The sequence below is a fragment of the Hyalella azteca genome, unplaced genomic scaffold (assembly GCF_000764305.2).
Source record: "Hyalella azteca isolate HAZT.00-mixed unplaced genomic scaffold, Hazt_2.0.2 contig10619, whole genome shotgun sequence".
Taxonomy (NCBI): domain Eukaryota; kingdom Metazoa; phylum Arthropoda; class Malacostraca; order Amphipoda; family Hyalellidae; genus Hyalella; species Hyalella azteca.
Window position 1 is genome coordinate 1 of NW_025940651.1, and position 68,980 is coordinate 68,980.

The 68,980-nt window shown below is 38.4% G+C and overlaps 4 protein-coding genes across 5 annotated transcripts; 1 reads left to right on the forward strand and 3 right to left on the reverse strand.

The window, feature by feature from the left end:
- The first annotated feature begins 12 nt into the window (after positions 1-12).
- Positions 13-4,708, forward strand: LOC108668571. Its single transcript, XM_018155811.1, has 5 exons — positions 13-48; positions 904-985; positions 2,835-2,921; positions 3,132-3,281; positions 3,586-4,708. Exons 2-5 carry the CDS (start codon positions 923-925, stop codon positions 3,700-3,702), a joined length of 417 nt encoding a protein of 138 aa, XP_018011300.1. The 5' UTR covers positions 13-48; positions 904-922; the 3' UTR covers positions 3,703-4,708.
- Positions 4,709-38,135: 33,427 nt separating this feature from the next.
- LOC108668573 lies at positions 38,136-46,483 on the reverse strand. 2 transcript variants are annotated; one of them, XM_047882514.1, is made up of 4 exons: positions 46,314-46,483; positions 43,659-43,889; positions 41,085-42,588; positions 38,136-39,850 (listed from the first exon to the last, which is right to left on the reverse strand). In XM_047882514.1, exons 2-4 carry the CDS (start codon positions 43,853-43,855, stop codon positions 39,581-39,583), a joined length of 1,971 nt encoding a protein of 656 aa, XP_047738470.1. In that variant the 5' UTR covers positions 43,856-43,889; positions 46,314-46,483; the 3' UTR covers positions 38,136-39,580. The 2 variants fall into 2 exon arrangements, with proteins under 2 accessions (XP_047738470.1, XP_018011303.1); XM_018155814.2 differs by lacking the exon at positions 43,659-43,889 and having other exon boundaries at positions 46,314-46,482.
- A 2,217-nt stretch (positions 46,484-48,700) lies between these two features.
- Positions 48,701-57,914, reverse strand: LOC108668572. Its single transcript, XM_018155812.2, has 8 exons — positions 57,032-57,914; positions 56,579-56,767; positions 55,843-56,037; positions 55,469-55,601; positions 54,838-55,047; positions 53,497-53,725; positions 53,078-53,249; positions 48,701-52,612 (listed from the first exon to the last, which is right to left on the reverse strand). The coding sequence occupies exons 1-8, from the start codon at positions 57,884-57,886 to the stop codon at positions 52,565-52,567; spliced, it is 2,031 nt and encodes a 676-aa protein (XP_018011301.1). The 5' UTR covers positions 57,887-57,914; the 3' UTR covers positions 48,701-52,564.
- Positions 57,915-65,780: 7,866 nt separating this feature from the next.
- LOC108668570 lies at positions 65,781-66,756 on the reverse strand. The gene is made up of 2 exons (XM_018155810.2): positions 66,550-66,756; positions 65,781-66,483 (listed from the first exon to the last, which is right to left on the reverse strand). Exons 1-2 carry the CDS (start codon positions 66,679-66,681, stop codon positions 65,929-65,931), a joined length of 687 nt encoding a protein of 228 aa, XP_018011299.1. The 5' UTR covers positions 66,682-66,756; the 3' UTR covers positions 65,781-65,928.
- Between the last annotated feature and the right edge of the window lie 2,224 nt (positions 66,757-68,980).

Here is a 68,980-nt window from a genome sequence, read left to right on the forward strand (position 1 = left end):
GCTTGTTCCACGTTATGTTAGTCTCGACGATTTCCCCTCACACCTCAGGTGAGAAAATTATCAATAGATTGCTGCTTCATTCGTATAACAATGACGGGTAATGTGATTATTATTATGAGCGGTAATTTCAGGTGGAGATTTCACTCAGGTTGTAAAGAATTTGACGCGGATTAATGATTGCATGTGAGTTCATTGGTGCACTCTCTTACATGTTAGTGACTGTTTTCATCTCCAGATTAGTGAATTTGTAATGCTGGTGATAATCAGTTGATATTAGTTTTGAATGTCTGAAGAAATACTACCAAGAATAATCGCGTCACAGGCATTTATTAGAAATGAACTGACTTCACTACATTTCACTGGCGGCCGAGTAGACATTTTAATCGCGTTTGCCCTAATAGACGTGCGTACTTTTCTGGTACTTCATCGATTCCACACTGAGCCTCATGCTTGCTCCCTCGCCAAATACATACATCATTGTTGGCTTGCTCAATGACTCCATTTGGATATTTCAAAATATTTTTTACCTCTCCGGCGAATTCTGAATATGGTAATTAAATGAATTCGGCGTTGTTCCCTGTTTCATTATGCAGGACAACTAGTTTTAAGGTGCTTCCGTATTACTTTAGGCCTAAACGCATGCTCATTGCGAATGCATAAATTTATAAGCCACAGCATCTTTCACTGAATTTCGCAATGTGTTGAGTAGGAACAAGCTCAACCGATCAGTTGAATCGAATTTCATGAGGATTAATAACTAATAGAGTGCATATGGTAATTATTTCTTTTATCGTGTGGTTCCCAGTACTTTCACACAGATAAATACAATATTTGTTTACAGTGTCTTATATAAGGTCGAGTTAATGCTTTGAGGAAACTTATTATTGGCTTATTTGCCTGCAGTGAGGTTGTGGAAGGCAAGATGACGATTTTCGCAGTCTCGAAAACTTTACGAGCTCTCATGGATTCATTGCCTGAAAACCAGGTGAGCCATTGCACGAAAAGTTAATTTTTTACAATACCCGAATTCCAAATATTAAAGTCATTATGAAATCGAGTTTTAGTCAGTGACAGGAAGGTCGTTATGAGACCGTAAATAATAATCGAGCGGTTGTATCAATTCATTTCAGTTCTAGAAGGTTTATCCTTCATTCCCGATATCACGATGGATAGATTTTTCACAACTCAGGAAACTGTCAGGCGGCAATATTAAGAGCCACATGACTGATTATATATTTCTACCTGAACCTGAGGACGGGGATTCGTTGACTAAGTATGTGAGGAATAAGTACGACACCATCCGTCTAGAGAACTTATCTTAATACGGGGTGGTATATAATACATGAGTCTTATATTAGTGGTATAAGGCTAAGACGTCGACCGTTAGGTCGGAGTAGCTTCAAACACGAGTTACATTGCGGCGTACTTGTTAGCTTCTGGGGGGGCCTTAAATAAGGTTCCCAGCCCTTTTATAGGATCACGGCTTTCGCCCACTACTAAGGACTCAATCGCGCGATCTGTCACGTGATGTTGTCCATGCTGACAGAGGTAAAGTACTTTTCCATCAATCTCCACCACGTCCAGTGAATATAACGTTTCAATTATAATGAATAGAATGAGACGCCTGATTGACACCGGACAAAACTGTCAAAATTCGCCATCAATACAAATTGGATAAACACTGTAATGTGAGCATTAATCGAAAGATAATAAAATTAAACACAATTATATCAGAACAAGATTCTCTGACATGTTTTGCAACCGAACTGAAAAATTCGGCAAAATGCACGTTGTCATGATTATAACTAAGATTCAACGTCGAACCAACAAAATTAAACAAACTTGACTATTAATGGAAATAACCTCAATTTCCAACGTAATTTTAAATGCAACCAACCAACTTGCAAATCACTATCTACAACATTTTAACGTTGAGCTAACGTCATTTATCGTTGAGCTAACCCTTAATCTTGCTATTTTGGCCTTCAATCCTAATTAAATATGGGTCAGAGACAGGCTATAGAATCTTTATCTCATGCATTTCTTCTCCAACGCTTTTTCAAACCGTGTATCTTAATCGTTCTACCGTCATGCAAAATACTGAAGGCTACCAATTTGTTAATATTAATAGAATATTAAGCATTCAGAAAGAAATGTATATGCGACAGGGCAATTTGCACAAAATAGGATCTTGTCATGAGCGGCTTCGTCTCGAACAATTTTAAATGTCCTTACTTTTCCAACACTAAAAATAGACAAAGTATTACCGCAAGGCTTAAATATTTCCTAGTTGAAAAAATCACCTGCTTCAATATTAAGCGACTTAGATAATCCTTACTCAGATGATCCCAAAACTCGGCAAATTGTGGCACGCTGCATTTATGTAGTATATTTATTCCAATGCCTGTCTCTTCCTGGCAGGAAGCTGGCAATTTCTTTGCCTTATCATTGGAATAGAGTTTTAAATCACCTCTGTTGCTTGCGAAGCTTATCTGTTTATGGGCATTCACTTGGATGTCTCTATTATTTTATAAATGTTTTTCTTTTTTTCTTTCGAATTGAATCGTGAATAAAAATCAATCAGTCAAAATCAATTATATACTTACTTTTCAGAATCAGCCTTACACGCTGTGGAAGGTATCAGGCTCGCAATAGGCCCCAAAAAAATTTTCATTCATTAATTAAGTTCTCATTCGTTTTGTTCGTTAAACTGGAACGGAGCGTGGGCGTCAAGCAACTCTTTATGCGAGTACATCCAGCCCGAAACTGGCAAGCGCTTAAATTATGATAGGGAGCCTCTGTTTACAAAATATATATTACTTTTCTTGATGCAGGTGCGTCTAATGGAGGAGTGTCCTTACACCAACAGCGTTGGGGCGCTTCTAAAACTCAACTCGCCTCTCAAGGACAACATAGATCGCGTGAGTTATGTTGTGGCCTAGCATTGGTAATCACAGGATTCGTGAGAATTTATGGCGGGTGGATAAAATTGAATTCGCATATCTAGCGTCTATGTAAATGAACTTAGTAAATTTTGAACAAAATTACGCGATTTGAAACAGATATGTGTCGCTGTTATTAATGACAACTTATTGCATTCATGCGTTCAGATAAACTGTTTTTTTTTTCAGGCAATTTTACGAATGCAATCAAGCGGTATTCTCGACCGTTTTCTAGTGGACACTCAAAGGTATTTGCGCCGACGTGATGCGCCTCAACGATCTGCTAAAATTTCTGAGGATACTTCCAATCAAGTTACTCTCAATCTCGGGCACTTGCAGGTATGTTGAGGCGCTTAGCCAAGTCGCGAACACCTAATATCTGCATTCAATGCTGTTATTTTCTAAAACTGTCTCTGAAAATGTTGCATAAATTGTTTTTAACGCATTTTTAAACAAAGTGAACAATTTTATTTTGATAAAGTGCAATGTAACATTTGCACAGCAAGGTTCGAACATTATTCTACCTGAATAATCACTGTTTGATTTCGTTACTTCGGAATATGTAAAATAAAAGTATACAAGTAAATGGACAAATAATTGATGTGTATTTTTATTTAGGAGCTAAGCTTACATGTTCGTACAGGGCGCTTTCATTGTGCTTCTGGGCGGTTGCTTGGTGTCGACGCTGTTTTTCCTGTGCGAGCTGGCAATTCATCACTGCAAGATGGACATTCAAGAACATACCGGCGCCCAGGAGTAAAACACGTATCTTCAGTAAAGGGTTCACAGAACTAACTGAACTCGAACACACTCTTAATCCAATAGCGGCTTCAAAATTTCGAGTTAGCGCACAGACAGAAAAACTCCGCTCTAGCTGTGAAGCAGTTTGACAAGTTGATGATCATGGAATTAAATTGAGGTCCTATATACTGTATATCACATCTATAATACTTATTTGTCAAGCAATTGTTAAACGATCGGCCAGTGGCGGCGAAGCCAGTGCTCTGGATGCATCAAATCGAAAAATGAACGTATGTTTTTTATACGGGCCGAGTAGCAGCATATAGAACGCGTTTTCCAGAGTCCCGTTGCTCATTTTGAAAATCACATTATAAGAGAATCACTCGTCGTTCAAACTCAACTTGAGACACATTACCATGGAAGAAGGATGCTAAAATTTTAAATTTGAACTAATATTGAATATTTCTTAGAAAAAGAATAGGAATCGAATTTACGTTCCAGCCCCACTTTCCCTACTTTGCAATGCTTCGTGATTCCACATCAAGAAATTTTACATCCTGGGAAAGTATCCTAAAGCAATTAGACTGTGCGACATTAAATGTGCATGGTCTCATTTGATCAATTTAGCGATCGATTTTATGCGAGCGGGCGTCATCGCGTATAACAATTGAATCAACTCAGACCACACACAACAACATGTTATTGTAAATGAAACATCAAAATTTTAATGTATATCGAATTAATATGCGATTGGGCGTCCCGAATGAATATTGACCTAGATTTCTCGTGGTCTAAAATACTTATTCAAGTCAAAACAGACACTGCATGCAATGACCGTTTTAATCTCCTTTTATTCCTTTTTAGAAAGGTTATGTGTGTTATAAAATAATTAATTACACTGTAAATAAGATCAAAAACAATGTTAAATGTTTTGCTAGGTTTGCGTATTTTTCAGCACTTCAAACTCTATCACAGAGAAATTGCAACAGCATATTAACCTTAATTTAACTTCAACGTTAAATATTGAGCGGAATGAAGCTCACGAGACGAATTCGTAAATTAACAATGTAAATTTTCCTTCTGAAACAAATTAATTCTCAAGTTATTTTCTGAACTGAATAGCTTGAATTTCATAAATGCAATCAATGCAGTAAAATGACATTGGAAACTTTTTTTAGCGTTTAGCTAAACCAAATAAAATTTATTTCGTCCGCTTAAAATACGATTCGGGGGCCTGCTTATTTTTAAAATTTGCAAAAACACCGTTTTGAGAAATTTATTTCTTTTCGGATTAAATGATCGCACTACAATAAAAATATCCGAAGTATGTATTTATGATGCGTACATGAGCGTTTGAATTAAATGACAAAAGTTATAATTAATGACAAAAAATTCCATGAACTAAGACGAGCGCTCGGTAAGCGGTCATCAAACGATTGCTTAGGATCTTTATCCGAGCCGCGGCAAATGCTAGAAATACTTTTATTGAGAATTTGTTAAACCATAAACGAAATTAAGAAATTACTGCGTCACTTCCCCTTCAGTTATTTCTTTCCCTTCAAAAATAAAAATCGTGTTGGTTATTAGAAAATAGTCTCCTGATGTTCGCAATGGTTTGCAGCACTTGAAATTTAACTATTGGAATGCTCAGGAATTTTATATTGGATAAAATACCATTAATATCATGCTCTGAGCTTCGATCAAACTTGCACAAAATCTATTTATATATATGAATACTAGTGAGTGAGGATTATCGATAATCTTCTTGCTGGCTTTCTCAATAACTATTTCAATATATCATTTACAATGGTAAGTATTAGCAAGGTTTGCGTAACTTCGGATTCGTAATATTTTTAGAATTAAACAAGGCGGATAATAAAAAAATCAATTATGATCTAAAAACTAATATTCAATATATATTTAAATCAATCTTTTTTCACAGCGGAATCTTCACTAAGAGATCGTTCATCAGTAGCCCTTTCTTCGGTAGCTTGGATCAGTTCTCATCTCCTCGAGTTGTTCAGCGCCCTTCTACATGAGCATTGGCTACGCCTATCTCACGGCTTGCTAACGACTAGCTCCACCAAATGATTGCTTCATATCGTTGTGCATGCGTTCCATTTGCATTGACCATTCTTGAGGGCTTCGGGAACCTTGGGCAGGACTCTATGCACCGATATTAGGGCTCATCATGAGACTAGGCTGTCCGTACTAATCGAAAGAAGTTCCATAATTTTATTACGCATCATTTTGGTCATTTTAATTCTTCACGTAGGTGGAAATGTCTGTCACCAAATCTGTCGCAGACCTTAGCTCGATCCCTGGGGGGATCGCCTCCAGGTGGTTGTTGAGCTTCATGAGAACCTTCTCCATCGACTACATCCATTGTTGCTGCACATCTCCGTGAAGATCTTGTCTCTCAGAGCGAGGCAGAATCTGGTATGGGTTTCGGTCGTCAACAGTTAACGAACGTTCGTTCTTGAGCTCTTTTTCATAACCTTTGATCGTTTTTCGCCTTTCGTTCAGCTCCAATCCTCTACGTGTAGCGTCGAGAGCAATTTTCAAAGATTTATCGATTTCTGCATCGATAATTCTCAAACTGTTATCGATGGACTTGCTTGAGTTCATCGCAGGGTGACGGGAACGTCCTCGAAGGTTTGTGTCCAAAGAATTTGGCAGAATCTGGTATGGGTTTCGGTCGTCAACAGTTAACGAACGTTCTTTCTTAAGCTCTTTTTCATAACCTTTGATCGTTTTTCGCTTTTCGTTCAGCTCCAATCCTCTACGTGTAGCGTCGATAGCAGTTCTCAAAGATTTATCGATTTCTGCATCGATAATTCGCAAAGTGCGGTCGACCGACTTGATTGAGTTCATCGCAGGGTGACGGGAACGTCCTCGAAGGTTTGTGTCCAAAGAGTTTGGCTTATCCTATCCCCGCCTTAACTGCACCTCGGTTTCTGCATCTTGGGGCGGATGCGGATATGAAGACTGCTTGGGCAGCTGCTGAGACTCCACCATCTGCTGGGGCGACATGTGAGCCCGAGCCTCGATTTCACTGGGGCGCGTGGCAGATGCCCATCTCCTCGACCTGTTACTGCGGTTCATAATGAACTCCTGAGATGACTGGAGGCTTTTCATCGTTTGCGAAATTTGTGGCCGCGTAATTCTAGAAGATTATTTCTTTTCTTGCCGTTAAAACTGTTCTCGAAATCCGCGAAAGATATAGCCATACTGCTGGTAGCATGACTACGCTCATCACAGTTCCATTCGCTTATTTATTCAACAGACCCGAAGTGTCCAATTATTTCGTGACTTCGTATTCTCAATTTAAAGATATCGAAGTGAAGTCAATCCTGAAATTTGCATTATTTTAATTTATTTATCGCAAGTTGATTTTTTTGATCACATTTACAAAATCATCAAGTTCAAACAAAAATTTAACCGGACTGCAAAGAACGTGAATGTGCGTGATCGGAAGAGGACACTATTCCAATAGGCAAACTTAGGAGTAATTATAATGATATTTCAACTGTGATTACTTTATTATAAATCTGTCTATTTCTGAAAACTAACGTTACTTTTAAAACGAGCATTGACTTCTTCACCAATAAAATGTTTTAAAAATCCTTTTCTTTAACAAAGGAAAAGGTATCAAGGAAAATATAATGGACAGAAAACCCGTTCTAAGATTATTGTTTTTTTTTGGAGACTCCTGTTTTTTTTTTTTTTTGTTAGTGTTTTTGTAGGGGAGGGGGCGGTTTACCACGACTCCTAGAAAGCGAGCAAAATAGTGATAGCGAGCACTTTTCTCGGATCCGCTACTCGCACGACAAATCCTGATTTCCAAAAATTAAAATTCTTAAGTAAAAATTCCCCATAAAAATTACCCTAACAAAAATTTCCATGAAATTTGATGGTCTAAGGGAATTTTTCCACCAGCCATGTCAATTCAATAAAAACATAAATATAATTAATAAAATATATGGAACACACACTTGCAGAGTAAGGAAGCCCTTATCCGAAAAGTAAAGGTAAGAAAGAGACGTAAAGGCATCGCCCTCTTGAACTAAAGCAGTTACTAATTTCTACTGAAGCTTTTCAGCACCTAAAAAAACAACAGACATTTTAACACGCACTTGCATGTTCGCTGGGCCATCTGCACAAACATGCACAACCGCACAGCTGCTATTTCCTGTGCTTACAAAGCATTTTCTTTTTGACGAGATGACCCATAATTCTCGAAAATATTCGGTGCATAAAATAAATTCGAGGCTAAATGGTGTTTTATGGTTACTTTTGAAGGGTATTACTGTTCAAAATTTATTTGCAATTGAGGATACCAGGTGTATAATTTGTTGTAATTTGTCAAATTGTCAAGAATTTTTGGAATACTGTTCCAATTAATTTTGCAACGTATTGTTCACTCGAAAAAAATTGTTTGAAAAAGGTTAAAATATTACTACAGTTGTCGCACGGGTTAAACAAAAATACGCGCACGTTTTTCACGATTTTACCAGAAAAAAATGGATGTACGGTCATGATTACTTATCGTGACGATTGATAATCACCATAACATACTTATCGTGACGTGGAATCAACCTTAACATAATTCGTTAGATTGCGATACTGAGAACACGCTTCAATTAATCGATAATTAATTCTTATAACATCATTTTGGTAATAACTTGGCGGAATGATATCCAAAGGAATCAAAGTTTCATTTAAATATTTTTGATAGAGGCAATTGACCAAGTTAGTGATTATTTTCAGAGAATAGTAGCGTTTATATCTTAACAAAATAGGTACATAAATAAGAGTGCTCCTAAATTTATTTTAGACGTTGCATGAAACAATTAATCGCTTCAACTCTACATTAGGTGTACTTACTTGCACCTCGTTTAGCTCGTTGTTTTGAACGGAGCATGGATTTTCATAATATGATCTTAAAAATTCATGTTTTGTACTTTCGATACATGCATGTGTACACATTTGCAACTGTCCCTAAATATTGCTTGATTCTATCAAATGAACTAAATTACAGAATTTTTATTGTTAATGTATTTCATCCTGACATTTCGGTTCTTCTATCAAATGCAATTAATCCCATGCAGACCCAGTTTTCAGGAGTAATTCTTAATGAAAATTCACACATTCGACTGCATGAAACAAAATTACAGTATTTCAAAAAGGGTCCATGACATTACTGTACATAGAACCTGGATGTATGTACTGATCGCTGCCGTTTTTGTTAACCACATGAATTTAATGTTTCAAATTTGGCACATCTGATGGTGTCATCGGCATGTCTGTGCGTGCGTTTGTTCGTTCACTAGGTTGATTTTAGTACCTGACAATTGGTTGATTTTGGCACGCGACCTTTTCAGTTTTTGGGTTTCCTGAAAAATTTGAATTTTCATTTTTTCAGTCTAAAAGTGTTATTACTCCTACAGTATTTAAGCTACAGCATAGAAAGACATATCATTCGGTTTGTAAAGACCATACCTAGCGACTCTAGGAGCTATTTTTTTATTTGTACATGGTTTGACTTATATATGGGGGGCGGAGCGGGGGTGGGGCAGGGAAAAATGTGGCGAAATGGAAAAACGTGCATAAAAGAAAAACGATGAGAAAAATCGAAAATCGGGGTTCTAGAGCCGCAAGATAATTTTGTTACGAATCGAATGAAATGTTCTCGATGTTGTAGCATATGATTTGCAGAAGTTATAAAAATTTTAAAGTATCCTCTTTTCTACAGTTTTCTATTAATTTCACGTTTTCTTTCATCTTTTCAAAAAATCAAACAAGCAAATTGTTTTTTATTTTACCATATACGTATGTGTGTGAAATTTCAGAAAGATCGGTTGATAAATATGGAAGTTTTTCCGAGACGTGTTGCCAGCATCACGTGTTGCCAGCAGCATCTCGTGTTGCCAGCAGCATCTCGTGTTGCCAGCAGCATCTCGTGTTGCCAGCAGCATCACGTGTTGCCAGCAGCATCTCGTGTTGCCAGCAGCATCACGTGTTGCCAGCAGCATCACGTGTTGCCAGCAGCATCACGTGTTGCCAGCAGCATCTCAGCAGATTTACTGGCCTGAAATTAAGATAAGCGTTTCGTCTTGATTCCGTCACATGATTTCATTTTGTAACCGTTCAAATGATTTTCCCTGAATCTGAACTTTTGTTAATAGACATTTTTCACATCAATACATTAATCGTTGGAATGAAGTTCTAGCACATTTTGACGGTAATTAGGTTCTTGAATGTATTTCAGGAATATCCTGACGCTAGACTCTCGGTAATTAGAAGAAATAATGAAACTTTTTATGAATAATATTATACTTTCAAATTGCACTATATATTGTGATATAAGCAGTTAATCGCAAAATAATTGAAGAGTTTGACTTCATATACTTGAACTCGGCTATTTTCGTACAATAGGAACCTGTCACGCCATTTATTTTCAATGTGAGATTATAAAACTCGTGAACGTAGACCCAATTAAATGATGCATGCACACGTGAATTGAAACCCGATCTCCCTGCCATGAGTTATTATATAGTACGACCTGCACCACACTCGAAAATAGGGAGTAAAATTATTAATTTTAAATCTTTAATGGTTTCCGCTACGCTACATGGAGGAAAAATGAAGTTCAGCAGCTTATATAGAGCATTAAAGCCATATCAAAATTATTGCTTGTATGCCAGCCTATATAGGCGATCGCCCTGAATTAAGCCATGCTCTGAAAAACGTCTCGGTTTGACTGCACTAACTTGCGACGTCCTACGAATGGCATGCATGAACGTCGCCATTCGTAAGCTCGGCAGGAACGTTCCTGTCGCTCACAACATATGAGAGATCCCAGCGCCAGGCGTTACAGCCATAATTACCCCATGAAATACACTTAAATTATCACCTGACAGTTAAAGAATTGTTATTCATTCATCTATCATATATACTGTTTACCCCATGAATAATAGGTGAAAATTAGTGCCATGTGCACGAATTTATTGTGATAAAAGCGCGATTATTTGGCTTCAAGTGCTGCTTCAAAAATGGCAGCCTCGCTTAATGAATGTTATAGTCAGAGTTATTTCTTCAACATTTCCTCTGAATTATAGTGCTGAATTGCGAGGGCTTATCGTAACTCGCGAAGTTGTTCCCATGCAGAGTGTCTGACACGACCTGATGTTTCCTTGATGTCGGGGTCTCACAACTGCTTTATTTATAGGCGAGGCGATGCTTTTCAGTTCCATGCTTACTAATTACTCACTTGGAGTGTGCGGTACATGCGACAACTTATACCTTAATTCCCACCAGGCAACTGATGCTGAAACGACGTTAAATTAACGTTGATTCAACCAAACGTTAAACTCAATATTGATTAAGCCAAACTTTTAATAGCCAACATTGATTAAGCCAAACGTTTAATTCAACATTGATTAAGCTAAACGTTTAATTTCACATTGACTCAACCAAAAGTTTAATTCAACATCAATTAAAACAAACGTAATATTCAACATTAATTAAGCCAATTGTTTAATTCAATATTGATTCAACCAAACGATTAATTCAACGTTGATTCAACCAAACGTTTAATTCAACGCTGGTTCAAGCAAACGTTTGATTCGATATTGATTCAAACAAACGTTTAGCTCATCGTTGATTCAACCAAACGTTTAACACATCGTTGATTCAATCAAATGTTTAATTCAACGTTGCTTCAATGTCAGATGTCTAGAGGGAACTATTGAAAACCAATGCTGGAATTAAGGACCCTGATGAACTATAAAAGAAGAGTTTAATAGAGATCATGGTTGCCGAGAATCCTACTATCCGCGCTTAGCTTCCTAATGAAATTTTATGAGACAGATGGTTCTGATTATTTACTCCATTCAAACTTTCCTTATTCTGATGTGAATCCAAAAATTCCGTTCGTCGATGCACCGACGAACTCTGGCATGAATAACTGCTAATTTAATTTACAATTTAATCAACCTTTCAGAGTTAGCGATGATGGCTTTATGTTCTAGCAGAAAGGATAAATTTTAAATAAATTTTTTGATTTTGCAAATATAATTGATAGTATTATTAAATCTATCGTGAAATTATAAAGCCTCTAAATTAGCCGATTTCAACCATAAATATGTAGAAGACGGCCAAACATGCACAACATGAAGTGCAAGCCTAAGTTTTATAGTCATGCCATGGTTGCTTAAAACCTATTCGCGATTCGTCACAAACACAGACTATTTTACACGAGTTAAATGGGTCTATATAACGATGGCCTCGTTCCGTTTATTTGTATATAAGCTTCCCGAAAGATTGTTAATACTGCCATGGAAAAATATAAGCGAATCTGGAAATCAAGCCAAGTTAATGCTCAAAATGTATCGAAGTTTTTACGAAGCCTTCGAGTTCATTGACTATAGTCAATTACTCGTATCGGTCAAGTGCGATCGGGAGGTTATAAGTGAGGAGATATAATTACGTTATAATTATAATTCATCGCTACATTATAATTACATTATAATTCATCGCTACATATATCCTGATAATAAAACTCCATCCAATAATCAGTTTCTGTTCGTATGTAGCTTTGCTTTAATTAAGCTCTGGATTTTTTTTCAGCCAATGTTTTTATGGTTATGGTTAAACTATAATATTAAAAATTTTGTGAATGTTTCTTCATTGCTTTATTAATATATGTACAAAGCTTGCATTTTTCAGAGAATTAACGATTTGAACAAATAAATTGAACATTCTTCCTCGACCTTTTTAACCGTAATAGAAAATAATACATTATATACCATGCAAGCTATTTCCATTAATAATCACAATAGTAGAGAACTAGTAAAAGAACGGCGTTTGTAGCGGCGAAAGCTGTAGTTCCATTGATGGGGTATTACCTATATTAAGCCTCCACGTTTCTTGCGAATATTTCTGCGAATCACTCTGTTCCTGCGCTTCATTCTCTTCTTCCGCTTCATGATAAGTTTTTTTCGTTGCTTCTAGTAAGCCGTTCTCAGCCGGTCTATTTCAATTAATACCGGCCAATAATGCTGCAAAATTCGCTTCAACGGAGGGAAAACGAACGGTTTCGTGAGCTTGTGCGTCGCCAAGAAAACAACGGCGAGGGTTGTCACGGCTATCGTTATGGAGATGGTCATCAATACGCTAATGAGGAGCAAGTGCCGCGTAGCCAAAACGGTGTCAATAAAAATGCTCACGTTTTTATGTAAATTTAGCTCTGTTAATAACGTCTTTCTTGCTTGTGAATTAACCGTAATTTGATTTCTCTGTGATAGATGTTTCAAATCAGCGGTGAAACTCGCTTCGTAAACTGCGAATACAGAATGGATAAATTTAATTGCTTTGGTTGTTATGACACAGCCGTATATATAGAGACCCTCCGCCATACTTCGTCTCACTCTGAAGCTCGTCACGTTCGTCACTATAATGATGAATAAGAATCATATTCAGGAACCATGTTCCTCTCAGCATCGAACCATTCGCTCGCAATCGGTTCATCCTGACCAGTTTCAAGATCGCTGAGGTTACAGGTTAGTAAGTGGTCCGTGTTGTGTCGGGGCACCGTCGTGTAATGTATGTATACCTATGGACGATATAGAAGCGATCTCCTCAAATGTTCTTAAGTTCTGCCCTTGTCCTAGAAGCTCAGGACGTAAGAAGTATTCTAGTTAAGCCGGAAATTAAATAAGCTACCAGCAAATTTCCGCAATTTAACTCCACGATGTTGCAGTTTTATGAATTACTGAGGAATATCTGCGACGTATGTATATCTGATCGGTGCATTCTGGATAACCTCGATAATTCTGCCGGAATATTTCGCTATTATTCCCAATTTTTATAGTTTGGCTTCCGTAAGTCCATTTTAGTTCAACTTTCGTAGATCCGTTAGACGGTAGTTCTTCGTTGGACGTAGAACAGTCAACTTCGCCTTACAAATCATAACAAAATTTAACTTTTTTTTCTTCAATCGCGAGCACCCAAACTTCGTAATTTTTGGTCCCTCGTGACTAACCACTTAGAGGATCTTCTTCCCATGCTCTTTATTTTTTTATTTTTTCTCAGCGGTACGGCGACGAGGTTTCACGGCTAAAAGGATGACGTTAAAGCCAGGGTGTAAAGTGGCAGCTTTAGGAGTATAAGTGAACTGCACTGAACGTAGGCGCTGCAGGCCGAGGGCACTGCAGTTATATGGCGTGATCCACGCACCATCGTTGGTAAAGCATCCCTAGAAATATGAGAATAAGAACGAATTTAACGAGTTTCAAAAGATGACGCTTCTTATTTCCCTGTTGGAGAAACCATAATTTTCTCAAAATTTTGTAGAATGTCCTTCGCTTGCCCGTTGAAACTTCCCATTTTTAAAGGCCATTCCGATACAGGCGGAACAATTTTTTTCGAGAAAAGAAAACGCACTGAAGGCTTGTCGTCAAGTTTCACTTCCAAGCCACGCAACGATGCCCATATAAACACGTCCTGCCATTAATCATAGACTATTTCACCAACCTTTAGTCTTTTTCCGAATTATTCTAGCTTTACTACGAGGAATAAACTTTGTGCAATCTCCGTGAGAGCAATGCAGTTCTCCGTGCCGGTCGAGTTGATCCTTTTTTCAATCAGCCATTAATCGTTGTTATGATTTCGGTTCACTGTTTTATTTAGACGCACTGAGAAGCAGAACGACCAAACATCTGACTATGGAGTTTAATCAATCTGCATCTTCCCCGGAAAATCTGTTGAACTCGTCCAGTAATCCAGGCTTTAATTACCTTGAATTCCCCAAATTTTTTCTGGAACTGATTTAGGAATATTTTACGGGGAAACTTGCGATTTAGATTGTACCCAAGTAAGAAGCGCCATCAATAAAATTGTTTACTCCATCAACTTTGCCATGACGAAATGTCTGAACATTATTCGATTTTTGAAATTTTATATGCTATTACTCAAATTCTAAATTCAAATTTTATACAAAATGGAACAAGCCTGAAGAATGGTGTATTGTAGATACCAATCACAGCCAACATTGAGTATTTTGAAAATAAAACTGCATCCAGACGATAAAATTTTCAACAATTTCAAGAATAAATTAATTACGCACAAATGGAGACCACGATTAATTGTACTTTATTTTCGCACTGTGCGTTCAGCATGGATATTTTTCTACGAGTAAAATACCAGTTTTTTGTTTTGAATATTTGCATTCATTTTCATTCGTCTATGAAACACAAAAGAGTCGCAGAATTTATATCAAAGTAGCAGGTTAGCCTACAAATGCGCGGTATATCGATAATCCTTGCAATTTGTTAATCTCGGTATTCCAAATCTCGTCATCCCGAATCCGGTTTTCCGAACTCCAATGTCTAGAATCCAGTTAACCCTCTATTATGCCGTATGTCACTCTCCGGGAACTGAACTTTCAATATAAACTATACGTAAACTATATTGAGTGTAGCAGCCTCTGCATGGGGACGTTCCTATATACGCAACAGAGAACATTTTAAAGTTGTATGTGGCGGTAAAAACCATCAGTGCAAGTCATTTTGCGCTCGTTGGGACGCGGTTTTTGGGTATGCTTGTGTGACAATATTGATCCTGTTACTCGTGTCAGGCGATAGAGTTAATAATTTTGATGCTTATATAGGTTCTGTAGTTAAATAGAGACTTGTTCAAACCCTCTAGGTATTTAAAATCTGTTCTGAAATGTAAAGAAATCTTTAACCTTTTATTTTTATAACATTTACTCATACCAGAGTTAAAATAACATTTTAGATTTCAAATCTAACTTTCCTCTCTATTTTCAATGTCCTACAATTCCCTCGTTAAAAAATATTCACTTCAAATATCACGGGGCGGTAAGTCTCATGGAAATGACCCACGAGTACGAATGGCCCTATATTTCCGGAGCCATGCAGGCTTCAAAAACACACACACACGAACCTTCATAAACTTCCACAAGGACTTAATAAATAATGACATTCTAACGTTATTATTTAATGGTTTAGGAAGATTTCCTCCGGTTGTAAGCACTTACATCACAAATCAGGATTTCTTCCTGGTCCGTTTTACTTTTGCCCTACTTATATTTTATGTGCATATTTCTTAGTTTGACCATTTATGATTTAGTGGTTAAACATTCAGATAAATTTGTTCATGAACGTAGTCGAGCAAACTCGAGTAATCGGACGTCATCATTTTCCATCATTATTTCAACAATCGAAAATAAAAACTGTCTAAATACTTAGAATTTGTCTCTCAACTTACATATGGATTATAAGAACTATTGAGTCCCTTAATTGAACCTAGTGTATCAAGTAAAATATAACGCCGCTATAATTCAGGCAAGCATGTAGCATGGGCTTGTAATATATATATCTTGGTCCCTGAAAACCATCGCTTTGTTCTCCATTCTTCTTTTAGGTGACAGGGGGACTAGGGTGGGGGGTTGTCAAAGCTTCAGTATAGCAACACGTCATTGTTCCATGGCCAGTTAAAGGCTGAGTTCTGTAATTGAGTTTTGTGCGTGGCAGAGTGACGCAGCGTAAACAACTGAAGTGGTATCCACGCATAACAGCAATGGCGCTCATTACGCCAGGCTCGAGTTTATACGGTGTTAGGGAATTGTTGTGTTTGCGATGTCACGAGGCGACGTCCAAGTAATGGTGNTTTGAACTGCTATTAAGCAAAGCAATATATGTTCGGCCTTGGTGACACTTCAAGATCTTCTTTCCTACTTAAGACGAATGTCTAGTGTGTTTCTGGGTCCATATATGAATTGCTATTAAGCACAGCAATGTGCTGGGCCTTTGTGTCGTCTTGACCTCACGCGTTACGTGACGATGTTACTCGAATGTAATGCCTAATGTCTTTGGGATCCATGAATCGTGAATTTAGTTCAATCAACGTATAGCTTATGTTATTTTATTCCTTTTATCCATTTCGCATATTAGTCACACATTACAATAGTTCAAGCACCATACAACTTTCCTCCATTATAATTATTTTTTTATGATAACCTCTGATGTTCATTTTAGTTTTTCATCTGTTTCTTATTTTGCATAATCAGTGTGTTACTATTTTTTTTATAATTATATCAAAAGCATCGTACGAAACGATGTGAGACTATATAGAAGGTCATATCGTAAACAAAAATTAGGATTGAATTTCAACGTTTATACATATACATGTATGTACTTAGCGATCCTTTTTGGAGAGACATGCATATAAAATGCTCATTTGATATATAATGAATAACTATAATTAACAATTTCTTGACAAGAACATCCGTTGAAGAATGTAGTTTATCTATTGTGACGTGCTTATGGGATACCATCAGACGTTGTGAGAAAATTGTTAAGTGCAGCGAGAATCGAACTTTGCGGAGAACTTCTTTGAAGTCTTAATAGAAGACCCCAATTACAGAGAGAATCGAGAAGCTTATGAAGAACTGTTTGAAGCTTTAGAGTTTAGGAGAAGATCACCGATGAAATGTGAATAGAGTAGTTTATCAACAGCTCTATTTATTATTAGGAGAAAGTTATCCTGTGAAGTTAGAATAGAGTCTAGTATATCATGGAGATCCTTCATGTATCAAAGAGAATATCGTCAGAGAATATCGTTTTCATTTAGAGGACTATCTTGAAGCATATAACAGCTGTTACAGAGTTATTGTCCGTGTGAAGAACTTTCGCGATATGTGCGGAAGCGATCGTCTGTTGCAGTAACACAAATCTTCACATATTTAGATCATTTGTTGCAGAGTTACAGAGACGTGTACACAAAGAACAAACTTTGTGACTTTAATAGAAGTTCATCCGCTGTAGAGGCGTGCATGACTAAAACTATCTCGAGGTTCTTAGGAGAGCATTTTTTGCAGAGACGTTTATTTCAAGAACTATATTTACGTGTTCAGAATAAGATCATCGGCCGCAGAGACGTTTATTCCAAGAACTATAATATTTACGTGTTCAGAAGAAGATCGTTGGTCGCAGACACGTTTATTCCAAGAACTATATTTACAAATGTCTGATAAAATCACCTTATGTAGAGACGTGTATGCCAAGACTATATTTACGTATTTACGAGAAGATCATCCGTTGTAGACTCATGCATACGTCAAGAAGATCAGCCGATGAAGCTTGTCTAGCCGGCAGGATTTAGCGTGGCAATATGAAGCGTCTCCAGTTGTAATGGGCGAGGGTTTTGGCGTACATGGCGTTTGGACGAGTAATATGGCGTAATATGGCGTAATGGGCGGCTATGGAGGATATGCGGTACAATTTATGGCGCAATCATGCGCTCGTAGGCTGAGCCCTGTCACCAACCGGCAAATTGCTAAGTGATGTCAACAGAAACGCTGCGCCCCAGAATCTAAGCGCTAAGCTCGGATCCAGCGCTGCAGAGCCGCCTGAGATACACGATATAATTTTGCGTCCTAACGCTGACTTAACATTCTAGAACTTAACTCGTTAAAAGCTGGAATCATTCAATCATTAATTAGTTTAGTGAATACAGGGGACTCACATGCTCTTTCGTGTTATTTGCTGGAGAAACTTTGCTATATTAATATATTGTAACATTATTGATGTTTTGGTATGCATAGAACTTTCGCGCGCGCATATAGATCGCATATATTTAAGCGGTTACACGTTCAAGCCTGACATGTCTTAAGGATTTTCATTCTCACAGAACCTCGTTTTTGCATGAATTCCTGAAGAAAGTTATAACGTCAAAGATTGTTTTGCTTAAAAAATAAGTAGTTGGCTTATTATTACTTACTCTTTTAAACTCAGTAGCCATGAATCGCACCTGGAGCTTTCAATCAATCTTTTCTAATGTGACTCATGAGTTTCATGTTAGAAATAGATAAAAATTATGTTGTCGCAACGTGTTCGTTCAACTAAACTGTTTCAAATTTTTGTTTCATGTTAAGGTTACTTTTATTTGTGCGACAAATTTTAGGTTCAAAGTCCAATATTTATCATTTCAATACGTTCTTCTTTCAGGTAAAGAGCATTCGTACAATAATACGAGTGTTATATTGATTCGTAAAGATTTCGCAATTCGCAAAAACTCGCAAGCCGTCGGTAAAAATACTGCATTCAAATTTCAGTCAAGTTTCCGTGCTTTATATATATATTTAGCCGACATTGTAAATACGCCCGTCGCTTGTTGTCGTTCTCAAGAATCTTTTAGCTTTCTTATTAATAAAGTCTTCCAATGGAAAGTCCGTGAAGTTTGCAATGTGTATTTTGAACGTATCAGGTATGATAAATCCGCGTTACTCATTTGTTGGTGACTTTCAAAGCTGAATGATTATAGTTTTCTGAATTCAATAGCGTATGAATGATATAGAAATTATACAGAATTTATGGGCGTTAGAACATTAATATGAATTATTTATGTTATGCAATTACAAGGACCGCAAACCTTGGAGAAATCTTTCATTCACTTTTTTTATCCCAGTACAAACATTTTTATTTCATCCATTCATTAAAATGATTCATTTGATTCCTTACCGTAGATGATATATGAGATGCTTCATCATCCGGCCATGAGATGCTTCATCACGAAGTGAAGAGATTTTATGAACGTTACACATCATAACGTTTCCGGGGCTCTGCCATCCGTACGTCTCGGCCGACTGACGTTGAAGTCGTAAACGAATACGTGACTGCATGGCCTGCGTTGCTGCCTCCCCAGCGTCCAGTATTGGTGATAGCTGAGCCTCATTCGAAATGTTCGTTATGACTTCGTGGGCCGTTAAATCAATGGTGTTTTGTTACCTGTACTGGGTGGAATTTTGCGTAGTTTTAGCATCCGTATCATCGGTGGGGCGGACTCATACACACTGCATGAGCTCATTTTCCGAGCATAACTTCATAGAATAATTAATGACGACTTTACGAAACCTGTAATTTCAGCACCTTGAATTACGCCGCTCGCTGCTCACTAATTAAGGCTGCAACTACTAATACTAAATAATAATGCTAAAAATAATAATGCAACTACTAATAAGGCTGCACTGAATATTTGAAATATTATTGAAACTTCTGACACTCGAGAGACTTTACAAGCGTAATTTTTTAGAGCAGTATTTATGCTCAATATGATCTCATTTATTTGAGAATTAATTTCTGTCTCTACATGCATCATGCATGTAGTTTGATTATTTGCAGCAGTCACTACTTACGAGATGGTCACTGCTTACTTGCGGTAGTGACAATAGTTGAAGGGTCAGTGTCAATGTCACTCGGATATTATCTTATAGTTAAACAAAGTTGCATCTTGCATATTGATGTTGATAAAAGTAATTTAGAATCACAGTCTTGATTTAAAATAATCAAAATCATCTATGCTAAAACTTATCACTGATTTACTCTAGATATGATCGTGTCGATTTTATATCATTCCCATGCAATGTTGTGTTGGAACTCGGTCGCAGGCTTGTGCGCTGTGAGCAAAATATTTAAGTCTCATTTCGGCACAGTATTAATTGCTGTGCATATATATAGCTATTATAATAACACTGTATGTTAATTAGAATAATACTGAATGTTATTACAATAAAAAGTTACATGCTTTACTCTAATACTGTATGTTCATGTTGAGATTCGTTCGCAGCCGCAGGCAATGTTTTGTTGTGTGGATGTTGTTCAGTGTCGTCCGTGGACTTTCCGATGCCCGAATTCGTGTATTCCTCTGTAGTGTAAACGCCCGATTCAGACGTTTGTGATATAATCAAGGGCAGCATATCAACGTGGAAATTTATTAAAGATTTGCTATGTCCATGGCTGCACTGAGAGCAATTACATAGTAGCATCAATCGCTTGCTGCTACTTGCAACTCGTGGCCGAGTTGCAAGCAAGAAACGTCATCTTCAAATATATGAGCCTTGCACCAGGAAACTGAGACTTGACTTAATTATTCAATGTTGATTAGGCGTTTATACGTTGAATTTAAGTTCATTAAACGTAGTTTCAATGACATTTGCCGGAATGGTTGATAAAGTTAGATACAAGTTTCTATGAATGAGCCATCAGTTACAGCCACAATTCCATCACGCTGAAAGCAAGCGCGCTTGAAGGATCATTGCGCTGCCGTTCCCGCTCGCATGCATGCCAACAACGTATAAAAGCTGCAGCAATTACGCGCCTCTTGCTTCATTACACATGTCGCGCGTGAGGAAGGTATTAGTCGCCATAAATAAAGGCATTGCTCGGCACTAAGATCGTGCCTTGGCTTCATCATGGCAGCCTTCAGGACAAACTCCCATGCACTTAACGACTGCCGAGGAGGGCGGCTCTCCTGCGGTGATGTGTGGGGGACTCTGGCCCCCTGTTGGCTGTGCCTCTTGGTGGGTGGTGACGTGTAGGGGGGCAATGATAGAAATGGGGGGCATGATAACTACGAGCAATGGGGGGCATGTTAACTACGAGCAATGGGGGGCATGTTAACTACGAGCAATGGGGGGCATGTTAACTACGAGCAATGGGAGGCATGTTAACAACGAGCAAGGGTATGTTGACTACGAGCAATGGGGGGCATGTTAACTATGAGCAATGGGAGGCATGTTAACTATGATCAATGGGGGGCATGTTAACTACGAGCAATTGGGGGCATGTTAACTACGAGCAATGGGGGGCATGTTAACTACGAGCAATGGGAGGCATGTTAACTACGAGCAATGGGGGGCATGTTAACTACGAGCAATGGGGGGCATGTTAACTACGAGCAATGGGGGGCATAACTGTTGAACCCGTTGCCCCGAACACACGCGAGCAGTTCTTCGTCAAGTTAAAAGCTATACGTCATTTACAGTGTCACCGTGTATCTATAATAATTAAAGGTTAACCTAGGTTGAGGGTGACTGTGGGTATGAAGGATCGTCACGGATAGAAATGGGCATCTCTTTAAAGCGATTTAAATTTATTGGCTTTAATGGAGTTAATTTATCAAAATTTAAGCAATTTTTATTGTATTAACTCTTATTTAAATGAAATTTAGTTACATGTCGATTTATGATACATAATTGTGTGTACTCAAGGTACCCGCGAAATGTAAACATTTTTGCAAACGTAACCTGATAAAAAAAGCCCTGAATTAATGAGCATTTGACACATGAACATTAAAACACGAGGTATGCTATCATGTGTATTTTACCGTTTTTTCATTTTATCGTTTAATTTTAGTTTTAATTGAAGAGCTCTTTGAACGCAGATGATCGATCGTTCACACAGACATGTTCATTTTATGTGACGATATGAACATCGTACTTAATTTATTGATTGTAATAGCTGAGCACACATACGAAATATCATGGTGACGAAATTTCACGAACACGCTGCGGCTTCGAAAATAAAATTTTAAGTGAGTCTTGCACGTGTAATTAACTTTTGAAAACCAAGTCGGTCATCAGTTAATAATGTACCCTATAACAAAGTATCAAAAATACATCTGAGTAAAAAAAACAGTTGAATATTCAATAGATCATGGGTAAAGAATTCAGATGGGATAGAAAGTGACGTGGAAATTGTTGCATTCCGCGGAAAATGAGCTCACAGCAATAAAAACGAGAATTTAAAAGGAAATTACAGTCCAAAAATTCATTTCAAAAATTAGAACAACAGGATGAAATACACGCTACGAAATAGAAACCGCGTGTTCCTTCATTGAGGTTTCAGTTCATTATTGAAAGCAATTCTATTCCTTGCATGGCGATCACTTCACGGCACTAAATCCTCGACCGACGTTAGTCCTGCAAAATAAACCCTTCGCCATTTCTATTTCCACGGGAACAGACGAAAAAAACAGACACAAACTGCAGGCTCCACATCGCCGGCTTGATGCGCGACCAATCTCTTATGTTCCATCGCGTCCAAATATACAAACATAGCCCAAACAAACGCTGGCCAAGACAAAGAAGTCGACATTACAGAGCTTGTTCCCTAAACCCGTGAAATAAACTGCCATTCGCCTGCTTTTTGGCTGGACTGCGTGTTCGCACGACACTCTTTTCGGTTGCAGAAGAAGAGTACTGCAAACATGAGCGTGTGTGCCGACGGCATTTGATCGAACGGCACTCTTGCGGTAATTGATCGTACAAAAAGCTTTCGCCTATGCAAATAACTAGTTAAATATCCATTTCCGTCATCAAAAAAACTTGACTAGTTGTATTTATATAGTTCAACCTAATTACTAACTTAGTTTTCTAAATGCATGCAGTGATGCAGATCACGGATCATTGATTAAATGTTTTTCACAACATCGCCTTGTGACTACTCTATAGATTTTTAACATCTATTTGAACTAATTCTATGAAAATGTTAAATGAATATGAACGGCAATCAAGTTAGGCATTCTAATTGCAATTTTTCGACAAATTCATCCCAATGACATGAAGAAAAGTCATGCCAATGACTTGAATTAGTAACATATGTCTTTGTAAATAAATCTTTGCCAACATTGGTGCATAATACGAGCTTAATTATTCATGCTTTACATGATAATTATATATTTTATATGGACAATATCGTCTCAATTCTGTGCTCATCATATATTGATATATAGAATTGGTTTACGGATGTCATCGAACAGCCCTATAGGCGTGGCCTTCGCACCGAAAAGTCACGTCATGCAGTAAAGAAATGCTTTAAGTACACCTAACTTTATCTGTAGCTTCTAAGTGTCCATACTTCTTAGTAAGAAAGTATGCAATATCATTTGTTACCTATCGATAAACTCGAAAACTATCACATGAATTCAATTACTGTCTGGTCATCGCCTAAAGACCGATCTATTTTGCAGAGCCCGTGATTGTTATACAAAATGGTTTTTATCCTCATTTCCACGTCTGTATTCATGTTTCACACATGTAAGCTTCTTCTTAATTCTCTCAATATGTAACATGCCAAAGTTCTGTTGCATCAGATGTCACGATAATCTCGTTGTAGAATAATAACAATATTATTAATGATAATGATTGCAACCATTCTGAGCATTATGCGTTAATGTTAAAGAATTAAAATTCAGGAGAATAATTTAATGCTGCAATGTTTCTCTATCCACAAGTCAGCTAATTTTCTATTTCTTCTCAGTTCGTCGAGTTGTAAATGGCAAAGTTCATGAGCATTCTGAGGTCATTCGATCATTAGTATTTGAGACTCTTGCTTCGCATTCACACCAAACACGGTCTCGCAACCGCCAACTTCATCGGATCACAAGAGTCGACTTTCTACCAGCGCGCATACCGATAGAGCTGACTTTAATGGCAAGTCTTTGTCTGATAGAAGGAAAAAAGAGCTCTCGCCCCGGCACATATCGCAATAAAATGGGAGTGAGTTTTGCATAAGCCGTCCCATTAAGCGTGGCAGTCGCACAAATGCCCGGCATTGAGAGCCATAAGTCATGGACAAAATATATGCCTCTGGAGCGCATCATGATGGGTGTGGTGCAACGACACTTACGGCAATCGCGTCAAATTGCGACCCTTCAGACTATTGCGGGGGTTTCGTTCCCCGCTGAAAATTACTCGTGTATTATTGTAGGCCAACAAATAGACGAAGACAGCCCAGAGATAATTCGCCTGTGATTTTTAGTAGGGTTTGACGTCTTCGACTTGCGCTTTGCAACTAGCTATCATAATGCCCGCTAATGACAAGTTTAGTGACGATCACATGGCGCTGTTCTGCAGCATCCAAGCGAAGCGGACTCTTAAGCACAGCGACCCTGCCAGACGCGCGATGGCGTCCAGTGGCTCTTCAATTTAAACATGTGTCACCCTCTTACAAAAACATTCGCTTTCTCTACGGCGTATTTCTCTGAACTATATGTGTTGTCTTCGTTTTTGGATCAAACCACAAATTAACTTATTCTTTGAGAATATACTTTTAAGTTCAGGTTTATTGTCCATCTTCTGCTTATACTGCATGTGCATTAATCATCCAAAAATTGTCCAGATAATTACTACAATAATTAGGTATTTATTTTTGTTCGTTTATACGTCTGTCGTTCTATTCTTTACGACCAATTGCAATGGATTTTTGATCACATATTTTTTTGACGGAGTCTGTTATAAATAAAATGGGGCCTTGTAATTTACATTTCCAGATATATTTTTTGGTCTGAATAGTAAAAAGAATGATCAGCACAAAAGCGAAGCTTTTTTGAGAGATCCTTGCTCTAAACTGACACATGAGAGATCATTGCAGAGATCATTGCCCTAAACTGACGGGATAGACTGCACCGCATCCCCAATTTCGCATTTGCCGGTATCATGACGCTTTATATGCACTTAATTGCTTCCAATTCAGAGAAATTATTGATGCATTAACTCGAAATTTAGATAATTTTAGCAAATTTTTTTGTTTACAGAACTTTGGTGTCCAGAATTTTGACAAGTTTAAACGTTTGAAAGTAACTTGAACAAATCCATCATTATTATAATATTCTTCATTAATTCTAGCTCGTCCTGCATGTGCATTATTTGAAGGGCGTAGAAGTATTTTGGTTTGAGCGATAGTCTTATCTGGAAACTAATCAAAATTTATTCATAATTTTAGGTAATTTTGAATTCTTCCATGTCAAATCTGACCAGTAATTTGTACTTAAGATGATTACTATTCAAGTCAAATGTCGTTCAAGAAAAACTACTGACATTCAGCATTGATCGCTTGTCCGTTGAGATCGCAGGCTGTAATTTCTCATCGCGAGAAATGTCTCTTGATTTGCATTTTCCGTAAGCCGTTGGTATTTCAAACTGAATAATCTGAATCCTATTACATATGCAATTTCAAAAGAATCGGTAATGCCCTCGTCTGCAGAATGAATATTGCTCGTAAATTTTATCAACGTCGTATCAATGCTGGACGTTCATTAACGTAACAATTGAAAACCTGTAACGAATCTCTTCTTAATTTGATGCATTCTCGAATGTTTATTATTGATTAAGAAGGTGCATGAGATAAGCAAGGATCGATAAAAAAGGGGGTGACATTCACTTTTGGTTAAATTACCCAAAAAGCAAGGAAATGCAACTAGATATAAAATAGTGGAGTTGGCCAAATTCAACCCTGTGACCTATTAATACATTATTCAATTCCAAAATAAAGACAGATGCACTAATTTCCATAAATTCCATTGCTCTTTGCGTTATTAATAAATTTAAAGCGTCAAGTGCCAGGGTTGGAGCTTCAATTAGTTAGCTTAAACATGTGACCTCTCTTCAATTTCTTGGCCCTAAAATGTCGATTTTTCGTCAATTGCGCTCACGTTGCGAAAAATTGGAGTCGTGTTTTCCTCGTGTCGTCGAATTATCGAAGAAATCATTTCCGTGACATGATGACGGCTCAATAACAGGACGGCCAAAGAACTCATCCAATTTGCGGAAACACCGACTCGATTCTCCGGCAATCGTCTGCAGTTTCAGCCGATGAATTTGTCAAGAAAAATGCTGAAATGGAGCTCCGCGATGATCAGTGACCTCGCAGGAATACAAAGTAAACATGACAAGAACATCTTTGTGTAGAAGACGCTAAATGACGACAATGATCTCCCCTAATTTTGGTGCGAGTTAGGCTTGGCATAGTCCATTGTGTTTTTTGTTAATGACCTTCAGAACTATATTAGCTAGGTCAGTCACCTGTAATCACAGTTTTAATTTCATCATAACAAATGGTTTTAAAATCGACAGAAATTTTATGCTTGGTTCTCTTTAGAAATTTTGAGTTTGCGTCTCCATTTTTCATCAGACTACTGAGACCGTAAGCGACAACGCAAAATTAGACAAGTTTCACGGTCAAAGTTTATTGCCGCTTTGCAAATACCGGAATTTGTGCATTTGACCATGTGCTGCTCATTAAACTTCGATATCGCAGTTAAAGTAAAGGCTTTATGGGAAAAAATTCAAGGAAAAGAACGTATATAATGGCAAGGGCCTTTAACATAACACACACGTAGACCTTTGTACGATGGCCGCCCTCACCGCCACGTTTGAGGGCCTTTTATACGTACGTGTAGGAACCGCTCTCTCAAATACATTGGATGGACTGCGTCACGTCCCAGACTTCATATATCGATTTGGCCGCAATACATGTCGAACATGGCGCAGTCCCGAGGCAATTAGAAGAATGCGCGACTTAACAGCGCCTTGCGGTAGTTTTCATCAGGAGCAAAACGTGCTTATTGGTCTGTTCTGGCCTCCACTTCTTTGTTATCGAGCACGGAAATCGATTTCGACGCAGCTTCGAGCAGCTTATCCGCGGCAACCTCCCGACATTTCCACCAAAAAATGGAGTGTAGTTCGTTTCCTTTGATTGGCTGACTTAACCGCGATTGCTCCGCAAATTATTTGAATTATTTTCAGATGATATGTGGCTACATTCGAATCATGTTAGTTAACTCCGTCAAGTTTTTTATTTGTTAAGTTTATGAATATTTTATTTATTATTTTACTGGATGATAATTGCATTTGTTGTACACCGTATCTGTTTATCGACATCTTCATATCATTATGATGCATATAAAGATGTCCAATGTTTTTCACTTTGATATCCTTTTCTTTCTAAATACCTTAGTCAAAGAAATTCAAAAAATTGTCTACATTTCAAATCAAAGTTTTGAATGGTTTTTAATGTTCCACGTGCTTGACTGGCTATGACATGATGATAATGCACGGAGAATTTCCACGCTTAATCACCTGAACTTAATCACCTGCACAAAGTACAGTCCGGTGTGCCGTGACTGTACTTTGCAGTGAAGCAAAATTTGAAGTTTTCAATTGCAATGCAGTGAAATGCCCCGGTGCGCCGTGACTGTACTTTGCAGTGAAGCAAAATTTGAAATTTCAATTACTAACATTGTAATGCAGTGAAATGCTCCGTTGTGCCGTGACTGTACTTTGCAGTGAAGCCAATTTGAAATTTTCTTTGCATTAGAGAACTGAGTGTGGCTGCAAACGAGCGTGCGTTATGACGTTGAAAATTAATTAAAAACTGCGTCTCTGTATTATTGAGTATTGAGTCTTATGATAGGTGAACTCTACGGTACCTGTAACCATTATTTGAGTATTTAACAGTTCACTGGGCTTTATTCGTAGTGATAACGATCTAGAGTAATACATTTTGTTTAAATTAATTTCACTGTGAATTCGAGAAACTGCCAATGCAATTCCGAGCTTTTACTAATCGCCCATAACAGTAGCAAACTGCGATAAAAACGGAAAAAATATAACTCAGTACTTACTGCAGTGAGTGACAGAGAGCGCATTTTCTCAAAATCGACGAAAACGTGAAGTCACGGACAGACGGACGGACAGACGGACATGACGAGCACAACAGGGCATTTTTTCATAAATGAGAAAATGCGTTAAAAAGAGGAATTCCAAGAAAGTTGGGTTAAATCTATTTAAGTTAAAGCTCTTTTGGCAGAACAATTAATTTCCGATCAAATTTGTGTATGCAAAGCAATTTTTCGGCCATCACTGCCCTGCTCGAGGATTAAGACGTGAAGAGGGGCCACACACGCAATTGCTTAATAAGAGTCACGACGTACGTTGTGAGACGACATCGCTCCCAATTTAACGGTTGTTAACTTCAACGGTTTGGACAATCGACCTGCTATGGAAAACTATGAGCTGGACACTCTGAAGGTGGATAATTGAAGCTGTTTTCGGGGTCACATCAATTATTAAATATGATTTGAATTCACTGCGAGTAGCTTAAAGTAAGTTTAAAAAGTTTTGCGTTATATAAAGTCGAGCAAGGGAGTTCACATTCAACTTTTTATTGAGGAAGTCTACGATTAAAATAGTTCAGTTCTCAATGTAGCGTCGCACGAACTCTCCCTTGGTCTATTTAATAATAGGTAAAACTTTCGGGTTAATCTCGCTCAATATAATTTCGGTTAAACGAAAGCCATGGCCGTCCAGCAACATATTATAGGGTTCTATATAGGCAATCATATATATGCACTATCTGCACATACTTATATATGAGCGATCTTTGCACGTATTAATGTGATCTGCCCTTTTACATATATAGGTAATCTTTGCATTATATTTGCTCTATCAACACATGTATTTGTACTCCCAGCACATAAATGTGCGCTCTCAGCAGCATGTATATGTACTCCCTACACATTTAGGTGCGTTTTCTGCACACTCATAGATGTGCTACTGCTTCCTGTGCATATATGTGTTCCCTGTCATGCACATATGTACATTAATTCTCAAGATATGAACAAATCAGCGATGATAATAATCACCATAGTATTCAAAGTGTAATATAAATTACATACTTTTAAAGGTTATGAAATGGAAAGCATGTGCAAATAAGTATTAAACTGTAATACGCGAGATATGAAATTCAATCTGAGAAATTACCATTAGAAATGGGTATTTTGAATTCTTGAAGACGGATGCTAACAACTTTACTATATAATTAGTCCAATATTAGTACCCTCTATAGCTGCATGAATCAATATGGAACGTTTCGCAAGTAATGTGGTGAACTATAAAGCACTCTCTTTTTCAGGTAAAGAAATCTTTATTAATTATCATCTATCAAAAAAAAATTTTCAAACTCATAAATTATCTTTAGACCAGATCTGTAGACCTAAAAATTTTTGACGGCTTTAGCGGGCGAAAGTGATCAAATAAGCCAGTGTAACTGCTGAAATATTATGTCATTACTGATAATATGACCATATATATGGGCAGACATAAATGTATATTACTGACAAGATTAAGAACCCGAACTAATCAAATAAGCATAACTGACTACTCAAATAATCAAAATTAACTAGAAAAAAAAAACAGAGATAACTAATCTCATTTGCTAGAATTATCAGATAATGTAAGAAGAAATTATTTATGATACATCACCAGAAAATGATCGAAGGGAAGTGCGTGCAATTCCTGAAATGTCTTTACGCAGTCATCGTGATTTTCGCGTTTAATTGATGAAACGACAAGGCAATAAATCTCAAGGTATTTATCGAAGGTTATATCAACGACTATTTCATGTCAATGTCATGGCCATGCTCTGAAGGCTTACACTTCCTACCGGAACAACGAGAGCAACACAGGAATGTCTTTTCAAGACTTACGAAAAACAATATTCATTTGATTACTATACAGTAGTATATATAGACACTATACTGTACTGTCATATACGGTCTTATTTGTGTACAGCAACACAGCACTACTTGTGTACAGCAACTCGGCTGTACGGCTGTAAGGTAACCCCAACTTCATGCTGCTGTTTTGGTTCGTTCTCTCTGTATTTTGAATGCGATGACTGCAGTAAAGTTAACTCGATGAATGATGGGTAACTCATGCAGATCTCATATGGCGGCTGCGTTCACACTAGACGAATCCTTCCAGGATCGCTTGTAATTATTCATTCGAATATAAACTTTGACTGCGACATTCATGAATGCTTAAATTACAAACCGCAGTCGAAGAGAGAATGGTAAAAATTTATAGGTTTAAGACCTATAAATGCGACCTGTACAGTGGCTGGCAGTCGGACATCCTATAAGCTGACTTTCTGCCGATCAGTGGCTGACAGGCATCCACTCAGTGGGGCCAGCAGTCATCCAATCAGAGGCCAACAGTCGGCTATCCAGTGTCTGACAGTCAGGCATCCAGTGGCTGGCAGTTGAGGCCATCCAGTGGCAAACACTCATCAGAACATTGGCTGATATTCAGCCATTCCGTTTCTTATGGTCGGTTTTTCAGAGGCCATCGATAGCACGGGTTATATTTTGCACTAGGCAGCGTCACACTACGCAGTTCAATAACCATTAACAGCTGCGACACGTCTCGACCAAGCAAATTACGGAGCTGCAATTACGACTTACTGCGGAAAGCATCGATTGATGGACACACCGCGTTATATGGAGTCACGGCTGCCTCACCTCCTGCTGTTTGTACGGAAGAACCTCTTTGATGAACTCTGCACATGTAGAGTTTGATGAACTCTGCACATGTAGAGTTTTCATCGTAGATAATACAGAGAAAGCTCGGGGACATCTAATTTTTTTTTGTACAACCGAATTAGAGATACAAAGGTGAATAATGGTTACAAAATGGCCAAAAATATAGACAAAACAAGACAAATAAATACAAAAATTGGAAAACAAATACAAAATGTTAGATATATATTAAAATCGAGGAAAAATTGATATAGAATTGGAAAAATATGATCATGCCAGATACAATGTGTGTTGTTATGAATGGAACATGCTGATACATTTAACAATCTTTGAGGCATATTTCCAATTTTTGTTTTCTTTTCGCTGGGCTGAGCTCCTATGTAGGCCCCACTACCTTTTTTAAGGTATCAATTATAGTTCAGAATTACTTCAGGAACTGGTATAAATGTTACAACGTTCATGAACGTTTTCCAGCGATTTCCAGCTAGAAACCAATTGAAATAGTGTGAAAATGAGTGAGTTCATGAACGTTTTCCAGTAATTCCCATCGAAAAACCAATTGAAATGGTGTGAAAATAAGTTAAATTATAATTGTTGGGAGACGTTTTCCTGGGATTCAAGAATTGCTCGTAATGACCAATCAAATAGAAAAATATTTATTCTTCGTTGGTGATGATAAGCTCGTGAAAAAGTTATCTAAACAGCATGAACTGATAATCTGAACACCTGTTAAACAGAGCGAACTGTTATTCTGAACACCTTTTAACAGAGCGAACTGTTATTTTAAACACCTGTTGAACAGAGCGAACTGTTATTTTAAACACCTGTTGAACAGAGCGAACTGTTATTCTGAACACCTGTTAAACAGAGCGAACTGTTATTATGAACACCTGTTGAACAGAGCGAACTGTTATTTTAAACACCTGTTAAACAGAGCGAACTGTTATTTCAAACACCTGTTTAACAGAGCGAACATGGTATTCTGAACACCTGTTAAGCATAGCGAACTGTTACCATAAACACTTTTAAATTAAGAAACATCAACAACACAAAAATTCTGAATCAACTGCACCCTAACATATGAAATTTTAAAAAGTCAAGTTAAGTTAAAAAATAGTTAAGTCGAGTTACAGATCAGAAGCTGTTCAACAACTTTTGAGTAATATTAATTTTAGTTAGTGAAGGAATGGGGCAAAAAGTATATCTAACTCAGGATACGAAGTTCATGCACGGCCTCAAACCAATCTCGCAGAAATCTTTCATACATTTTTATTTTTTGAAGGAACCTCGCTGCACGAAATGTGATACTCAAATAATTTGGACACTACTTACTGAGAAAGTTCTGAAAAGTTCAACTTGCACAGTGCTGGTAACTTGAGCTAGAGGAGGAGCCGTAGACGGAGCTAACCCTCGCACCTGCCTCATGCCATGCTGGTATAGACACTGTTTTTTAATCCACTTTATATATGACAGTTATATGACAGTAGAATCTGTTGTGAGGGATCAATTGATCGATCATTTGACTGTGAATAATCTCCTATCTGGCTGTGAACATTGCTTCATTGCCGGTAGATCCTCCACAACTAAACGAGTGCATTCAGTGTACCAAGATTTTGCCTTCTGGAATAGATATTAATGTACTTAAATAGATCATAGATTTTTGCGTTCTCGAGCCTGTTCTATACTTTGCGCTTATAAACGATCTGTCAAAAGCTGTGTTTAGCGTGTGCCCGACGTATGCTGAAGTGATGGATGCGTCGATAACATTACAATTGCGAGTTGATCTTGACAGGAACATCCGGACAATTGGCGCCCGACCGTGTGATAAAGTGGCAGTGAAAATGAACTTTGAATATTGTGAAAATGATTATTCAAGAGAGTGCAAAGAACGATAGTGAAGAAGAAGAAGACGCTCCGCATATTAACGCTTTCAAAAATAGACTAGACAAAGTCATGCGAGAGCATATCTTAAGTTTTGAAATGCCTACAACCTTTAAGGTACTAAATTTAGTAGCTAGTTCAAACCAACGTCAGTAATGAAAATATCTTGTCATGAGGCTGGTTTTTATATCTCCTTTGAACCAAGTTACGAAAAGTAGACGAATTTGCCACAGGCAATGGGCCTATTTCTTCAACGCTAACATTTCAATTGTAATCTATTATATTCCATTCCAAGAGTCTTCTTTCCTCGATAAAATAGTCATCTATAAATACTAGACAGTCTTCCCGTTTTTTATCAGCTGGTTCAACCGAAAGCCGAAGTTATGACCTTCTCTGGAATTTATAATTTACAAAGGGATATATTTTCCATTTCTCCTATGTCTAAAAATTTTCTATCCATGTATCACCGCCATACATAATCATAAATGAAGATAATTCACTCTAAAATATCAGTTACTGGAAGATTTGCAAATATTATAAGGTACGGAGCAAATTTAAAAAATGAAAATGGCAACATTGATATATTATCAGTAATTCTTCGAATTATATTGACAGTGTGACTCTTAATTTTAATAAGATTTCTTTTGGTGCTGTCAAAAAAGTGTTAGAAATTTGTTCATGATCCTTGTCAATGAAGAATAATCGTACAACTGGCAGCCACGCAATTCATGCAGTTCGCTCGTAATCCCGTAAGTGAAATCGTGTTCCACTCTTCCTGTATTTTGCCAGTGCTGGAATAGCGATCGGGTGTGTTACTGTTAGGTGCCACAATCGTAATTATAATGTGAAACTTTATATTTATTATTTTTTAATGTTTAAAGTGAGTATCACTGATTCTCTGAGTAGGCATCAATAAATATATTATTCAGTTGTTACTTTGGCCCATGGCAAACTCATAATCATATTAACTATTGAGAAGAGTTGTTTACCAGTTTAGTTTTAGGACAATTAGGTATAGAGTTGTAGACACAGGTGTCCTGTAAAATTGTCGTTATAGCCTACTTTTCTATTTTTCTTAAATCTTAATGAGGGCTTTTGTTTAGCTGTTTAACTTTTTTCCCCAGGAAACCAATTATCAACTATATACCTAGCCTAATTGACTTGCACAATGCACATTTGCCAAACTAAATTGTATAGATGAATAGAATATTATTTTTTTTAATGTTTACATCTTAAATTTGGGAAGATGTTTCAAACTCAAAGCCTTATATACAATTTAGAATGCTACTAAGAAGATTTGGGGGTATTATTGCAGATTAACTACATCCAAAAAAAAGGGTGTTTTTTTTTTTAATTATATGTTTTTTGAGGTGTAGATTACGAATCTGAAATCCATTTTTGGCGGTCGGCATCGGAAAACCGATTTTTTTCGCGACTTACTAACATCGTAACATGGGGGTTACGTAACTTACGTTACCCACTCACCTTTATGGCTTTATTTACTAACATGCATAGTGGCAAACCAGAGCTTTTTTAGAATCAGTTCATTTTTAATTTCCTCATTTACTCGAGAAAATGGATTTCAGATTCGTAATCTACACCCCAAAAAACATATAATTAAAAAAAAACACCCTTTTTTTGGATGTAGTTAATCTGCAATAATACCGATTTGGGTTTGCAAAAATGAACTTTTTATTTACGCTTTGACTTTTAGTCTGGTAGTAAAATCTCTTAACATTCTCCTTAGTTAGACCTTAGTCCTTATGTTTTGAGGTTTCCTGATTTTTAGCTAATGATTGATATTATGATGTGCTTAATCATCATCCTCTTGAATCTTGCTTTCTGCCATTTTAGGAGCTTGAGTCTTTGAGATTTCCACAAAATGAATTGGTTTTTTTTTTTGTGCTAGTTATATTGTACATTGAAACCTCACAAAGTCACAACACTGTCAACACAATTTACAATTTTCTCTGAAAATTACAAATTTTAATTTAATAGCCTATCTGGCTTTGCAAATACATCCATTATGGACATAAAATCTAGAAAAATATTGAAAATTATTTCGAACTCTTCATATCAGCAGCAGAGCAGCCAAATAACATTTCTTCTGTATCTACATAGTGGTGCGTAATTGTTGTATGCATAAAGCATGCGTGTGCCAAAGGCCCGCTGGGCCAAAGGACAAATGGGTCTTTTTTTATTATGGGTGGTGACAATAAGGGGTTTGATTGGGAATTGGGATAGTGTTGGATGAAAAAGAGAAATTAAGCAAGTGAAAGACTAAGGGCTGAAGGTGTGGAAGCAAAGAATGGAGGGCAGGATGGAATTCTAAAATTTACAGTTCATATATTATTTTCGCTACACCTAGACCAGTTTTTCGATACAACATTATTTGAGGCAAAAAAAATTTCTCATTCACCAAATTTCCGTATCAAGAAAAATCATATATTATTGAAAGATAATTAAAGGCATACTGTACTGAGTAATGTGAGTATTACGTCTGTTCCTCCACAAACTGCTCGTGCGCGGCAGCGGGACGTAGAATTGATGGCCGGGATTGCGCGAACACGTGCATGATGAGAATAAATTTTCATTACATTGCACCAACTGTGCACAGCAATAGCTTAAAAAAAGTGAAAATGCGCGGGAAAATTCACCGAAAACATACATCATCCTGAGAGGCTGAGTGTGGGATGTACAGCACATTCTTATCTTATCTGCCCAACCTGCTTGGCAGTTGGCATATGGTCATTTTTGAATTAGTGGTACCTTTAAACCCTCCATTTTTTTTGTTTGCACACAATTGGAGGGATTTTTGACTTTTGAGAGGTAATAACACTGAACTGTCTGAACACATGATGAGCATCACCTGCATTGGCAGTGATCAATTCAATGGATCACATAGGTGACTAATGAAAAAGACCTGGTTTCCTCCAGCTGGTTTCCACTTTCCTGCTTCCTCTGTTACTCTGTGAAAACCCTCTCACCGTCTCATGCTTGTTTCAGCTTTCAGGTGCCAGCCTCCGCAGGTAACCACTGCACACTGGCAACCTGCTTTCACTGTGTAGGCTACGACCCTTACTGCTCATATTCTGTTGTGCTTAATCGCATAGTGGCAAAGCAGAGAGTTTTTTAGACTCTCCCTCGAGTTCATTTTTGAGTCCTATAAGTAGACCAGTAAAGTATCCTGGATACCAGCATTATCATACATAAGAAATCGGTTTAAATCTTGAGTAAATGAGGAAATTAAAAATGAACTGAACTGATTCTAAAAAAGCTCTGGTTTACCACTATGCTTAATCGGTTACGCCTGCTGTGACAGGTTGCCCGATGCCCATTGCTGCTAGTGTGACAGTGACACTGCGCAATTTACCAACAAATCCCATTCGAAGCAGGGCAGTGGGAGTGGTGGTCTCCTTCCTCCAGTCCAACAGGAATCCCGCTGCAAACCTGCAGCTAGCCGCTAGGCCTACTCACCTACCGACCCCATTCAGGCCCATTGATGCACCTTCTTTAGTTTCCTTCTGCGGAAATCGTCGCCAAATATTGGTAAATACGTCGACAACTACAAGATCATTTTATGGCGTTAATTTTATGCTGATGCGTCTCCGAAGACTTTCACTCACTCCCTGCACTGCAGTCTGCACGGCTGAACCCTGGGCCTGGCTTCTCAGTGAGACAGCGACCAGCGTTCAGTGAGCCGCCCACAGCTTCTCTTCTTGTTTGATGATTACTGGAGCTTTGGAGACCTGTCCATGTAGCTCCACGTCTGCAGGGGGTTTCAGTTGTTACAGCAGTCCCACCAGTCACACGACTGCTCCACAATTCAGAGACTGCAGCAGTCCCAGCAACTGTGTGCACATGAAGAATGTCATTAGCTTAAAGCATCATAAACATTGTGTCAATTGGTCAGCTACAGCTCATAAAATTGGGGAGTTTATCGTGTGAAGTTACCAGCGCCATCAGCCCGCTCTGGATCTGGAAAACAAGGCGAGTGTAAGTTTGGGGCTTCCTGTCTTTAATTAAAAACAGTGAATTGAGGGAGTCTGTGAAAATGACAATTTTTTCTTGATGTCTGAGGTTGTGTTGTGCCCACACCAATGCCTCATGGATGGCAAAGAGCTCTGGAGCCCACAGCTCCGGGTCCCCGGGACGGCGGCCCGGGAGCGCCGGACCGATCCGGGGTCCGCCAGTCCAGACATAATAATAGCGGTTTCAGCGTTTTAGTAGGCCGTAGGCCTGTCGCTAATTCTTAACATCGCAGAACATTCACAGCATTTTGCGGTCTCGAAAGTCGAAATCACAACTCACTGCTACAATTCTGCTTTGCTTCACCGCCTGGCCTCCTTGCCGATTCTGACCAGAAACTTGGCACAGAGCTGGGGTCGAACCCGTTCCTCTCTGCGTCAGTCATGGTACTCGGAACTGTAACCACTGGGCCACCCTGCCTCCCACTGGGCCATGATTTCCAATTTAGATTAGCTCGATCAAAAAATGTATTTTTCTGTGGTCTTGATGTGCTGGTCGGAGGAAACTTTTCTTGGTATATTTAAACATTGCATATGTAAAAATTTCAAGCTTTATCGACGTTTCAGATGATTTGCAGCCTTTTATTTCTTGTGGGCAACCTTAAATTCGGAAGGATTGGTTCTGGCAGTCTAATGCAGGCTGGTGACTCGCACAAATGCTTGGCGATTGTTTATTTCAGGCGGTTTCTGCATGTGTAGGGTGTGACCTAACACCGCCGGAGGTAAAGTGCGCGTGGTGTTGCTTTTATGTGTTGATCGGTTAGCATGTAGTATTCATCACTCCCGAGAATAAATGCAAAGACAGCTTGCATTTATGCGCAATGCCTATCTCTTTCGCTTCATTCCTCCTCTGGGTTGGGCGACAAGTGGCCTAGAGCGTTCTTTACTCCCTTCGTCTCCGTACTCTATTTTGCAATATGTAAAGCAAGGTGAATGCCTAAATAAAGAAAATTCCGTGTGATGTACATAAGATTCAGGTAGGGAGTTTGGCTGGGACGGTACATCAGTCAAACAATATCGCAGGTTTCCCCAAGGCCATAACGAGAACGAAATACTCGTGTGGAGTATAAAGGCCTGAACTTACGGGATTCTAACACTCATTAGTAGGTATGTACGGTGAAAGTCAGGCCTTATGATTCTGTTGTTACAGTGAATTTACAGCAACAGGTAAGAGAAACGTTACCGCAGCAATTTCTGGCTTGTGGTGGCCTAATGTCCTTGGCGGCGTCGCTTTTTGATCCTACGATGTCGGTTCTTCCTACCGTTAAGTTGCAACTGGCCCACATCGGGTCAGATTGTGTTCATCCTTCTGAGTAGGGAACGTGAGCTGGGTTTAGACCGTATAACGGCTGACCTGATACTCGTGAAATTATGACAGGTTTTTTGTCGCTTTTTAAAGTGAACAAATTGTTAGGTTTGGGACAACTTTCGAGTTGAATTTAAAAAGTTTGGGTTTTTAAAATTTGGTAACCCAAATTTAATAGTTGGGGTTGCCATCCACAATGATCACGGTAATTAATCAGGCCGGGTCATCTGCTCTTGATCGACTACTATAAAAATTTTGAGAAAATAAAAGGATCGCTTGAGTACAATTTTATGTACAAAACAAATTCAAGTACACAAGAGATTTCGATAAAAATATCATGATTCTACACATTCACTTCGGCTTAGTAGCTGAACACAAGACATTTATTTATTACATTATCTAAAATATGCACAGATCGTTAACAAACAACAAAGATCATTGTACAAATGAATGAAGACGACGATTAAAAACTTAATTATATTTAACGCAACTTCGTTCATACAAAAATTAGTTTCTTTATGAAATGTCTGGCTACCTGACCGTAAAATTCAAAACTTATTTTTCGAGGTATGGATGCAAAGAAGTGCAATAAAATCCCAACTAACAAATCAAAATTATTTAGTAACACAAAAAAATTTTACAGAAAAAACTTCATCTGAAATTTACATGCAAAATGTAAACAGATATTTCCTAGACAGCCTGTTCTAGGTCAGAACTCAAGAACCTCGAAAACCGGAACTTATCGAGTCATCTAACATTTTGAATGGAATTAAATTATCCCGAATAATACTTTTGAGATAAACCTGCAGACGAAATTCTTGAAATTTCACTTCAATATCGTGTAAAATATCGAAATTCAATATCATGTTATCCAGGTTAGTCCAGTTCTGTGGAGTTACACACGAATATGTTATAATTATCAGATTAAGTTATACCCACTGCGTTTTATAACGACCTCGTCCCCGATCAGCTAGTAACGATTGCCTCGAACGCTGCTGCCCTACCAACAGCGGTGCCCCTGGCAGGAAGCACCCCTCCCTGTATGCGTCACTGCCTGATTCACTGCAATAAAGTGGCCGCAGCCTCGGGCAAGTCGTATGACACACATCAGTCTACGGCACTTGCCGCCTTCGTTTGCAGGAAGCAAACATTAATTACCAGTTGAAAACGAATAGGGTAATTTACAATAATGCACGATTATCAATATTTTGATTCTATAAGAACATTACATTTCTCGAGAACTTACACCACGCAGCAGCCAGCATAATTGAATTGAATAATAATTACAATAGGCTTCATTAGGCCCCATTTCTTACGGTGTCAAAAGTCCACAATTATAGTCAGTTTGCACAGAGCAAAAATTCCAAATAAGCGAGAATTATTACACCTCGACCAATTCCAAGGATTTGCTCCCAGAAAGCACCAAGGCACCATCGCGCTAGTTCAAAATTTTTTGAAGCACTTTTCAGTGAGAACTCAAGGCTAGCTGTGGTCTTCATTTTACAACAGGAAGTGAATTACTTAATACAATATTTGACTTCAATTCCAGTAACTGTATTGTTCGCGCTGAGACATTGGCTGAAAAGCACACATCACGCAAGATGCAACAATTATTCTTTTGGTTTAATTAATAGTAATAATTCAATTCATGTTAATTAAAGATTGACCGAAAGATAGGTTTTGATTAGGCCACAATCTAGGCTTCTTTTACGCTCGAAACTTTAGACTTGGCTCCTTGCCGCCCTGTCAGTTTCTATGAGGCACTCCCTGACAAGTATCCTGGCATGCACGATGCCGCGTTTGAGCCGTTCAGCGCTGCTTTTGCTGCCAGCGTAGGTGGGGCGGATGTCTTTGCCCATCTCCTCGATGACTGCAAGCAGTTGCTGGTACTTGGACATACCGCCCGTGTTGGTGGTGGTCGTGGGTGCCGTCAACGTAGTGATCAGGTCTGTCTCTGGTGCTGCTTGTAGGCGAGCGAGAGCTTCTGCTTCCTGAATGAGAATGAGGATTTTAGGGCGCATGAATCAATGGAAATTATCACAACTGCTTACAATTGTCTACAGCTACAGGAGAATCTGAACGCTAAAGAAATTTTGTTAGCAAACATGTGTAAACAGCCAAAGGAACAACATTCTGAAATTTAGAAAATTTGAAACGTCAAAACTCATCCAAAACGCCCCTATGGAGGAGCAGACAGGTACCTACGTGTATAGAGCTTTTGACACCATTAGGCCATGAACCAAAATAACCATAGTCAATGCCACAATATGCAATTAATTCTTGACTGAAGTTAAGACGCTAATTGCCTGAACACATCTCCTGTAATGCTTCTTAGCTTAATCAGTAATTCTATCGGCCTAGTTTAAATGATTACATCAACTGTTGTGGACTAGTCGGCTGGTGACATAGCCAATTGTTGAGTCCGTACGTAGACTGTTGATTCACCAGTTTTTGCTGCATCAGATGGTACATGATATGGATAAGAACGTTTACCATTATTGAAAAGTACTCACATCCTTAACATAAAATACTGAATTGAAAAATGTAGGTATGCTTTTCTATCGGTATACATAGGAAGTCATGCTCTTGATAGAAATAAAACAAGCAAACGCTATACAAGTGGCATGGCACTTACATAAGCACACAAGAGTTCATAAAAATATTATGAGAAGTTATATAGAATTCTTGTGGCCACGATAAACACTCCAAAAAAATGTAAATATTACAGAACAAATCATTTTGTAAGCACTTATTTACTCGCCAACCAAGAATGCCTACGAAGTATTACTGATAACATCAGACTGTATCAACGGAGACCATCGTGTCCATGTGTGCAATCAAACATGTTGAAATACATTTTTGAATTCCCAGGGTAAATAAATGATTAGTTTGAAGGAAACTGAGCAGGATAAGATGTTCAAGAAAGTAGTGCCCATTTTTTAAGAGATGGTTAACTCATATGATAACTGCAGTAATAATAGTGGCGTGCGCAATCAACAATAACGAGAAAAAGGGACGCTGATGCACTCCTTGCAAACATTTAGCACTAATTATTAGCGTTTTTACTTGCTGTAATTGATATTAGCAAAATAGAAATTTAAGCACCATGGTTATTTTAGATTATGCTTCCACAAGATCATGACTACCGATAGTTATTTATACTAAACTTACTTTCTGAATGATTTTAGTTACCATCACATAAATCTATAACTACAAATTCCTCACCAGTTTTCGCAGCTCAGCCAAATCGGCTTTACTGAGTCCAGCAGCAGCAGCTGCAGCTTGCATCTGCTGGGCCTCGAGTTTGGTGAGCTGGGCGAGCGTGCCAGGGTCCAGTTTACCAACAATGCTAGGCTCAACCTTAACCAGCTGAGCTAGTGTGTGTATATCCAACTTGCTGAGCGTGTGTGAGTCAAGTTTAGCTATCTGTGCGAGCTGAGCGTCTAGTTTAGACATGGTCTGTGAGTCCATCTTGGCAAGCTGGGCTAGAGCATTGTTATCCAGAGTGCTGAGCGTCTGTATGTCCATTTTCAGAAGTTGGTTGATCGTCGTGTGGTCCAGCTTTGCCAGCATGTGCTGATCCAACTTTGCAAGATGAGCCACTGCAGCGGGATTCATTTTCATCAAAGTTTGAGAGTCAAGTTTTGCCATATTGGTATCCATCTTGGCCATCTTGTGGTGGTCCATCTTATTTGAACTAAGACTAGACTCAGGCTTGCTGTGCTGCCCTGCTGACATACTTTCCATCTTGCTGCTCTGATCAACTTTGACAAGCTGAGCTAGTGTGGCATGATCCAATTTAGACAAAGTGTGAGCATCCAACTTAGCCAACTGAGCCAAGGTATTCGGATCGAGCTTGGAGAGCAAATGAGGATCCATCTTGCTCAGCTGAGCCATCTGAGCAGAATCCATCTTATTGAGAGCATGAGCCGCCCTGGCCTGAGCCTGCATGAGTGCGTCGTGACGAACTAGTTGCGTCAGGGCTGTGTGGTCTAGTTTGGAGAGAGTGTGGGCATCAAGCTTGGCCAAGTGGTTCATAGTACTTGTATCCAATTTAGCCAGCATCATGGGGTCGAGCTTTGTAAGCTGATTTAAAGCAGCCTGATCAATCTTCTTCAGGATGTGAGGGTCAAGTTTAGCAAGCTGAGCTAGCATGGCCTGGTCGTTTTTGGACATGTTCATTGTGGTAGGAGAAGCAGCAGCAGCAGCTGCGGCAGCGGCAGCCGCCGCATCCACTTTCACAAGCTGTGTCAAGGTTGCATGGTCTAATTTACTAAAGCTGGCAGCATCGAGTTTGGAAAGCTGTGCCAATGTGTTAGGATCAAGCTTTGACAGCAAATTATGATCAAGTTTAGCCAGTAAGTTGGCTGTTGCAAGACTAGCTTCCTGCAACTTGGCTATGTATGCTGTGTCACTTTTGCTGTGGTGCGAGGAGTGTGGTGATGGCAGGCCTACCGAGAGAGAGGAATGAGGCACTGATGAGTGAGGAGAGGGGTAGGAGTGGGAAGAGTGGTCACTGGACTTCCCAGCACCAGATGAAGAGCTCATCAGCTTGACATCCACATCATTGCGGTAGCCAGCAGCTGCCACAGCAGCAGCCGCAGAAGATAGAGTTATGGGGTCTAAGCTGACACCCATCTTGGCCAAGAGGGCAAAGTCAATGGGAGGCTGTAGCTTTGCTAGTGATTCCATTGTGGCTTGTTGTGACGATGACAAGCCCTTGTCATGCCTGAAATAAAAGATTACTGTCAATCAAAGCTTTTACACTACAATTCCTAGCTAAAACAGTAATATACTACCAATTCAACAACCAAAAAAAGATGAGAGAAAAAAAGTAGTAGTGATTGTACCCAACAGGAAAAGTGTGGAAACGGAAGTCTTCTTTTTGCATTTTTACATTTCTTACGCCACCCCAGCACCACTATCAGCAGTGAGAAGCAAGAAACAGCATCGTGCATCAGCTGGCCCAAAGGGGGCAAATGCACGTTAGTCAAAGGTGGCAATACATCAGGGCCTGGGACTGCTATGACCAAAACATACACAAAGGATACAGTACTAAAGAATAATGTAAGTTGGAATGTGTCTCATACTACAAGTTGATAGATAGTGGAACAGGCACTTTAAGGACAGCAATAATACCCACAGCAATTTTGGGTATGATTATCACACTGTATCAGAAGAAATGACCAGATTATGCCAGCATTTAAATGTTTAAAGTTTTTTATGCGAAATTAAATAAGTAAATATATGGTATATTATTTGGCAGTTGGGCAGCAAATCTGTCAGAAGAAATATTTTGGCAGGTATAAAAACTACAACTCAATAGCTTAAGTATAGGAAATCAAAAATGCAGATTGTGTGTAATGTAGATATGTTGCTTGCAATTAATACACTAGACCTTAAAATATGAGCCATTGAGTCTACAAAATAGTATTTATACTGAGGAATTGAACAGATCCTCAAGTTGTTATGAGCAATAGTCAAAAATTTTTTGAGTGCAAATTATAGACGTTACTATATCTATATGATGAGCTATGATGTTAGGCAGTTAGAAAATAAAAAATTTAGCAGCACTAGGAGTATCTCCTATGGAACACAAGTTGAAATAGAAAAAAAGCAATTCAGATGTAAAAAGTGAAAAAGTAAGTAGAAAGGGCAGAAAATTATTAGGATATGGGCAGGTAATAAATAGCAATTTGGTGGCAATAATCCTCTACACACCCTTTATAGCACTTCTACCTTGCATAAAATAATGGAAGCAGACTTAGAGGCAAGACTGAAAGTGACGAGAATCCCTACCTAGGAATTGGTGGCAGGGAGTCAATAAGTGAGCTAAGAGAAGCAGAGTTGAAGGAAGAACTTGAGTAAAAGTCTCTATGAGAATCTAACTGCTTCTCTATGGCTCTTATAATCTTGGCTTCACTTCTCTTCTCTCGCATTCTAAGCCTGGCCTCCAGCCTCCTCATATGAATGGTCTTCTTCCTAAATCTTGGCATATCAATTTAGCTCATAACAAATCTGGAACTCGTTCTGTAAGAACACATGGTAAAAGTTAGCAGCATGACTAGAACTTGAATTTCAAGTACAGCAAGGCTTCTATCATGTTCCAACTCAGCTGTATTCAGTTATTAAAACAGAAAAAAAGTTATTCTGCAGAGTTGAGATCAGCATGACTTTCTAAAATCAGTTCCACTTGATGTTATGATTGAGTGAATAAATATTTTGATAAGGTCAATAGATAAATTATTTAATCTTTATTAATTAAAATATTAATAATCTTTACTTCACTCAATTGATGTATTGAGCTAACCTTTATATACTTGTCAGAATATCAAGATGAGGTAGAGAGTAATATAATTTTTTTTTTGTTAACTGGTTGAAATTATTTGATCAGAACTATAGTTTCATTCTGGAATCAAATATCAATAAAAATCAGCATATTTTACAGAAAAAGTCACTTTGGCCTGGATTATTATCAGTCGAGTGACTTGTGAAGAATACCTATATAAATACATGTTACAATATACACAGTTAAGGTTATTTTACATTTCACCAGAGGACTGAGGAGTACCTATATATAGATACTGGTAATTTGTATCACAGATTACCAGATTTTTAAGTAAATGCTTCAATTTAGTCAATAGCTAAAAGGGACTTTTAAGTAATCTGTCAGCTCAATGATATAGTTTTTTCAAAAATTTTATGCAAGATAATTTATCTAGCACTAATCTTATAGATCCATCAACAGCAAGAAAGCTCAGGGATTGCTCAGAAAATTTTATACCTTCTATGGGCTATGGTATAGTACTAGAATTGGCCCATGGTCAAAAGTCTAGGGACTTGGCTCTGCTCATCTCACCCACTTGACTGAAGGCTTTTAGTAATGACTAATATTTTAATAAATGATTTTTATGGACTTTGGAGTTGGTATATGACAAAAATAACATCAAACCTGAAGTTATTGTCTTGGAAAAACATACTGTGTTGGCAGGCCTACCGAGACAATCCAATCCTCCCAAAAAAACAATCCAATCCTCCCGGGAATACAATCCTCCCAAAAAAAATTTTCAGGGCTAAAATGTGTTTTTTACATTTTACTTTGTCTTTGAGAACATACAGTATACAAATTAAATTAATACAAAAGTTAAAATTGATCTTAAAGTTAAAGTTTAAGTTGGGGTTGGGCTAACATAAAATTGTAACAAATAATTTATGAAGTATATTTATCCAGCAATAAAAAAAATGCAGGAATACATGCAAATGAACTTTGTCTTTCATCATTTCATGTAAAGGAAATATCTGATGGTGACTTTTCATTGCATCACAATGGGCCTGGGGCCTGGAATGACTATAGGACAAGTTGGGGACTTGGGGTATTGAGGTGCCTAGTTATATCAAGATAATTTTTAATTAGCCATTTTCTTCAACATAAAATTGGCATGGGTTGTTTTTAGAGTTGAGCACTATACTGTATATGCAATATGCCCAAATTATCTAAGCAAATAGTAAAAATTTACCAATAAAATTTCCTATGTAAAGTGTAAACTGCAATTTAGAGTCATAGGTTATTTATTGTCTTCATTTCACATTTTAGTTAACAATTTTACATTAAAGTATTATATATATTCATATTGATATAGTTACCAATATATTTAATACAAATTTTATGCTAATAAATTTTTGTGACAAAGAGAAATTCATTTTAAACAATTTTCCTTTAGACTTTAGTTTATAGCTAGCCTAACTTTTTACTTTTAGAATAGAGAATTTGTAAATAATAAATGAATGATAAAATGTTCTCAGCCTCTCAGGGGCAGTTCATTTATCAAAAAATTTATTTGCGAGAATGAGCTTAGTGAACCAAACTTCTAAACTTAAAGTGTGTTCTACTGTTAGTGTTACCGTGTTACGAACTTAGGCTACGACGTCTGTTAGTGAGAACTGAGAAACAACTTTTTATGATTTACGAAATAAAAAAGATACAAGTCATTTAAAAGATGCTAACTATCGCTATCTAACAATTAACTCAATAACTTAAACTCATCTAGACGAACACTGGATGCTTGCATTGTCAAGTCAAGTGTGAACTGTGTAATTATCATAACCCAAACTAATAATAATGTCCCGTGCCGTCGGTGCCGACTGCCGACGCGTCTAAAAATTTGGGGCAAGCAAGTACAGTTTTCGATACAGTCTCTTGGTCTTGAGAACAAAAATTATAACACATCAAAATGAGGACCATCTAAACAAAATTTATCCCTAAATAAGAATATTAACTTTGCATAGATTATATTACTAGGATCTAACATTCCCAAGAATTTCACGCTTCATTAAAATTTGACGCTTTCGGCACAAGAGCCAAACCAGAGGAACGCGATAGTTAGCGTTCAAGTGAGCTCTTTTACTTGAAAAATGGGCAATTTGGATACGAAACAGAATTACATATATTATTACCTGCTACTTGAGGGTTGATTGCGAGAGTTCTGCATATTGGCCAAGGACAAATTTTCTCTCGTTATGCGATAACTGAACTTGCTACTACGCACAGACAATAGATAAACATACTATACTGGCGTATACTGACAACTGCATGAAAACGAACGCTTGGCATCGATACGGACGTTGCTTTCTCCTCCGAGGATGAAGCCACTAACTTTGCTGCAGCGATATCGCTTGCAGTATGTAATTCTTTTCAATGGACAGTACTGCAGATTACTGATACTAAAATTTTTAGTATATCTACTGAATAGCAACCGCAAAATTAATATTATCATACTAACATTTTAAAGCTTCTACAAGAAATTGAGAGTTGCAAGTCCGTTAGTTGAAAACAACAAACAGGAAAACAATTGACAATATTCGTTTAAGACATTTGAAGTCAACTATCATATGATCAAAGATGGGTTTTGAGATTAAACTATTTGAATTAATGGCAAGTATAACTGTCGCTACGCTTTGAGACACCGAATCGACACTTCAGCGAACTCGCCTGTGAGCTCGAAACTCTGGCACTCATAAATCCTTCAATAATGAACGGATTTTATTCAAATTTGAAATATAAGTAGATAATATCAGTAATTTGCGGACGAAATTTTTTCTGATTTTTACATCAATAACTTTTTTGTTAATGCGGAAAACCTAACTTCATTTTCAACTCTGGCACTCATAAATCCTTCAATTATGAACGGATTTTATTCAAATTTGAAATATAAGTAGATAATATCAGTAATTTGCGGACGGAATTTTTTTCACATTTTTACATCAATAAATTTTTTGTTAATACGGAAAACATAACTTCATTTTCAACTGTGGCACTCATAAATCCGTCAATTATGAACGGATTTTATTCAAATTTGAAATATAAGTAGATAATATCAGTAATTTGCAGACGGAATTTTTTCAAATTTTTACATCAATAACTTTTTTCTTAATACGGAAAACCTAACTTAATTTTCAACTCTGGCACTCATAAATCCTTCAGTAATGAATGGATTTTATTCAAATTTGAAATATAAGTGAATTATAAGTAGTAATTTGCGGACGGATTTTTTTCAAATTTTTACATTCGTTACTTTTTTATTATCACGGAAAACCTAACTTCACGTTCACCTCGCAGGTTAGGTCCTAGTCAGGTCAAGTTTCAGTATTTTGTGGCATTAACAAAAAGTAATTGACGTAAAAATCTGAAATAAATCCGTCCACAAATTACTGATATTATCTACTTATATTTCAAATTTGAATAAAATCCGTTCATTATTGACGGATTTATGAGTGCCACAGTTGAAAATTAAGTTAGGTTTTCCGTATTAACAAAAAAGTTATTGATGTAAAAATCAGAAAAAATTCCGTCCGCAAATTACTGATATCATCTACTTGTATTTCAAATTTGAATAAAATCCGTTCATTATTGAAGGATTTATGAGTGCCTGAGTTGAAAATGAAGTTAGGTTTTGCATTCGAGTTCGCAGGCCAGTTCGCACGCGAGTTCGCTGAAGTGTCGGACCGGTCTTTGGGACTGAGAACGAAAGACCCGAAAATCTTAAATTGTGTGGATGATAGAAATACGATGTACACGAGATTGTATGGAGATGACACGACCGATTTCGATTACAAAATAATATTTCATTGGGTTTCTGAATGCGCCTTAACATCCAGCTTGAACGCTAATAGGTTGGTAGACCTTCATTCAGATATAGATAACCCATCTCGTTCCGTTGGAAATTTATGTCTTATTTTTTACTTCAAGCTTCCTTTCCTAGCACAATTAATCATGTGGATGCAGTAGTACGCTGTTGTAAACGAGTCGACGCCTGCGCTAAACATTTATTACTTTTACGATGCAAATGTGCAAGACCTTTAAATGTTCCTCAACTAAAATAGGCTAAGAACCACTACTATCCTGAAGCAGTGCTGTTCAAACTGCATCAGAAATAATTTGTGTATATCATGGGAATTCAAGACAGAGAAAATATCATCCAAATCCTTCATCAATATTGAATACGACTATATCGTTCTTACCCAGTTTTTTTGTGCATTACACAATGAACACCAAGTGGAGTATTTCTTAACAACGCAAAATAGTATCGCTTTACTTTCTTCGTGAATCTATTCAAATTAACTTTGGAATTATGAGACCAGGAATGCAGAGAACATCCATAATGGAAACTCCTAAAACTCTTTGAGATTTTCTTAACAAATTTCCGATGAACTAAACTATGCATCATTCCCACAGAGGATATCCCATTTTTGCAGAATCCGGAGCGCTTACTTCGGGAACGGTCGATCAAGCATTAACCTAACACCAAACGATATAGAATACCAAGGTTTAATGAAACAAAATATGCCTCAGGAATGAATAAAGTAATTAAAAAATATTCTAGTCTACGGTACGAAATACTATAGTCAAATTTGAAGCATTCCGAAAAAGAGACAAGACTGTCGTAGTTACGCCCGTAGAAATTAATAACTCTGAACTGCATGTAACATACTTGTTGCCATCGAGAAATATCATAACATCATTTAAATCAGATGACATCATTATATATAAAACTAAATGAAAGATTTCTTTCGAATCAAATAAGTTTCCACATTGAACGTAAAACGGCAATTCCCACACATAATCCGATCTGATAAAACTAGAGAATAGCGAGACCGGAACGACGAATTCAATTAAAGCCTTCAAAAGTAAAGCTAATGTTAAACCATCAAATGTTCCTGGCTCAAGATCAGAAAACGAGCTACCTAACGAAAAGTGAGCCCTAGAGTAAGCCGTTCAATTCCCGTAATAAATGCATTTCCAGTTTCAGATTAACATGATGCAATCGTGCAAAATTTCCTCCCAAAATAATTCTAACAACTAATTGGTTGGCGGTGAGAGGAATTTTCTCCGGGCAGGCCTTTTTACATCACTAGAAATTTCGAATTGTGGGTCCCTAGAATGTTATTAGTGCAGAAAGCACCACGTAAAAAAATCAACTGATGATGTCTTAAACGGCGAACCGACAAATCCAGTTGCTCCTTACTCTCATAATTTACCCTATCGACAAAATAATTTCCATGTCTAATATTCCGTTAATGGAGGAAAGTTAGAAGGGCATGTGATGGGCTTCGAATGATAATAATGTAATTCATAAGGCACATTTGTTCATAAATGCGAAATCGTATTGAAATGTAATGAACACAAATAACAGCAAAATTCGTCGCTTAAAAAGTACACACCTAGCCAGCACGTTGCACTTCATGCTCTTTGGAGAGCATAACAAACGTTTCTCAGTATCCTAACTTTATTAACAATATAACGTAAGTAGACGGTAAATTATTAACAATATAACGTGAGTAGACGGTAAATTCATCAGTGACACGTTGCAAAAGCCTTTTGCTTTCTTCTGAAAAATATCAAAATGGCAATAGCCCTGCCGGCTTATAAGGAAAGCGATAACATGCATGCAGCACGGATTCTATAAAACATACGCGTGAAAAAAAAAAACGTTCTCTTCATCGCCAATTGCTCAGTTCAATCGCAAACACCAAATTTTACGCATGGTGTGAACGAAATTCCTTAGAGTAAAACATAAATAGTGAGTAAGAAATAATAATTCGGGGAAAAAATCGGGTCAAGGAGCATGAATAATGTAGCAATAATGTATGAGATATCCAACTTCAATAATATAAAGAAAATTTATGGAGTGGAACGTAGTACTACAGGAATGTTGGTGAGAAATCAAACCAATAAAAAGGAACAACGTAGTCGATATCAGGTAAACGTAATTTACAGCATCCGGCCTCACAGAGATATGCAAGAAAAATGTTGACACAAATATTTATGTAAGCAAGTTATTCATGGCACTCATGACGGGAATGAAACATGGGCTACCTTATTCATTAATAAATTTATATCACTATTGGAAAAGAATCCTGTAACATGAACTGAAAAATGTAAGAGGATTGAGAATAGCGAAATTGCCAAACCAGCATTAAAGAAATTCAGGCAAAAGTTTTAATCCCAACTGTACAGGCGAACAACATTTGCTCCGGTTGTTGTAGAGTATTCAGTCACAATAATTACAAATAAATCAAAATAATCTTAAACGATTAAAAGTAACATTTCCAACAGTTTGTTTATATACGAGTTCATCGCATGATATTGTGCAGGCCTTTATAATTGTCCACGCATTGTGACTAACGGCAGACGTGGGATGTTTAGATTTTATTTGGAATGTAAGCCTCAGAATTTATAAGTTAAACTATAGTTATAGTTGTACAATGTACATGTAATTTGATTCATGCAAATATTATTCTCATCTATGATATTAAGGTCATGAAAAAAAGATGTTGATCTCCTAAACAGTGCAAATAGAATGCCATTTTGTACAACACTCTGCTGAGCTACGCTTGAACGTCAACATCAGGAAGGCTTAGCAGAGGAGAGGTAAGACAAATTTTATGGCCGAGTCAACTTCTCAGCAGAGATTTTGTGCAAGAAAAAAATCAGAATAAATACTTAAGGTAGATAATCGAACTTATAGTCAAAAATATTAAAAAATGTTACATGAAAGTACAACAGGTGCTTTATGAAAGACGAGGTGGCAGACTTGCCGCTTGAGGTTGAGTTATTCATAAAAAATATATATTCATCAACAAATTCTGCTAGTTTTTCCAAGTGTAGATCTACAGGACAGGACTTAAACTTCAACAACTACAGATTTATCCGCCGAATATTTGTGCAATATATAAATTACCGAAATAAATCTGGCGCACGACCGCGTCTGAGTATTGACAAGCATGGAAGCCCGTTCACTCATGGTTCACTAGCGGCCAAGAAGGTAAAAAAAAAAACATTTTTCAGAGGAATACATAACCATTTTGTATCTTGGCACAAAAAAAGAGGTGCGAAGATAGTTTCCTGCAAGATTGCAGGACGAAGAGCTGCCACCACAGCATAAGTCATTATAAACATCACGAATGAAATAAAAGCGTGAGAAAGAACAGCCCAACATGTGCGACAATTGAAGCTTATTATCATTTATTGTGTTGATTAGCGGTTTTCGCGAGTTCTTCTAGCTGCATTGACAAATTAGGCATAGCAAGACCTCATGAAAGAGAGCCGTGGTTTCTCTTGAACTATGGCCATGTTTCAAGATAACACACGCACCACATAGCCATGATGAGTGGACGGAAAAGCAAGGCACATTTGTTTCTTTTTAATGCAATAAAAAAAAGTTAGGCCACACACCCATACTTCTAGAGAGCAGTCATAAGGCACATCAATAAGGAAGCTAAACATTTCCGTAACAAGTGATCTAAAAATGTGTACCTATAGGAATGATGAGTTTTATACTATTTATTGCTACAAAATTAGTGAGAAAATCGTTTTTTTAACCTAATGTAGAAAAATGAACGAGAAAGAAGATGAATATGATAAAAATCAGACACTGAATCACGTAAGCGACTGAGAAACGTTCAACAAACATTCAGTAAACAACATTCAATGAGAAAGTTCAATAACTCTCATTAAAGAGAGGTATGGGAGTTAACAACACTTACATTTAGGAATATCTTTAACTAATACTGAGTATATTTCTCTTGATTAAACTAGTCGGAAGGTTTCGAGCGCGATAAACTACCTCGACAGCTGGGATATTGGTCGTGAGCATCGTGGCATATACAATGCTTGGTAGATAACATGGTGGAAAGGTTCGTTTGTCTATAACGTCATTAAAAAACGATACCAAGCCTTATAATATATATGAAAATAACGTATCGAATCTAATTATCTCATTCACAACGGAAATTGTGACAATGAATAGCGTTTATTTTTGACACGTAATTCACAATTAAACATCTTGTATATTTAATATTGGCTTTGTAACGAATAAAAATTTGAAGACATCATGCTAAATTTAAAATCTCAAAATTACTCGCACGTCCGTTACACAATAAAACACTTCAAATATTTGTCCTCCATCCATCCTACCATTAGTGTTCCCAGATTCTCAAAGTCTTAAAGTGCTCACGAATTCACGAGATGTGACGCAATAGTTACTCATAAATATCAATTTTTGTACCACTTGATTAAAAACCGAGTTTGTTGACAACTTAATTTTAATACACATGAACGAAATATGGTGCAATTTCCGCAGGTCAACGATTAAGGCTGAGATTCTTGCAAGACTTAAATGTTTTTGATGTCAATACGAAGAGAAGGTTCATCTGTTGAGATCTGACGGTGCTTCTTCCAACTTACGCCAAACCACCTGCAGGATATGAAGTCGACGTCTAATTAATTCACCTCACACACCCAGGACAAAATCAAATTAGCATTTTATGATAAAAGGAAAATAAGCCAATATAACTGAAAATACCGGCACTAACTAGGTTGCTGAAATTAACTGGATTGAATAGAAGAAGCTGATACTGCGCGCAATGGCCCATAAAATCACAAAATATATCAGAGGCATCTAACTGAATAAACGGTCTATCAAGGCAATATAGGTAGTTAATAATATTGTCTTTATTTGCTTATGAAGCTTATGAGGCATTCATAATAAATCGTTCTTAAAGCTTGCATCAGAATCCACGTTCAGCAAGACAGAGTGACACTTTCCATCACTACTCACATTACACATCTGGTGCAGCAAGGCAGAACAACACCTGCCATCACAACTCACATTACACATCTGGTGCAGCAAGACAGAGCAACACCTGCCATCACAACTCACATTACACATCTGGTGCAGCAAGGCTTTCTCGTTGTCAGTGAGGGCGCCATCTTTCTCTTTGGACGCCATGTGGGAGCGAGCTGGTGGCGGATCCAGAGGGTCCAGCTGGGCCTGCAGGTTTGGATGCGGAGAACTTGACGCGCTAACGCTGCCTCGGCCTTTTGGTAGGTGTCTGCAGGTGTGAACAGTAGTCAGCAAGCAATATAAAATAGACTTAATTTCAGACTTACCAGATTTTCCTTTACATCATCATTCAATGGGATGCCAACGCATTTTTATGAGGACAGAAATTGATTTAGTGCTGGCGATATAGCATTTTTTTTAGTACATAATTATATTTGCTGGAATATTCTTGAACAAGTTTTCATGAATATAACATACAAGAGCATATATAATGCAAACAAGAGAATAATTATCACCGGGGGTGCGAAATAGAAGAAGCCTTGTGCTGGGTGACGATGGTGGCAGACTGAGGGCGCGGGTGTGGAGGAGGACGGTGGTTGGAAGGAGCGCTGAAGGCGGACAGCGGAGCTGGGGGCGCTCCTGAGAGCTGCTCCTGCACCTCAAGCACCCGCAGCGCCGCAGCCACGGCAGGAGGCCGGCACACCAGCGGCGGGGAGAGCAGGTCGTCCTCAGACTCATAAGATCCTGTAACGGTTCCGTAACTATTACAAGTGAACACTACAAATTCCGTGAAAAAATATGATAAAATTAACATCAGGCGAAGATAAAGCTTAATATAAGGCTGGAAAAGTTGAAATAATTTCTACATAAAAGGAAACAAATGTGCCACACAGTTTACGAAAGACTCGTCGAAAGTGTGACATATAATAATTCAAGAACGAAATACAAGAAGTGGAAAGAAAGCTTCTACAGGTAGGGATGGAAAAGTAGACCACCAGGGAAGTCATACGAATGGTTGATTGAAGTTGTTTAACTTTAGTGACACTCTCAAATAATTAAATTTTGATCATAGAAAGCACTAAAAACACACCTAAACGTTTTTACATCATGCTTGACAATTCAACCTTGCTCTCTTAAATCATTATTCAATGAGGCTTTTCATGTCATGGGTTTTGTATATTTTTCAGCCGGATCTGCTCCGACTCAGGCTAAATTTACACTCATCTAAATAAACAAAATTCCCACTTACAAATTTTAATCTAGTTTAGACAGCAACATTCATTTTCTTGTGGAATCCTTTTTGTGGTTCCGGTACAACAACAATAATGTCGCTCCGTCATCAGCCGCCCAACTCCATGGTCTCTATAATAGGCTATGATATTTCACAAATTTCACTTCATAATTCATCATTAGCAGTAAACAAAAATGTCATCCTTCTAATTGCTTAGCACGTGAAAGCAGCATTAGACAAAACAACACATAGTCAATAGCGCTCTACTATTAAATGACAAAGGAGTTAGTTCCGTAGTTGCTAGCGCTTCAGGTCGAGCTATCTCGCGCCGAAAGTCTCATCGGACATTATTGGCTAGGGGTAGATTACATCACTTGTATTTGGTGTTGTGCGGATCATATGTAGTCAAATGCATTGACTGCCCTCAAGTACTCCACGAGTCGGTCAACATTAGGTATAGTTCCCTCGCTCTGGTTGGGCCAAAATACTTTTTAGGTTTACGTCGGGGTTGTCTTGGCATGGGTAAGGGAAAAATTGCCGCCGGGCATCACCGTAAGACGGACATTCACAGAGGAAGAAATGACAAAGGAAATAGCAGTCATAAAGTTACAGGAAAAAAACGCACCGAGGGGAGCGGGAGCAATGCCGAGGTCCATAGCCCTGAGGTGGTGTGAGAGGGAGTAAGGGGGAGGGTAAGGAGGTCGCTTGCTTGCACCAGCCCCTCCATCTTCCCCTTTGTGCCTCGCCCCTCCAGCCTCAGCTGGTCTTCTTATTCCTCCAGATTCCAGAGTTTGGAGCCGGGTCTCCAGCGATCTGATATACCACAGCACTTGCTCTGCACAAGATTTTATGATTTAAGTAATGCTAACATGAATGTGATTGAGATTATATCAACATATATAATAACATGGATATCACTATATACCTAACCCAGTAGTCAACATAATGGTTTTCCACATGAATAATAAATAATCCTGCAGACAGCTGGGATTCACCAGACATTCAATTTTTGACATAAACAAGAATGATCAAGAAATAAAATAGCAATTTTTAAAGAATAACTGAATTATATGTAGTGGGGCAACACCAATGAAGCTCATTAATACGTTTTGAACCATCGAGAAAGAAAACCTATGAAAGACCTATGTAAGAAGATGCTCATTTGAATACTTAACATCAAGTATGTTGCGACAGAAATGTAAGTAGAAGTATCTATTGTGAAATTTTCCAGAGCATTAGTGAAGTAGAAAACTCACCATTGAAGGGTGTTCTTTGTCTGCCATCATCCAAGAGCCGCTCTCTCGAGCCTGCTCTGCTGAGCCCCAAAGAAGGAGACCCACCAGTTCCTCCGTCGTCGTAGCTTGCAGCGCCCTGCAGCTCCAGCAGAACCTGAGACGGCCACTCATAATTGTTACACTTCCTTTACAACTCATCACTTTTGTGACCTCTATAAATCCAACTAGTAGAAAGGAAGTAGCACCATTATTTAGCATGGCTGAATTAAATATACTTCTATTTAGTACTCAACTTTAACTAACTGCAAATTTATTCATAAAATATCTTCCGAAAATTGAATTGCATCTCTGCTGGCTGACACATCATTGATGACAAGCGCATGAGGCGACCACACCTGTTGATGGTGGGACGGTGTTGGAGTGGTGGCATTAGATGCCGAGTGCGGTGACTCTGCTTCATTATTATTCAGAGCTTCGTCAGGATGTGTGGAAGACGATGACCCGTCACCATCGTCCCGAGCCTGCAAAGGCCGGCCACAGTTGCCGCACGTCGCGTTGCTGCGCTCCTCGTCAAGGTATAAACAAAGCTCCTGCAACACATATCTGCATTAGAACGAATCAAGTTCAGAATGAAGTGATGCTAATACTAACTACTGTTACACAAAACGTGAGTGTTGATGTTACTCTTCCAACAAAGGGAGAACTGAGACTGGTCCTGTCATAAGAAGTGATATTGTAATAGAGCCTCCAACACAGGAATACAATACAATATTGTATTGAACTAATACAAGTTTAGCATCACAAGATGGCAATACCTCAGTAAATGAGACAACGGCAACATTATTAAAGCTTCGATGACTTGCTTCATGATACGTTTTACAACACACCACAAGCACAAAGAAGACTAACTGCAACTTTAATTATAATATGGAGGAATAATTACAACTGCATCGCTATTCTTTAACTTCATGCGTTAATATTAACTATTTAAACTAAACCCTTGTTGGATTGCAGAAGTACAACCACTACTTCAAAGCTCAAAACATTTATGAAGTATTACAATGATGCAGTTCACAAGAAGTTAATTCAACTCAAACTTTGAAATTGAAATCACAGCAATGAAGTCCAAACCTTAAGCTCAAGGTTATCAGTGATGAGATGCTGCTGTCGCACTTCAAGCTCCCTCAGTTTGTTTTGGTAGGCAGTTACTTCTTGCCTCATAACAGAAGCGGTGTAGCGGCCAAAGCGCTGCCACTCACGCGCAAGCTTGCGTCCCTTCTGACGATCGTCGTCAAGAAAGCAGCACAAATCTCGTAGCTCCTGTCAAAGTATTAGAATTAAGTCTGAGAGAGCACTAAGTCAAGGAATGAGAAATTAAGCAAAGAAATCTATATAATATACAGAAACTGCAAGTTTAATTTAGAGCACCTTCTCCTGTAATATATATGCAATATATATAGGAAGAAATTACATAGATAATGCAATTGGGATCAATTTGGCATTTAATGATCACTCTGAACTAGTTTTCCAGCAGTAGTTAGTACAAATTTAAAGTAATGGAATCTCAACTAAATAGGGAAAGACCTGGTTGTCATCTGTGAGCCGTTGTAAGTGGTCTTTGAGAGAGCGCAGCTCTTGAGCCAAATTTGCACCTTCAGGCAACCTGACCTCTGCTCCCTCAACCTTGCGGCTGGCATAAGCCTTTGTTTCTCCTTGACTTGGTCTTTCTGCCCCTTGCGAGTAGAGCGGCGCTTCGAGGTATCCTGTAGGTCGGGTGGCTCCAGAACTCTGGATTGCAGGTCGGATCTCAGTTGATTTGTTATAAGCTGGATCACGGCCCCCATACGGAACATTGTGATGGTGTGGCACTGCCTCCACGTCAGGATGGTGTGGTGTGCCTACAGGGACTTGCTGATGGGATGACCCCGCTTGAGTAAGCTTGTGAGGGCCATGAACGGAGGTGTGTTTGTTGTGGTGCTGAGGTGGGGGAGGTCCAGAATAAGATCTTTGTTGAGAGCCACTTGCTCCTTGGTGTGCTTGGTAATGCCATGACTGAGGAATTGAGGAAGATGAAGAATGTGGTTGGTTAGGAATAGAAGAAGATGAGGTATGCTGTTGATGAGGAATTGAAGAAGTATGCTGCTGGTGAGGAATTGAAGAAGAGGTGTGCTGCTGGTGAGGAACTGAAGATGATGAGGAATGCTGTTGGTGAGGTATTGAAGATGAGGTAAGCGATTTGTGAGGAATTGAAGACGCTGAATGCTGTTGGTGAGGAACTGAAGATGTTGGATGTTGTGGGTATGGAATTGAAGAGGCCAAAGAGTGTTGCTGATGATGGCTGGATGAAGGATACCGAAGGGAAGCATGTGGGGGACCAGGATGTGCGACAGGAGGGGGAGGAGGAGGTGGATGAGCAGCCAGGGTATCAGGAGTGGACATTCCAGGGTTGAGACCAAGACGTCATTACCTGCAAAAAATTCAGTGACATTAACTTTCTTCAAAATTTTGCTTGTTGCTGACAAGAAAAACAAAACAATTCTCCAACAATTCCAATGAAACTACAAATGATGTGCCATTTTTTATTGAACTGACATCTTCAATGCAATCAAAAAGCTTCAAGCTGAAATTTCATTCATCAATCCATGTCACAAGCAATTGATTGTACAAAGTAAATAACATTAATTTTTAGCTGCCCAATAATTCAGCGACTTTCCAGAAATTTCAACTCATTTCGTGAACCATACCGAATATCATGTACAATAAAATATGATAACAATAAACAAATAAAATCAATATGTAGGTACCTCAATCCAAAACAAAATGGCGGCCATTTCCGCATGACGGGATATTAAGGGAAACCCCTAATACCCATAATAAGGGACACCTCTAAAACTCATTTACAGTAGGACCTCAGTTAACAAAGGCTCCAGTTAACAAAAACAATCAATTAACAACAAAGAATTTTGATTAACGTGAACCGGGGCTACTCGGGACAGTTTTGAGCGTTTTTTTGTTAATAACTGTTAATAACTTCTTATGATGAAATATTTCATAAACAAGTTTAGGCTCATTTTATAGCGCTTTGCAAGGGCTATCGCATGGCATTGTCAAAAAAATTCCATATGCTATTCATAAGGTGCCAGAAGCAAAAAAAGGAGTTTCCCGTGTAGCCCCGTTGAACGGGGCTACTCGGGACACTGGGAATAAAACTTCATTTCAAAACATTTAAAGCATGCAGAGTGTACTCATCCATTACTAACAGTACTCTGAAGTCCTCCTCTTTCATTGTAGATGATGTAGAGGTAGAATAAATGACATTTTCTGTAATTTTTACTCATTTTTCCTTTATTTATATGATATTGCCATTACATTAATTACCGTATTATTGATGTGACATTATCGTATTATTGATGCGATATTGCCGTATCCATGAACATGCCATTGAGCATTGACAACAACCTTGTCCACTGCAAGCTTCATATCAGCAGCCTTACAGCATTTTTTCTGTACCTATCTACAGGATGGCTTGTAATTTCACAACATTTTAATTGGGTTAAGTAAATTTACTATAAAAAAGATCGTGAAAAACATACCTGAAACAGAAAGGAATGTTTTAGTGACAACCATCATATGTTTTGGAGAAATAAATCATAGTTTAGGTCAATTACTTTTCATTCTATGATGCCTGGTGCACAATTCTATATATGACATTTTATGCACAATTTTGCGATGACCAATGATGCACTAATTTTTTGATAAGTGCAATTTTTCGCTGAGCAAGGTAAATGTAATAAATATTCTTTGTTTTTAATCAATTTTTTCTTAACTGGAGCCTTTGCTAACAGAGGTTCTACTGTTCATGCATTTTTGGGGGTGTCCCGAATAGCCCCGGGGGGGGTGGCCAGAGTAGCCCTGCTGTGCGGAAATGGCCGCCATTTTTTTTTTTTTTTGGAATGAGATAGGACAATTCCATCAATTACATTTTCAAGCCTGACACCTGGGTGCATCTTTTATGTAAGTAAAATTTTTTAATATGGCGAATATTTTTTTTGCTACAGACCTTAGCAGAAGTGACTTTTCAAAATAACATCTTTCACCATTTTTTTCAGGAATTTTTCGAAGCTAGTAAATGTAGTATTTTTCGACTTCCTTTATACTACATAGATAGGAAAAATGTTGAAGTTTATGCCACTATATTTAGTTTTGCAATATTCCAATTAGTTTTGCTACTATAACAGTTTACGCCGTGTCAGAGGACTGTCCCGAGTAGCCCCACCCGTCCCGAGTAGCCCCGGTTGATGGTACATTTAGTTTACCTTGCTCAGCAAAAAACAATTTCACTAAACAAAAAAAAAAAAACGAATCTTCGATCATCACAAAATTGTGCATAGAGTGTCATAGATAGAATAGTGCAGGTGGCAATATAGAATGAAAAGTACCATCAAACGGGGTAAAAAGGGATGGATTTGAGCGTTTTTTGTTAATAACTTCTTACCATGAAACATTTCAGAAACAAGTTTAGGCTCATTTTATAGCTCTTTGCGAGGGCTGTCCAATGGTATCTTCAAAAAAATTCCATACGCTATTCGTAAGGTGCCAGACGCAAAATAAAACTGTCCCGATTTAACCCTCAAAGCGGGGTAATCCAGGACACTTGCAATAAAAGTTAATTTTAAAACATTTGAAGCATGCAGAGTGTACTCATCCATTACTAACAGTACTTTGAAGTCCTCCTCTTTCATTGTAGATGATGTAGATGTAAAATAAATGACATTTTCTGTGATTTTTACTTGTTTTTCCTTTATTGATATTATATTACCATATTCATTAATTACCGTATTATTAATGTGATATTACTGTATCTATGGACATGCCATTGAGCATTGACAACAACCTTGTCCACTGCAAGCTTCATATCAGCAGCCATGTAGCATTTCTTAAGTATCTGTAGCATACGGGATGGTTTGTAATTTCGCACAATTTTAATTGAGTCAAATGATTTCACTATAACAAGAAAGATCGTGAAAAACATACCTGAAACAGAAAATAGTGTTTTATTAACAACCATCATATGTTTTGGAGAAATAAATCATAGTTTAGGTCAATTACTTTTCATTCTATGATGCCCGGTGCACAATTCTATTTATAGCATTCTATATACAATTTTGTGATGACCATTGAGGCACTAATTTTTCGATAAGTGAATTTTTTTTCACTGAGCGAGGTAAAGGTAATCAAAATTCTTTGTTGTTAATCAACTTTTTTGTTAACTGGAACCTTTGCTGAGGTTCTACTGTAAATGCATTTTTAAGGGTGTCCCTAATTACCCCCGGGGGGTGTCCCGAGTAGCCCCGCCATGCGAAAATGGCTGCCATTTTTTTTGGAATGAGATATGCAAATTCAGTCAATTGCGTTTTCAAGCCAACACCTGGGTGCAACTTTTATGTAAGTAAAATTTTTTAATACATCGAATATTTTTTTTGCTCCAGACCTTAGCAGAGGTACTTTTCCAAAATCGCACTTTTCACACTTTTTTTCAGCGATTTTTTAGAGATAGTAAATGTTTGATTTCTTGACTAGCTTTATACATAATAGATAGTAAAAATGTTGAAGTTTACACCACAATTTTTAGTTTTGTAATATTTTGATTCGTTTAGCTGCTACAACATTTCTATGAAATGTCGGAGGCGCGTACCGATTTACCCCGCCCATCCCTTTTTACCCCGTTTGACGGCAATTAACCTAAACTGATTACTTTCTAGAAAAATATAATGGCAGATGGTTGTCACTAAAATATTCCATTCTGTTTTCAGGTAAATTTTTTATATTTTTTTTGTTATAGTTAATTCACTTGACTCAATTAAAATGGTGCAAAATTACAAGCCATCCTGTAAGCTTACAGTTGAAATTGAAACTGGGGTGTGTGGTGACCTCCAGTCACGACCTTTAAATTGGTCATACATGCTGCATGAAAAACTTCTACTAGCATCAAAAAATTAAAAGTTCACACTCGTATGTTAACAAAAAAGTTTAAGGGGAGCATCTAGGGTAAAATTTATCTCGGCTATTCACAGACGGATCACTCTTTAACTTGGTACACATATGTAAAACAGAATTCTAAGACATTTTTGTTTGTGTGAATTTTTTGAAAAAAAATAAAAGAAAACGTAAAATTCTTAGAAAACGGCCAAACAGGGGGGTACTGTAGAAATCTATCTCCTCCTAGGATTTGCAAGCTACAACATCGAGACACATATCATTCGATGCGTAAAGACCATATCTACAAACGTCACTTAGCGGTTTTTTGGATTTCTCATTTTTGTGGGTGTGGGAGCATTTTTTTCCAATATTTTTTGAAATTTTTCGATTTTACCCCCGCCCTCCCCCACTTTTTGCAAAATAAAATCCGAACTATAACGAAATTGGAAAAACGACAAAGTGACGTTTGTAGATCTTTCATTTTCTAATCGAATAGTATATGTCTCATGGATGTAGCTTCGAAACTCTAGGAGGAGATAGGTTTGCAGTGACAATAAGTTAACTTTTCAGTAGAGCCCATCAAAGTCCCACGTGCATCGGAATAGGCACTCAATGTAGCAAGGATACAAAACTAAATGTTACTGGAGCTTGATTCCAGTCAAGGATGGTGGGAGCGACTGCATGCACACCTCCTCATACGACGCCAGGCAGGTAACTAAGGTACACTTCAAGCAGACACTATTTAAAGTGCTCACAACAAATTTCCTCCCATTCTACTTGTTAAAGAACTACCCCACCCCCCTCCCTTTCATGATATGTCGTAAACGCATAAATCAATGTACAGAGATGGTTTTGGTACTGTTGGATAGGTCAGAATGTCAGCTTTAAGATGAGACTAAAAACCGGAAAAGCCAAAATCCAAAATTTTACCACGCTCCCCTTAATTAAACCATATTCACAGGCAATCACAGCAGTCCCAAGAAAAAAATATGAAACTTAACAATTTTGTTATGCAACATCCTAAAAAATAAAACAATGCGCTAAAACAATTTGGCACAGTCACATATGTCTTCCCACCATCCCCTCTCTCAACCCTTAACTCCTCAAGAGTCAAGACCACACTCTTATCATCCTCCTCCTCTCCCTCATCCTCCACAAGTTTTCCAAAATATCTCTTCAAACTCTCAAAGATAGCCGCACTTGCTCCCTCAGACAGACCCGTAATTATTGCCATTAACTCTTGGCTTGTTCTCTCATGCCCCGCCTTGTTAATCTCACCTCTCTCACTCAGAATCACCCCCATCACAGACAGCGCTCTGCTCTCTCTCATACGCCACACATTCCATCAACAAGTGCTCCACAGTTTCCTTCTCATCCCCAACATTCCATCAACAAGTGCTCCACAGTTTCCTTCTCATCCCTTCTCATCACACATAAAATATTTATCTTCTCTCCTTTCATTCCACCTGTATGTACGTCCATTCACACCTAGCACCCCTGCCCTAACACAAAACAGAAGGTCCCCACCTCTACTACCGCCATACATAGGCCTACATTCATTTTTTCATACATAGGCCTTTCCCTCCATCAGTGTGGAATTCTGTATAGGTAATATATTCTCATGTCAATTTAAGAAAACGTATCGAAATACCAACCCTACCACCGTTGTAGCGGTTCGATCAACTGGGGTTCCACAAAACCTATGTGGATATGAGCCCCCTTACCCCATGAGACTATCCCACTCAAGATGATTAGACTGAATTTGGGACAATGAAAATGATTGAGATTAAATTTAGCAAGCGGGTATTAAGCTTCAGCAAGAAGCAGGACACTTACTCCATACAGTATAGCAAAAGGGAACACAAAGCATAACACCAGACTTAATGCTGTAATGCAAATGTCAAAATGTAAACACTCAAAGCAAAGAAACACTCAATTACTGTAAAAGCAACCAAAGATTTACCAAGATCATAAGCCAAATTGGGTGCAATTTAGTTAAAGCATGAAAATGGGTAGGACAGGAAATTAATGCATCATATTAGCAGTTCACTGCAACTCACCCTTAAGGAGCGTTGAAGTTGCTTAGGAAACAGGAGTATGTGGAAGAACCAGAGTATCGACAGTTTGGCAAGCAGGATTAGGTTGACAATCACTTCAAGGTAAATTGGAATTCAGGCAATGGATGCAGACATTGATAGACAATCAGGTGCAGATAGGCACAAGTTCAAGCATGACCATGCTGGTGCATGTTAAAGGTAGGCTCTTTTTCACTGGCAACACTGGACACGTGTATTGGTAAAGCCAATAACAAAGATATATGTCTGAAACAAACACAGAAGAAACACACACATTATTAATAACAAAACAAAATTTAAACCACTCCTTCTAAAGGAGAAAACCAGATGATATTAGGAGGCATGACCTAGAAATAAGAAAATACACTATGATACAATACAGCTAATGTTCTGCGGCCCTCTTCATACCTCCCCCCCTAGTGCTGATCAAGGGAAGCACGAAAATAGCATTGACAGAGGACGCAGAACAATATTATGGACATTCCAAACAACAGGACTTCACTTCTCAGTTTCCCTTACAGTTCTTTTCCAGGTTGAGTTAAGTCACTTTCCTTCACCACACTTGAACTTGATAGCTCTGCCAGATTAGGTTGATTCAATGTCCCAAAGGCTTGGCTCCTGCGGCGATATTCCTTGATTATATCGTTTGCCTCTTTCAATGATTTCCACACTGGACTAAGACTAATGCGTCGTACTGGCACTCGGCTCCGCAGGGTTGTAACCCTGGGAGGGGTTTGCTGGAATCCACCGAAGTCAGGAGTCGCATCCTCTCCTACTGGTATTGCAGTATCATGGCAAACTGGTGATGTCTGGTGTGGAGGGACTAGGGACTCCATCCTAAGATCTCCACCAGGTTGCACTTCAGCAGTGGTTACTGGAGAAAGGGGTACTTGGAAACCACTGAAATCAGCTGGTGGATTATCTTCCGGAGACCACACAATATTGGGATACATTTCCGATGCTTGTGGTGTTGATTGTTTTCCTTGTTCCAGGTTCTCAAACATGATTTCAGCAGCATCTTCACTTTTCTCAGGTGATTGTTCATTCGTTTTCAGAGCAGGGTTTTGTTCCTCACAAATCACTGGGGTGGTAAATCTAGGAACCTCAGAATGGGCTGCAGATTCCTTTGGAAGTTCCTCCTGATTTCTCACAGGTTGAGAGACCTCAGACTCCTTTTCACTCTGCAGATGTGTGTTTAACTGCTTTAGTCAGACTAAATCCTAATTTTGCACTTCTGGTTTGTTAGCTAGACAGACTAAAGTTTCAACTACTCTTGACACAACAACATGATTCCCTCACTGATGTATGGGGCATTCATGAGTGGATTATGAAAGACAACTGGTCCTACTAAGTCGCACAAGTCATTAAATAGACTTCTATACTCCTAGTCACACTAGTATACTAATCGGTAATTATACTCCTAGAAACAACTAGAAAATTGGTCTAAGTCACATATGTCTGGATTCATAGTATCTAGGAAAAGCACAAGGTTCATCAACTTCAAGTTGGTATCTAAATCAAATTTTGGTTCATAGGTGTAATCTCTTATCTTCTTTCTTGATGGCCAGGAATTGGTTGAGTGATCATCGGTTCTCATCAAGAAGACTGTAGTTCCACACCAACCGCTCCTAAACGTCAAATAAATGCGTTCATAAGAACTAGCCTTCTAGAAATATTGACATCAGGAGGATGTTTAAACTGTTATGTCACACACAAAGTCATCAATGCATTAGTTTCAGAAGCAAAGTTATTCAAGGGTCGACACAACATGGTTTAAGTAAGCAAAAATGAAAATTGTGCAATAAAAGGGACAAGATTGACATGAGAACCAGTGAAAACCATCCTTCATTCTATAAACAGGCATGAATAACTGGAAAACATTTGTTAAGAGCTCAGCAAAGACAAATATAAGCATGGTGACATTTTAATGAGCTGGAATGCACTGTACTCACCAAAATGGAGCATCAGGATGGGAATCATGGGATTAGCAAGCAGAAATGTAGATCAAATCATGCAATAAAGCATCTTAAACAGGCTTTTGATGGTCAGAAAAGAATCAGGTGCAACAAGTGAATTTCCAATTCAGCAAGCAGAGATGCAGATTAATCAAAAGTGCACATCATATGGACTTGCAAGAATTTTGTCTCAGTAACTTTTACTCTGCTTAAATATTACAATAAGGGAAACAAGATACAAGATTAATAACATGCACATGACACTCGAAAGATAATGAAATAAAACATGAAATACATTAAGGTACAATTGTAAATGAATGATTCTACTGGGTACTATAGCTAATGTTCTGCGGCCCTCTTCATACCTCCCCCCCTAGTGCTGATCAAGGGAAGCACGAAATTAGCCTTGGCAGAGGACGCAGAACTACAATATGGACATTCCAAATAACAGGACTTCATTTGCCAGTTTCTCCTACATTTCCTTTCCATGAGGATTCAAGTCATTTTCCTTTTCCACACTTGAACGTGATAGCTCTGCCAGATTAGGTCGATTCAATGTCCTAAAGGCTTGGCTCCTGTGGCGAAATTCCTTGATCATATCGTTTGCTTCTTCCAATGATTTCCATACTGGGCTAAGACTAATGTGTCGTACTGGCCCTCGGCTCCGCAGGGTTGTAACCCTGGGAGGGGTTTGCTGGAATCCACTGAAGTCAGGAGTCGCATCCTCTCCTACTGGTATTGCAGTATCATGGCAAACTGGTGATGTCTGGCATGGAGGGACTAGGGACTCCATCATAGGCTCTCCACCAGGTTTCACTTCAGCAGTGGTCACTGGAGAAAGGGGTACTTGGAAACCACTGAAATCTGCTGGTGGATTGTCTTCCGGAGACCACACAATATTGGGATACATTTCTGATGCTTGTGGCGTTGATTGTTTTCCTTGTTCCAGGTTCTCAAACATGATTTCAGCAGCATTTTCACTTTCTTTAGGTGATTGTTCATTCGTTTTCAGAGTAGGGTTTTGTTCCTCGCAAATCACTGGGGCGGTAAGTATAGGAACCTCAGAATGGGCTGCAGATTCCTTTGGAAGTTCCTCCTGATTTCTCACAGGTTGAGAGACCTCAGATTCCTTTTCACTCTGCAGATGTGTCTCTAACTGCTTCAAGTAGGCCTGAGTCTCATCTAGTATTTCCAAGGCAGAACTCAACAATGTATCCTGCCACATTGCTTGACTTTCTCTGAGAAGTTGCTGACGAGGGTGAAGAACAGAGATATCAATCTGCTGTTCTTGTTGGAATGATATAAAATATTATAAATTCTGCTCTTCCTTCATCTACTGGAGTGGAATGGGTAAATTCCCTTGGTGGTGGAGAACAGCTAGACTGGACCACACCAGGTTCTTCTGGCTATGGTGCTGGAAGAGTGTCACTGGTCTGGAAGCCAAGAAATGGCTCTTCACCTGAAGCTGTACTTGGTGGTGACACTCTAGGTTGCTGTCTGGTCAGGAGGTCTGGGTTTGAGTGTTCAGGATTTTTCCTCCTGGGCGGTGCTTTTGCTGGGCTAAACCCAGAGAAGTCAAGGCATCCTGATGATGAGGAAGAAACCAGTTCATGATGGTCCTCTTTGCCTTGGCTGCTCTCCTCAGTGGTGGAAGACTCATAGGCTTGATGAGATGTATCTTTCTGCCTAGCTAGTACCTTATAAGAGGGATGCTCTTGTAAATACATGGGAGCGTCCACCCAAAGTTTCAGCTGGGAATGGTGAACTTTACACTGCTTTTTAGTAGAAGAGTTTATTGTTTCAATCACATAAGTAACTGAGTTTGGGTTGGTTTTGACAATCCTGAAGGGTCCTTCATACCTGGGTTTGAATTTGTTACTTGTACTGTGTCCAAGGTGATGAATTTTCTTTAGGATAAGTTCACCCACTTGGAAAGGAGAAAAACTTGGGTGACCAACTCTCCAGTGCTCCTGTGTTGGCTTGGGGATTACCGGGGTGCTCTTGATCTTGTGTGAGGAACGCAAGAGATAGTCTGACGGTGACATCTTGAGCTTGGAGTGCCAAGAGTTGTTATAGGCTACCACAACCTTTGCCAAATTATCCACCCAGCAAGATGGATTGTCCTCACCAAGGCATCGCAATAACTCTGAAACAGTGCGGTTAACCCTTTCAACAAGGCCATTGGATGAGGGTTTGTATGGGGTAGAGAAGACGTGTTGCCTACTCGCTGCTCTCAGTTCCTACAGCATTTTTGTGCTTCCTGGACATTATGTGCTTTTTCAACTCGGAAGGCTTGTTACATGTACCGTATAATCATTACATAGCAGGCATTCATATACCTTTTTGTTATGTGTCGACAGCATGTGTTTTATATAATCAGATTTGTTTCTGGCTGAAAATTGACACACATTACATGTCTTGAATGAGTCCACTGAAAACGACCTGTTTGCGTTGTGGCTGTTCGTGGGTGGGGAAACACTACGCTCCCTTTCCTCACACGCGGAGCCAGAGCGGATGAGAGTAGAGCGTGAAGGGCGTGTAGAGCGTGAAGGGCGTGTAGAGCGCTCGCAGCTCACCTGCCCACTCTTCCCAGATGAGGTGGCACACTCCTGCAACAAGGTGACTTGTTGCCCCTCTTCCTCCGTTGAGTCCCGGCTCAGGTGTGATGCCGAGGAGCGCTCCTGCTCTAGCAGTTCTGAAGTCATCTTGACCTCCTCCCCGATGGTTGATATGGCTGTTTTAGCTCTTGCAAATATTTCTTCTTGACGCTGCAGACGGTCCTTGTAGAGCTGAATCTGAGTGGCGCTGTGCTGCACCTTGCGCTGCACCTTGCGCTGCTCCTCCAGGAGCAATTGGTATATTGCTTCTTTTTCGTTTTTTTCTTCTTTGACCTTTTCGTGCAGCTTTACCTGCCTTGGTAAAGGCAGGCCTTTGACTGAAGGCCTTTACCTGCCTTAGACTGTAGATCTAAAGGTCCCCGGTTCGATCCCGGGTCTGGGCACCAAATTATGTGGCGGTTCCCGGTAAGCCCGCACAAATATGCGAGACTGTAACTCTTGAGACCTTGGTCATGGAACAAATACTGAATGTGGTCAGAAGGAGTCACATTCAGGAAGGCATAAAACATGGAAAACACTAAACAATTTACTACTAACAAAACACAAAATACAAAATGGCAGATACAACAATAAATGAATGGTACCTAGTCTAACTGGAACACTAGCGGTGGTGTCAGTTCAGCCCACTTGGTGGTCTGGGTAAAGTACTCTAATGAGTGGACCACTGAGGCCTCTCAGCGTTTCAGTTTCAGGTAATTACAAGATAATAGAAAAGTGACAAATAAAAAAATAGTTATTAACAGCTTCTGCTGCCAGATAATAACATCTTACTCAAACCTTAGCCAAGGCCAACTATGGTTTTAACAACCATAAATCAAGTAGTAACCATCACAGGCTTTAGGTACAAGCCAAGGAGTGATAGTTGGCAAGGCAGAACTTGACCACTGGTGGAGGGATGGAGATCAA

Bases quoted from the DNA above. Each gene is read 5' to 3' on its own strand.
- LOC108668572 (XM_018155812.2), bottom strand. From the start codon at position 57,886: ATGTCCACTCCTGATACCCTGGCTGCTCATCCACCTCCTCCTCCCCCT. The intron at 56,768-57,031 runs GTCTTTCCCTAT...ATACTTTGACAG, and splicing joins GGCTCACAGATGACAACCAG to GAGCTACGAGATTTGTGCTG. The intron at 53,726-54,837 runs GTGCGTTTTTTT...GAACCGTTACAG, and splicing joins CATTGCTCCCGCTCCCCTCG to GATCTTATGAGTCTGAGGAC.
- LOC108668573 (XM_047882514.1), bottom strand. From the start codon at position 43,855: ATGCCAAGATTTAGGAAGAAGACCATTCATATGAGGAGGCTGGAGGCC. The intron at 42,589-43,658 runs GTAGGGATTCTC...CTTTTATTTCAG, and splicing joins TCCCTGCCACCAATTCCTAG to GCATGACAAGGGCTTGTCAT. The intron at 39,851-41,084 runs GTGAGGAATTTG...ATTCTCATTCAG, and splicing joins TGGCTGAGCTGCGAAAACTG to GAAGCAGAAGCTCTCGCTCG.
- LOC108668570 (XM_018155810.2), bottom strand. From the start codon at position 66,681: ATGTGGCAGGATACATTGTTGAGTTCTGCCTTGGAAATACTAGATGAG. The intron at 66,484-66,549 runs GAACTTCCAAAG...GTGATTTGCGAG, and splicing joins AACCTGTGAGAAATCAGGAG to GAACAAAACCCTACTCTGAA.
- LOC108668571 (XM_018155811.1), top strand. From the start codon at position 923: ATGACGATTTTCGCAGTCTCGAAAACTTTACGAGCTCTCATGGATTCA. The intron at 2,922-3,131 runs GTGAGTTATGTT...TTTTTTTTTCAG, and splicing joins TCAAGGACAACATAGATCGC to GCAATTTTACGAATGCAATC. The intron at 3,282-3,585 runs GTATGTTGAGGC...ATGTTCGTACAG, and splicing joins TCAATCTCGGGCACTTGCAG to GGCGCTTTCATTGTGCTTCT.